We start from the raw sequence: 72089 nt of genomic DNA on the forward strand, positions 1-72089 counted from the left end.
AAATGTTTCTTGTGTGACACCTTGGTAATGAAAAACCTTTTTATAGCCCATCAATATGTAGGCTACTAACCAAGCTTATATTAATTTGCACAGATAGAAAGGATAACTACTCTCTATACAGCTTCCAGCTCGTTCCTTCCCTTTCCTTGCCTTAGTGCTTTTTCTTAGTGTGTTCAATACTTTTCCCCAGTGTTATTCCACTTCATTACATGACTCCTCTTATGGAGTTGTTTGGATTTTTTATGTGTGGATTACCTGAGTTATTACTAATGCCTGGTGAAAATGTTGTGCCCCCTGTATTCCACTTTTCACGGGCCCTCTCCTCCATTGGGGCCCTATACTTCCCACTTTCCCCCCCAGTACGACACCCTTTAATCTGCTGAACCTTCTGCTCATTTCCAAATATAAAAAAACTCTCTGCAACTCAATATTGGCCTGCCTGCCTCAGCTGCCTGTGAGGGGCTTTTCAGTTGTGCTGGATTACTGTTCACTGCAAAGCGACCCAAGGATGAGTGCAACTAACTTTGAAAATCAACTACTGCTCAAACTTAAAGGAGAACTCCGGTGATTTTTCACATAGATCTCCATTTCTCAACGTCCTTTTCAGGCAAGTACCTCCACTCGGCCGCCATATTGCAACACTTATCGTGCATCTATTGCAGCAGAAATGCATGTGCGTAAGGCTTCACGACAGCAATCTTGCTCCAGCAGCGAGATCACAACAGATGATTGGCACGATGTCTTCACAGCACACCACATGATTGGCTCAATGTATTTTACAACACACCACATGATTGGCTCAATGTATTCACATGTCAACGTTTTGCCGCGGAAGGGTTGTGATATGTGTAGACATATGATGTGTAGACAACTGCCATATTGGCGTTACAAACTAACCCCATGCATTACTATGGAGGATTTTTTGTGTGCTGTATCTCCTAATTAGAAAGTCTTTGGTAAAACTGGTTGTTCTCCCCCCCCAAAAAAAAGTAACTAAGTAACTTTTACTTAAAGTACATTTTAAATGAACTACTTTTTACTTGAGTACATTTTCAGATCGGTATTTTAACTTGTACTTGAGTAATATTTTATCAAGGTATTGGTACTTTTACTTGAGTACAATATTTTCATACTTTTTCCACCTCTGGTAAATAGTAAAATAAAGTAAGAATAGTTAAAAGTTATTGAAATTGGGAGAAATAGAGAGATGGATGGATAAAATGAGGGAAAGTGAAGAAAAGGAAGTCAAAGAAAGTTGGGATGAGAAGTGAGCTATTCAGTTGAATAGAGAGGAACACAAAGAAGATGTTCCATTCAAGTTGCTGCAGGCAGTCAGTGAGAGAGCACAGGTGCAGTTGATTGCATTCTATTTCCTTTATTAATATCCTATTATGATGTCATAAAGCCAATGTTAGGTCTATGGAGAATTTTAAGTTTAGTTTCTTTAATATGTCAAAAAGTAAAAGTCGTAGAAATATGAAAAGTCATAGAACTAGGGCTGGGCGATAAAACGATAGCGATATGTATCGCAATAGACATGTAATCGATATCAATAAAAAATACGTTCGATAGAACATTCGATAATTAAAAGCAGCACACACCTCGCCTTATGTTGTCCATAAATAGGCTAAAGATATCTTGCATTGTAGCTAGTATGTGCAACTCTACCAGAGTAAGCGATAGAAGTAGGCCTACCTCAACACAGACTCTCAATGAGTCCTTGCCCCGTGCACTCTCTCTCTCTTTCTCTCTCCCTCTCAACAGGCGCATTCCTCCTCAGCATGCACATGTAATCCAAACATTAACAATCGTTCAACGACTGGCTAAATTGCTATTAAATCCGGTTAGCATCATTAGCATGTTGCACGAATTTGTTCAAAACTGTTGCATTCAAATTGACTGCTAAGTTCTAATCATCAATCCCGACTAAAGTATTTTAGTTTGAGTAAAAGACTCAAACGGGCCTGTCCCAAGGAGAAAAAGTATTCATTTGAAACTTAAACATACGTGGGGAAACTGAACAGTCTAACCAGTGGACTATGATAAACTAGCAAATTAAGCTACTTTGTTTACAATATTTCCAGGCTTCAACCAGTGCTAGCCTAATTTTCATTCAGACTTATGTGCACATTTATTTATTTGAGTGTTTTTCATGATTGTGTTGGTATTTCTTTTCCCTGTTTGCTTTGATTGATAACTGAGGTGATTAAAATCAGAGGAAGGTTAAGTTTAAAATAAAAATGTTTAAATTTAACTTTTTTTCCTTATCTGAAAATATATTTTAAAAAAATTCAATAATTATCGATATCGACTGATATGAAATACTTATATCGTGATACAGTTTTCAGTCATATCGCCCAGCCCTACATAGAACGAAAATTTGGTTCAAGAGCTACGTGTCAAAGTTTGAACCAAGTTTGTACGATAAGCGGTTGAGTCAAATTAGGGCCTGGAAGAATAATAATAACTAGAAAAGCATTTCCTGAAGGAAATACAGAGCATGCAAAGTTGTTGCTGGGTTGGTTGCTAGGGTAATTATAGTGGTTGCTAAGCTATAAAGTGGTTACTAGGCTGTTGCTAGGGTAATTACAGTGGTTGCTATGCTATACAAGTGGTTGCTATGTGGTTGCTAGGTTGTTGCTAGGGTACTTAAGGTGGTTGCTAGGCTGCTGCTAAGGTAATTATAGTGGTTGTTATGCTATAAAAGTTGTTGCTAGGTTGTTGCTAGGGTACTTAAGTGGTTGCTACGCTATTGCTAGAGTAATTATAGTGGTTGCTATGCTACAAATGTGGTTGCTAGGTGGTTGCTAGGTTGTTGCTAGGGTACTTAAGGTCGTTGCTAGGCTGTTGCTAGGGTAATGATAGTGGTTGCTATGCTATAAAAGTGGTTGCTAGGTTGTTGCTAGGGTACTTAAGGTGGTTGCTAGGCTGTTGCTAGGGTAATTTTAGTGGTTGCTATGCTATAAAAGTGGTTGCTAGGTTGTTGCTAGGGTATTTAAGGTGGTTGCTAGGCTGTTGCTAGGGTCATTATTGTGGTTACCCATGCTATAAAATGTGTAAATAGTAAAAAAAGTAAGAATAGTTAAAAGTTATTGAAATTGGGAGAAATAGGGAGATAGAGAAAGTGAGAGAAAGTAAAGAAAAGGAAGTGAAAGGAAGTTGGGATGAGAAGTGAGCTATTCAGTTGAATGGAGAGGGACACAGAGAAGAGGTTCCATTGAAGTTGCTGCAGGCAGTCAGTGAGAGAGCACAGGTGCAGTTGATGGCATTCTATTTCCTTAATAGCCTATTATGATGTCATAAAGCCAATGTTAAGTCTATGGAGATTTTAAGTTTAGTTTTTATTTAATATCTCAAAAAGTAAAAGTCATAGAAATATGAAATGTCATAGAACAAAAATTTGGTTCAAGAGCTACGTGTCAAGTTTCTACGATAAGCGGTTCGAGTCAAATTAGGGCCTGGAAGAATAATAATAACTAGAGAATGCAATTCTGGGGAATTACAAGTGCATGAAAATGAAGCTAGGACAGACATAGCATAGCTTAATAAAAGTTGATAGTTTAGAAGTAGACAGTTTAAAAGTTGAATGTAGATAGTTTAAAAGTTGTTAATAGACAGATAGTTTAATGGAAGTTGATACACATAGGTTAATAAATGTTGAAAGTTTAAAAGTTATATGTAGATAGTTTAAAAGTTGTTGACAGACTGATAGTTTAATGCGTGTTGAATAGTTTAGGTATAAATATCTATATAGGTAGATAGTTGACAATAACTGACAGTTGGAATGGCTCTAATGTTTGCTAGTAGTTATGCTAACAAAGCTAGTTACTTTGTAAACTTAGCTCATGTTTTCTAGCAGTTTTGGAAAACATGTTAACATGCTAACTATGCTAACCATGTGACTTAGCTAACTTAGCTAATCATTTTTAGCAGTTATGCTAAAATGCTAACTATGCTAACATGTTAACTATGCTAACCATATTACTTAGCTAACTTAGCTAATAATTTGTAGCATTTTTACTAAAAATGCTAACAATGCTAACATGCTATGCTAACCATGTGACTCAGCTAACTTAGCTAATCATTTTTAGCAGTTATGCTAAAATGCTAATTATGTTAACCATGCTAACAATGCTAACTAGCTAACTAGCTAGTGAGGACTTTTATTTTGAAACAGTTGAAGGCAGAGGATACAGTTGTTGGGAGTCATAGTTGACTGACAGTTACAACAGTTACAACAGTTGAACATTTGACAGTAGTTGAACAGTTAAAAAGTTGGATAGTTTAAAGGGACTTTTATTTTGAAACAGTTGTGGGCACAGGAAGCAGTTGAACAGGATCTGTAGTCTTAATACAGCCATATTGTATGCTTAAAGACTGAGACACCCTGAGACAGTGGCTGCAGGTGGCCTGAACACCTGGCATAGGATTCTAATTGCTCTATTGTGATGTCATAATCTAATGTTAAGTCAATGGGAAAATGTTAGTAGTTTTTAATTAATAGTTTAGTATAAAAGTAACAAAGTTGAAAAATACATAGCTGAAGTCACATAAGTAAGACCTACGCAACGCAGTTTGAATGAAGTTTCTAAGTTAAACGTTGAAGCTGTATTAAACGCACAAAAAGCGTCAGCGGAATAATAATAATAAGAAAAAAACGGATAACAGTAGAGTGCATTTTCATGCCCTCTAATAATAAGTCGGAAGAAGTCTAAGGAATAACAATACAGTGCATTTGCATGCACTGTAATAAAAATAAGTCGGAAGAAGCCCATGGAATAACAATACAGTGCACTGTAATAAGAATAAATCGGATAACAGTAGAGTGCATTTCCATGCCCTCTAATAAATCGGATAACAGTAGAGTGCATTTTCATGCCCTCTAATGAAAGAAGATAAATGTATTTAATAATAATAATAATAATAATAAGATTTATTTATATAGCACTTTTCAAGCATTAAGCACAAAGTGCTTTTTAGACAAACATGAATAGCACTTTTTCAATGCACAACAAACGTGCAAAACAAGGCAAAACAAACAAATAAAACATATTTCTAAGATGCTGAAGGAGTGGCGTACCCTTGACACCAAGACAGACAACAGACAAATTAACAAATAATAATAAAGTCCAAAATAATAATAGGAAAGTCCATAGGCAATGACTGGTACAGACCAGCCCGTTGGATTTGCTGGCACTCTGGAGAGCAGTCTGGAGTCATGAACAGAGCCCACCCAGGCAACGTCATAGGGCAATGCTAGGCCGAACTTATTGAACTTCAATAATCCCTTTATCATGAGGTATTGAAACAATTAACTACAACACAAAAATGACGATGGCAGTGGAAAAACAGCCAAACTGAGCTGACCATGGCTGTAGATCGTCTGATTTATGATGATGAAAATATAAATGTGACAGCCTGTAAACTGCTGGGCCCACTGTCAACACTGTTTGTTGTGGGATGGAGAAAGCTCACCATTTGAAACAAGCCCTGTGTGAAATGAACCCACACTGCAGGAGACATAGGCCAGCTGCAAAAGTATAATAACAATGATCCAAAGAGCCAAAGAGCCCTGGCCTTTATGAAGATTCTCAGCCGTGGGAGATCAAACAGTCCCTATTTCATAACAGCAAAGCACTGCTTTGCAGAACTAAATCAGTATTTAGACTCAATAGAAAAGTGCTTCCATGTGATGGGAATTATTTTTATGACATTTTCTTGCCCCAGACTAGATGGAGGCTTAGCTCCATTTACATTGAGAGTGTATTCTGTCTTTCTTGCTTTGATCTATTCAATGCAGATGTAGGTGTGAAATGCTCCCCACTGGGCACCTTTTGCTTATACCATATGTTCCACAAGCTCCTTTGTTCTATCTTTGGGTAGATAAAGACCCTGGGTTAAAACTTTAGCTGAATTATATGTTTGTGTTATTAACTGTAAATGTATTCATGTTTGGTATTATTTTTATAGTCTCAGTACAAGGAGTACAATGATTTAAGTGTAAGAATGGTTAGAACATCCTGTATAACATTTCTACCTGAGGAGCCTGCCTAATATGTTAATGGCAAATAGGTGTGTGTAGGTGTGTCTGGGTGTGGCTGACTGAATGGCGGGAAGAGAGAGCCAATCACAGGACGTTGTACCTATGACATCCTCTTGAACCACACCCTTGCAAATTGAGCATAAAAGGCCAGTCTCCTCCGGTAGTGGTTAGAATGGTAGTCGATGCTCCTGAGCTGAAGACTGTATTCTCCCTTGATGCGCGTTATTGTAAAGTAAAGCCTGAATCTTGGATACCTGGAATTCTGCCGAAGTCTGCTGTGTTTTTGTCAAGTAATTATATCCACCCACAATTACTTTCACATGCCAATTAGATACAGCAGTCCGAGGTAACAGAATCTATACAGGTGGACACCTGAGCCATAACCTTGGGATAAGCTCATGATTAAGGACTGCTGAGTAACTACTGGACATTGCTGATTACTGGCACCAAATGATGGAGCATTAGGGGAACACGTCTGGATGTGAAGGACATATCAATCTTAAGCAATGACCCTTCCTGTGTAGGAGACAGATATACTTATGCTGATAAATGTAATATCAATATTAGCATTGCATTAGGCTCCTTAATCCTCAGCCCCAGTAGGGGACAGAGAGTGATGTAATCAGATCCGTCTGTCTGTCTATGTGTTGTCCACTTACATTACTTAAAAAGTACTGGTCTGATTTACACAAGGTAGAGGGTCATAATATCTTGGTCCGATCATCAGGTTCTGGATGCAGGATTTCTCTCTTTTTAATGACCAAATGCTTGTTTCAAATAAATATCTTTAAGTGTGTAGAATAACTGAGTAACCTCCTCCCCACTGTTTTGAATGGTCAACATGAAACACTTCCCTGAGCAACTGTTGAGGCCGAGGGTAGGTGAGGATTTCAGGTTTTATTTTGTACATTTTGGAAACCTAGCCCACAACACTAAAGACCAAAGCTTAAGGTCAACGGTTGACATCTAATGACTGGCAAAACTATGACTCATTTTTATTTATTGGAAGGTGCTCTGGTTCCTTCCAATAAAATAACGCTCTGCTTCCTGATGAGAAAATGGTCAGATATGTATTTGTTCCTTCTTAGTTCTCTTATCTCAAATCTCTCATTTTTAAATGAGATAAAATGATATCTCTTTTCAGTGGAAATGCTGATCAAACATTTTTTTTTCTTGCAGCCAAGTACCAATAAGCGTCAAGTGCTTTGTAGACTGAACCAAGCAGAAAGTTTTGCTTACTCTTGGACATCCTCGTAGAGGTCCAACAGTAAGCAAGAGAGGAGAGAGGGGGTGGAGCTTGTTTACTCTATCATTGCAGCTGATTTGATTCTTTAAGGGCCACTTACACCTAGAGGAGCACTTGTCTCATTCCCTCTTCACTTTTTCTTGGTTTCGTCTGGTCTCTCCTACTCTCACTGCTCTCCCTCTGTCTTATAGTTTCCAATGCATTCCAAACCAATTTCTCTGTTTGGTTCTTTAATACTTCTATGGCAGTGGGCCCTAAGTATTTTAAAAAACAACTAACTATTTTGCCACAAGTGGATTTGGACTTCAGGGGACAGCTTGAATAACTCACAGCTCCTTGCGGTACACGAGACTGGTGTGAGGAGCCAACATCTCCCTGACAAGGTAAATTCAGGCCTGTAGCCAGCTAGGATATATTTTTTTAAAGGTAAATATTCACCTGAATAACCAAAATCAGCAATTGAAAACATCTCCGTGGCAAGTGCACTTAATTCAGCTCAAATGTGTAACCGGTTAGTGTCGGTTGTGTGTGTGTGTGTGTGTGTGTGTGTGTGTGTTTGTCAGAGTGAGCAATAGCATCCTGTATAAAGACAGAAGGTCACTCGCAAGCGCACTTCACTGAAACCATTTCGAATTTACGCACGTTGTGCGCGTGTGATCATTCAGTATTGCAAGAGGGTGCATGATGCGGTCAGCAGCATCTCCATAAATTGAAGGCATCATTCGGCAGAGATTGGGAACTCGATTCATATGACTTCCAGTTTTTACAGATATTGATAAAAGACCTGACTTGACTTGGATGTTTAAATACTGAGACGTTATGTTTTGTTTTTGAAAAGTGACGGAGTGATTCATGCAATGTGCGCAAAAACCTGTATGCATTAAGACGCAGAGGGAAGCCAAGCAGTTTAAATGGGACTCATTCAAAGATAATCTACATTCATCATCTAATCCTGTTACCTATGATAGGCTACCTTAATAATGTGCGCTGTAGTAAAAAACAAAACTAAAAAACAGGACTGAGTAGGCCTACACAGTGTGAATTTTAGTGTCTTACAGAACCGTTTTCTCTGCTTCGTGTCGTGCCTAACACATACCTGTCAACACTCCCGTTTTTCCCGGGTTCTCCCGTATTTCAAGGTCATCTCCCGGCACCCTCCCGTTTTATTATTTCTCCCGCAAAACTCCCGTAATTTGCATGGCCATCAAACTTCATTTTAAAATCATTGATCCATTCATTTTTTTCTATTAGTCTGACATCTCACAGGTTGCCAGATTGTGTATGAAATACACCCTACACATACACGATCACTTAGTTTCAATTTCAACCGTTCTGTCATAGGCTAAAACCTGGCAACCCAAAACCAAAATAAGGAAGCGGAGTCTCGCCGTAAGCAAGCGGGCTAGTTGAATGGCCTACTCCAGAACTAGCTGTTGTGAAATTGTTGGGAATTTAATTGATTAACACATCACATAAACTTTTATTGAGTGTTGTTGATACACTGAACTTGTGCCCTCGGAACCAAATCTGACAGCAAGCAGCTTTGGAGTTTTGGAAGTAGGCTGCAGGCAGGCAGCTGGTGATAACTGGCATGCGTAAGGTAGCCTAATGGTAAGGCAAAAGCAACGACCGAAATGCAGTGTTGAAACACGTGTATGAAACGTATTAAGTATGCAAACACAGATCCGGTAGAAACACCCCCCCCCCCCCCCCCCCCGAAAATAAAAAATCTCCCGTTTTTGGAAAGCTAATTGTTGACAGGTAGGCTATGGCCTAACAAAGAACCTGTGCTTAAATCACTGGAACCTACAGCTTCTTGGGGCTTAGGCTATTGCTTAACAAAATAATGTATGCAAACGAAAAATACCAACCAGATTAAGTGTTCACAAACATTGCAAAACAAAATCTAGATAATTCAGGAAAAAAGACGAGTAGTGAAGAAAAACACTTGACGTCCATGAGTGACGTGCGTGAATCTTCGGTTTTAGGAACTGTAGTCTGTAGATCATCAATATTTTGCATGACTTGACTTGTGGCTTGCTTACCTTGAGCAATGACTTGACTTGACTTATTGATTTATATCAAGGACGCGACCTGATTGATTTTCACCACTTGAGACATGATGGTTAGAACTTGAGAGTTGTCTGTAGCCTAACTTGCACACAGCTGACATACTCCCACCTCTATCATTAGGTAAGACAGATGATCATTAGATTCTGTAAGACATGTTCCAATAGTGCAACCTGGTATAGCTAATGAATATAATAATGAATATAATAATGAAGATAATTGTATGAAACATATAAAATGCATTGACTCTGCCCATGTTAATATTGGGTTTAATTTACATTACACTTAATAGGCTAGCCTAGGCTAAATCAATGCAATTTCTAAAATAAATTAATTAATACATAAACAGCTTATTAAGGGGATGGTATCATTAACAGTGTCCATAGAATCATTTCAAGTCAAGTCAAACATGGATATTAATGGAGCACAGTCCCATTTTGAGTTTTTTGCCCGACATTGCACATCATCAGAGGCGGACAGAGTACACAGCTTCATTACTTGAGTAAAAGATACAGATACCCCTTGCTAAATTTTACTCAAGTACAAGTAAAAGTACAACAGTCAGATATCTACTTAAGTAAAAGTACTGAAGTACTTGTTTTTTTTTGAGTATCAAGAGTACAAGAGTACATTTTCTAAATATTGCATTACTACTGCCACAGTGCTTACATTTATGTAGGCCTACAGAAACGTCCTACATGGAGTTATGAAAAATGTTAATGTGGAGAATGTAAAAGGAATTGAAAGTAAAATCGAGTCATTTTCATCTTTTTACCATGTTGCCAGAGATGGACAGTATTTATAATACATGTAGCCTATTTAAAATACGTATTTCAAATACAAAATACGATAATAAGCTGAAGGTGATTGCTGATAGGCTGATAGGCTGTCCCAATCAGTGGTGCATGCACAATCCAATCACGTTTGAGAGGGAAACAACAAATTGAGGGTTTCCGAGATTCTTCTTTTTTCCTTTTTTTTTGTAGTAACGGGTACTCACGGTTATGGATAGAAATGTAGTGGAGTAAAGAGTACAATATTTGCCTCTCAAATATACTTGAGTAAAGTCATGAGTACTCCCCAAAAATGATACTCGAGTAAAGTACAGATCCCTCAAAATTGTACTCAAGTACTGTACTCAAGTAAATGTACTCTGTTACTGTCCGGCTCTGCACATCATCTAGGAGGGCACTGCTCCTCAAATCAAATCCCTGACCTCTTTGGAAAGCTGAGACATTGTAGTTTCTGAAAAGCAATCAGAAGAACTGTGTGATGTACTGACACAGAGTTACAGAGGTTAGAATATTGTTTTCTCTTTCTGTCGGATAACAAGCATCTCTGAACTGACCACATTTCAGCCCTCTAGGTCACTTGATATGACTTAGAAACACAACTGAGCCCTAGCACCAGGTCTTGTGAAGCTGTGTGCAAAAGTAGATCAATGTAGAATGAAAACATGAGTACTTTAGACCATTATTTGCTAAGGTATGCTCATGTGTTTTGTAAAATTTTGTTTTGTTTCCTTTGGAAATTCCCCATAGAATTTTTGGTTACCAAAAATGCATACTGATAATCAAATGATTACTGCATATTGTGTAGAAGCATGATCTTGGTCTCAAATGAAAGATAACACTCTGAAAGTTTCATGCTTGCATTTGAATTGTTCTTCAGGGGTTCTGATATGGAATGAGTACAGAACTCATTTCCGTGAGTGAAACACAGAACATAAGGTTTGCTCTGGGTCACCTTGACAGAGCAACAAGCATACTCCACTAAAAAGGTGTTTATTTTGTACTTGTACTCATATCAAACATGCAAACATCATTACCATGGTCACGGGGATGTGGGAATGTGAAAGGTGAAGAGTTATAACTTGATACTAACTCTAATATAACACTGCCCACAAAAAACAAGCTGCACAGAGCAAGGCAGACAAAACATTTAAAACAAAATATAGATGTATTTTACACACTCACGCACACACACACACACGCCCGCGCGCACACACACACACACACACACAATGTACTATATGGTTAGTGGAGTATGTTTCTGCTCTGGCAAGGTCATCCAGAGTAAACTTTAAGGTTTAACTACTTTTGGATTTTGTGTTTTTCAGATTTTCAGTTGAAACACTAATGAAGATATGTTTCTCGCAAATAGCAATAGGCCAAACATTGATTAATGGAATGTTGCAACTTGTTTATTTTGCATCAGGCATAAGCTGACTGAAGGGCTGATATATACAAAGGCTCTTTCAAAGAGGCTTATGATGGAAAGTTCAGTTGGCAGTGACACGAAGAGGCCTGGCTTCTCCATTGGCGATTATGCCGTTTTTACTGCCATGCTTGCAGTCTCAATGAGTGTTGGCCTCTACCAAGCCCTGAAGAAGGCCCCCCGTCAGACCAACATGGATGACTTCTTCACAGGTGGAAGGAGCATGAGCGCTGTGCCGGTTGGACTCTCACTGTGTGCTAGCTTCATGTCAGCTGTCCAAGTGTTAGGTGTACCATCTGAGGCCTACCGGTATGGACTGAAGTTCCTCTACATGTGTGTCGGGCAAACCATCAACTCCATCATCACAGCCCTCTTCTTTGTCCCTGTCCTCTACCGCCTCAAAATCACAAGCACCAATCAGGTTTGTTCCCATCTCGCCAGAAAAAAAACACCCTTCAAGCATTAAAAATAGCCACTGCAGAGAGACAGGTGCAGAGGCCAGGTGTGAGAAAATTCTTCACAAATGTTTGCAGAGGTCTTTTATATCAAACATGCTAGAGTTCGATTATCACCATGGCCACAGGCATAATGTGGAGGTGAAGAGTGACCGATAACAAAGAGGCTCTTTCATGTGATGAAAATGTGGAGAAGTCCTACACATTCCTTGTGTACTGACCATCTGTTCCTGTCACAGTATCTCCGAAAGAGATTTGGCAGGGGCATGCAGCTGCTGGGGTGTGTGCAGTTTCTTATTGCAACAGTAAGACCCGCATGCCAAACAGCACACGTCTTCACACATGCATTACACATTAACATGACCCTTTAGAAAACAGATTAATACACTTTATTGTATGTTTTAAGCTCCAAATGAATTAATGTAAACCCACAGAGCGAGTTTTATTTAGTGAGTAGTAGGCCTATAAAAGGATTACTTACAAGCAGAGGTGGGCACAAATACATCAAAAACTATTTTGTTACCAACTACAAATACTGGCTCATGAAATGTAACAAAATAAAATACAAAATCCTGATTGTATATAAAATACAATTAATTAATAATTTAAAAATAGAAAACTACCCACACAATAATCATGGTATTCCAACTTTTATAAGAAACTACAAGGCATATTATTGAAAACGTAAGAGAAAGACATACTATTTTCTGATTGGCTGGGAGGGGGCTATTAATTATGTACAATGGGGCTCCTATGAAGTAGATCTGGTAAAAAAAATGTAATCACGATCCCATATCAATGTAAATGATGATTGAACTGACAACAAGCAGGCTTAGCAACAGTGGAATCAACTGTAACTACCCACCATCATTTTCCGTAAACAATGAAAGTAGTACAACAAATTGAACAGGTCAGCCTCCTCAACTGAACTACATTTCCCATTTCAAGTGGGCTGCAAAAGTGGGCTTGATCAGGTGCAGTTCGCCAAAACAACGTTTGTAAGTTGTTGATAGGGTAATCAAGATGGTTGCTAGGGTGTTGCTAGGGTACATATGGTGGTTGCTATGCTAAATAATGTGGTTCCTATGGTGGTTGCTAGGGTAATCATGTTGGTTGCTATGGTGGTTGCTAGGTTGACATGATAGTGGTGTTGCTAGGTTGTTGCTAGGGTAATTAAGATGCTTGCTAGGGCGTTGCTAGGGTACATATGGTGGTTGCTATGGTTGCTATGCTGGTTTCTAGAGTTAAAGCCAAACCATGTGTATACAGGTTTGCACGGTCACATCTTTAAAGCCAATCCAAGCCAATCCATGTGTATACAGGTCATGTACAGTACATGGTCAACTGTGGATCTACAGATTTGTTTGACATGGATTGGCTTTTACATGACCTGTATAAACATAGATTGACATGGATGGGCTTAAAAAAAATCTGCGCTGTCCCATCTTATTTTAAATGATCTGTATACACATGGATTGGCTTTCCGCGCTGTCCAATCTTTTTTAAATGACCTTTACAACTGGTGCTGGCTAGATATTCAGTAAATCTTGATCAAGCCCACTAATAATATGTATAGTTAAGAAGAACAATAGTGGGCTTGCTTGATCAAGCCTACTAATAACATCCTGTAAGGCAGTGGTCCCCAAACTACGGCCTGCCACCTCATTTTAGGTGGCCCCCCAAAACATGTCCGTGGTATATAGGATCCGGCCCGCACGGGAGTACGACATCGTCAAACTATAACCTCCGTATTTTCTCCATTCATTCTCTATGGCGGGTCTTAACAGTACACATGTAATACTCTTTTTGTCCACTGGTGGTTGTTTTGGCGCTGTTTCGCGTTTGCCATCGAAAACGGAATGAAATGTAGGCCTATAGTAGGCCTACCTGCAAACAATGTAAGAGGCCTCTGCTGACTGCATCAGTGCTCAAAGTATTCTAAAAATGTATCAATTAATTGTTAATAACTAACTTCTATTCAAGTCATAATTCTGGAACTTTCTGGTATAATTATTTATATTTTTTATTCACTCGTTCAAATGTTCATTCAGAGTTCACAAAGTTTTCATCAGGTGAGTGAAAGTTAGAATGGTGGTCATTTCAGATGTTTCTGCCACCACTTCATAAAACTCATAGTTTGATAACTTTAAATTATTTGTAGGATATTGCTTGTTCACAACTTGAGCTGTGTATACAAAGTTCAGAGTTCAAAATATACTTTTGGGACTCCCTGCTTATAGTTTTGAGAATGCTATTATTAGTATTATTTCATTTGAGCTACATTTTACACTGATATGGCATAAACACAGATAACAATGGTATTAAATTGCAATAGCCTATAGATTAAATGTAATGGAATATTCAACTAAGGTAGACTGCCTTTGTTCACAGCGCTAAGCTATTTATGGTTACTGATATACTCCGAGTCTCTGGCCCTCTCTTAGAGCCAGGCATAGTGAGCTGGCCCTCGGAAGAAAAAGTTTGGGGACCACTGCTGTAAGGTGTCCCGATAATTAATTAACTTGATGGAGAAAACTCCACTGTTTTCCATCGGGGAGGACTTTGCCTCTGTCTCATCCATTATTGACGCATATCAGGACACATCGGTGGATGTTATCCCTAACATGAATCCTCATGTCAAATGGTTTTAATACTTTTGGCTCCCTCAGTTGACTTTTCTTGTAATTTTTTCCCCAACTTCAACATGTTTAGGATTGTAAAAGATTATCTAACACTTTTAAGTTGGTCACAATGTAGCATAACCCTACAGGAACAAGGAAAAATGGGTTTAGTATATAGTATAGCATTTCATGTTGTCCTTCCAAAAGGATAATGAAATTGGCATTTTTATGGACAACTTTAGGGCTGAAAATAGGGAATTGCCCAAGGAATATCACTGGGCACCCTCACTATTCTTATTGAGTAATACCCCTAGGCATCAAGAAACAGTAAAGAAAAAAACTTTAACTAACAAAACCAGGTTCAAGACCCTGGCCTTTGGCTCCCGGACTATGATAAGCATAACCTTGTCATGGTTATAGTTAGAATATTTAACTGAGCGATGACATTTTGGCTTATTTAGGGGTGAAAAAACAGATACTCTACTATACATCTATAATACTATAAATGCAATCCCTCAAAGAATTTTCTTACAAACTACATTTATTTTTTTCCAATCCTGCCAAAATAAAAATGACAAACTACGCTAAAGTAATTACATACATATTTCAAATTCATCTTATTGAAATACTGCCCATGTCTGCTTACAAGTACTTACACATGCACACTATTCAGAGGAGTACTAATGTCATCAATGCAGATAAAGTAAGTACTTCACAAAGAAGAGGTAACAGTAAATAGGAAACAAACTGTTTGCTTAGAAACTATCCCCATGAGTAAAATTGCCGTTAATGACATGAGTGAAAGTGTATTAATCATAGTCCACTTTTTTCTTTACAGCTGCTCTACACAGGAGTTGTTATCTACGCACCTGCCCTTATTTTGAATCAAGGTAATAGAAAGAGTCTGGTCATGCAACATTGTTCAAAATTATGTGGGGAAAGTCTATAGTGACTCTTTTTAAAAATAAAAGGATGTCCATTTCCTTTTCGAATGGTTAATAAATAACAAATCATTTGTATTGGTCAATGACAAACAGATAACTCTTTTTTATGTTTCAGCCACTGGGTTAAACATGTGGGCTTCCCTGTTTTCTACTGGACTCGTCTGCACTGTCTACACCACCATAGTAAATCCACTCACAAGAATCACACATACGAGTATCACTTAATAGGAAGTGATACGCTTCAGACTAATGTTTATTTTTCTACTGTAATTGAATCAAAAACTATTAACTGAGTCGTATGTCAGCAAAACACAGGATTCCAGGGTCAAACAAACATCACAAAACAAATCAATAACCTCAGCAAAACTTACTGGTTACCAGGCGCTAACAACAGACAGAAAAGACGACGATCCGGCAGAGAACAAAGGCAGGCACAAGACTTAAATACAAGACAAGTTACAGACAATGAGGATATAACAGGGCACAGGTGACAAACATCAAAACAGGAGGGCAGGAAGTCCAAATATGGCAAGGGGTGGGGACAGGCAGACAGGACAGGAAAATGGAAACACTAAGCACATGGCAAACCAACAAAGAACAGGAAGTGAATCTCATGACAAACATAGCACAGTACAAAATCTCCTAGCATTCATGGGCTTCGGAAAAACCTTTCTCCGAGTGAAAACATCATCATTCCGCGTCATTCACGTCACTTAATGTGTGAGTCCGAGGTCGGAAACTGGGGCTAGATTTTGCTCGTCATCACTTTTGTCGTCACATTGTAGTTCGTTTGTAGTCCATGTGGCCTTTCATGTCCAACAGTTTTAATGTGAACTTGGGAATTTGCCCTTTTTATCACTTGAAAGCTGCATATCTTTCTTTCACGAGCATCTTACAATATATTTTAAGCAAATACAGTTGTTTGTTTAGGATTAGTGAGTGTATGTTTTAACCTTTGTTGTGGCATCCGTGTTTGTCACACATTCCGATGGCAAAGCACATGAACACTTGCTGTCGGAAAAACAAAGTAGCCATGGGGGCGGTCCTTGTCATTCCGAGGTGCTCTGAATCATGGAGGTATTATATATAACTGGAGAGAGTGACTAAGTCCCGCCCTCCATACAAATGAATGGTGGAGGCTAGGCTAGTAAATCCGGCCAATTCACAGTCAACGCCATCTTGAACACTGGGGTTCGGATCCAGCGCCAGTCGACTCTGACCATGCGCCAGTTACAAAGCTGGAAATGACGCATGGACCAACGTCGATTTTTATTGGATATTCTGTAAAAAGAGTGTCATCCTCCAGTAAGAGGGTGGCGATAATGCACATAAAGTCCTTGCCTCATAACAAGAAGAAGAAAAAGTTGCTCGGGAACGCACATGAGTCCGAGTGGAGTCGCCCTGAAGCACAACTTAATTTCATTGGATAACACAGCGCCTCTAACTAGGAGCGGTCTGCTTGCTGTCCTGCTGCAAATATGCATTCGAACTTGACGTGAAATATCCGTAGTCGAACTATAAATAAACTATTCGGTTTTTAGTGCCAAGTGTAGCGCATTTTTACAGTCTATGATTAGTTTGTTTTTTATTTTATTGTTTGCCATCTCATAGCGGGTGCTCTAAACGTATTCTAGCGTTGGCCCATGACCAAATCAAGCCAATAATAGCCAGTAGCCACAATAATGACTGGAGCCAGAGCCCTCAATAGCCACCCTGTTTTGAAAATAATATTGAAGATATTCAATATTATTGAAGATAGTATTGAAGATAACGCACAGAACGGTCAGCTTGAGCGGACAATTACGCAACTCGTCCCCAACTCATCTAAAATGTGGTGTCTTTACTTTGAGTTGTACCCTGCAGATGGTAAAGTAACGGTTAAAGAGAATGTTGTCTGCGGACTCAGCAAAAAACAGTTTACTTACGCATCCACGACATCCAATCTTCGCGCTCACCTGTGGAGTTACCATCCAAATGAGGCAGCGGTGTCAGAGGCACAGTAGATGGCCAGAGCATCGCCAGGCGTCCAACATCGTATGATTGCATACTTTCCGTAAATCCTAAATTATGTCCAGGGTCTGGTTTTTTACTTATGCTGCAAAGCACAGGTATTTATTTGAGGTAGACTTGTTCGAGGCAGACCTTTATTTCTTACATTGTACGTTATTGTGAGACATGCGTTTTGTTTGGAGCGGCATACCAGGCTATCAAACGCAGACGATTTCGGTTTTGGTATGGGATTTAATTTACTTTTTGACTTTTATTATATAGTTAAATGTTGAGACTGATGGGCATTTAAATCTAGAGGGTATTTGATGATCACTGTAAAGTTTCGTGTAGTGGAAAAAGTGTTGGAATTTCCAGCTGTTTATTGCGAGACAAGGACTTTCCTTCATTCATTGAACGTGCGCTGTGATCTAATGGAAACCTTATTGCATAGCGAAGTAGCCTAAATTTAGCTTTTTTTTAAAATTATGCATGGTTTACTTTTTATTAAATTCGTAGGCTGGAATGCCTCGCGGCAATAATTGTGTTTAAATGTAGTAGCCTAGTGCTTCAGCCTGTGGCAATAGGTTGAGAGCAACGTGTTGGAGACCCATGGTGTAACGAGACAAGGTCTTTATGCCGCTGTTGTGTAATTTATTGTCTTTAATCATGTTTAGGCTATGTTTGTTCGGGACAAACAACAACGAAACAAGATCAATAACGTTACAATTTAATTTATTTGTTTATTTGTCATATGATGGATAAACAACCATAATATGCACGTCTTATAGGATCCTCAAGAAATACGCACTGAATAACGTTTGGCTGTAGCCGCCGGATAGGTACCCGCCCACCAACATGTACGCGCATGAGAGCTCGTGCCCAACACGGATTTTCGTGCATGGAGCTGGTTCCAAATGCTCCATGCAGCGCCATATTTGAAAATGGCGTATGCTAACATGCCGAAGCTAATCTGCACGCTCTTGACCCCCTGCTCTGAATGCACCATAAAGCCCCAGTTTCCGACCTCTGACTCACAATGACGCGGAATGATGATGTTTTCACTCGGAGAAAGGTTTTTCCGAAGCCCATGAACGCTAGACCAGCCAGGGGGTCAGGATTTGAAGGGTTAGCTTCAGCCAGTTAGCATGGCATTTGGCCGCCGACATTTTTGAAAACATGGCGTTACATGGTTGCAACTTCCGGCACCAGTTTTCACATGCTGATTGGTAGATGACAGCTCATGCACGAGTTTAGTCTTGGGCACGAGCGTCCTCGCGCGTCCATGTTGGTTTACATTTCTGGAAGACGACAAATAAAACAACTAACTACTTGGATTAAGCTACTGATATTTGACTTAATGCCTACATGGTTTAGTCTGTATTATACCGGACTTTGTCGTGAATAAAAGAAAAATTTAAATGTTGTCATATTAGGCTATTATTTGCCTTATGTGTGGGTTGACAAGGTAACTGACTATGACCATACATTTTAGCGGATGCAATGACCTATATCCAATTATTAGGCTACTCATGCCTATTTTAGCAAGGCACAGGCTGTAGTTCCTACCTGTAGTCCATGACAACGCAACGTCTGGATGTGACCTATGTCTCCCCAAGTGATTTAAAACGAAACAAATGTCAATGACTTATTTAGTTTGCTTTCTTGCAACATTGACATGATTAGGCTATGCATTTGATTTAAATGGCCAGGCTGCCAGTCGAGGCAAAAGCCAAATATCCAACAACAGTTGCAGACTCTTTGCCTGCTCGAACCACAATACCCGAGGGATGTGCGCTTCTATCGGTAAGTTTAACTTGCGTTGGCTTCATTTTGTCTGCCTGCAAATGTAGCCTAGGTTTAACCGGGTTTAACAAGCTGCAAATTCACGCTGGGTGCAGAAAATATTTCAGCTATCCACAAGTTTCATACATCATATGTCTACTTAATTTTAGTAATTTTCGTTGGATAGCCTATTGCGTAATACAACCTGTCCAAATATAGCATTTAGGGTTCATTATTTGTGTAGCCTAAAGTGACTCAATATTGATTTGCATTGTTTATTATCACATATGAACATCACATTAAATAACCTATACCAATAATAAAAAAATAAAAAAATACCACCATTCCCAAAATGTTATCCCAACCAATTAAATAAATTTGCGCTTATAACGAAGCGTGTCCCCGAACAACTTCTTTTCCTCTGAGGGAATGTCCAATCTTCATCAACGACATACCGTGGTACCTTATGTTGTCTCCGTCTGTAACGTGGAATCTAATAGGCTAATTCTAGCTGGTGCCGGAAACGAACACCCATGAAACGCCATTTTTGTAAAATGGCTGCGGTCAATTTCAAACTTTTATGGCTGAAGTAGCTAGCCTAGCATGGTCCATTGAAATGAATGGGGGCGGGACTTAGTCTCTGCAGTACTAGTATAGTATTATATATAACTCTCTCCAGTTATATATAATACCTCCATGAGACCAGCCTCAGACGAGTCCAGGAAGTGACGTTAATTCCGAAAATAAGTACATAATTTACTTTACTCTTTATGGAGGATACAGCTGAAAAAAATGTGTTTTCTTTTACAGTTCATGGAAAAAATAGTCACATTAGGTAGAAGCTTTGTATTATTATTCGTAATTCACATTTATTTATTAAATAATCGATCGCGATCTGACTGTCCACGAGATCTGCCAGAGTCAGCTGGAAGAAGCTTGTGACTCACGCATAGGGAATCACGGCAGATATTGCGCGAAATTTTGTTTTATGGCTATCATTTAGGTGTCCTTCCTATTCATTAGCATGAACATGATGACTGACTAAATAAATGACTATGATGTTTAATAAACCATTGTAGGCATACAAGTTATCATAATATCACATCACATCAATTAAGTGTTTTCTGTAAGCTAGGCTACTGTGTGACATGCTTTACACTAGGCTACAGCATATAAATCAACAATAGGCTATCAACACGTTTGCAGTATAACTGTTGCAGAAATCACATACAAGAAGGCATCCTCTTGATTGTTTGTACATTTTTGCACATTCCAACATAAGGAAGCAGCATGAGGAAACTTGTCGTTTTTCTGCCTTATTTTCTAACTACTTTTACGAGTCTGCAGTATCACAGCTGTTACAAGAGGGTCTGGTGTCCCATTGTTATGATGCACTTCCTGCGACGCGGTCATTCGTCTCTAAATGACTTAACTCCCTCTCTCATTTAGAGACGAATGACCGCGTCGCTGCATGGGCAAGTGTACCCCTCAGACTCGTAATGGCCGCCGGGTGAATAAGGCGAATGGGTCTGCGGTCTCTCAATGACTTAACCCCTACAACCCCCTCTCACATAGCACAGGCATCACATGACAAACCAGGAAATACACAAGGGGCAAGAGCAGAACACATGACCAGGTAAACATGAACACATGGCACAAGGGAATAAGACACAAACACAAGGTAATACACAGAATGACCACCAGGATGGCCAAAGTCCAGGCTCAGGAAACCGTTGGTGGTGTTCTGATTAAATTAGCTGACTAGAGCTCATATCAGGTCAACAGTTCTGTATAATACACGGTTAGACAAATGGTGATAGTTCAACACTGTGATCTCTGGTGAATAGCTTTGTATCAGCACAGGTGCAATAAACTAATGGCTGTTTTACACAATAACATGTTAATTAAAATATACTTCTATGAAACAGGGTGGGATGAAGGCAGTTATCTGGACAGATGTGTTCCAAATTGTGGTCATGTTGTCTGGTTTCATGGCCATCTTCATCCGGGGGACTATTCTTGTGGGAGGACCTGCTAAAGTGTTTGAGATTGCCAACAACGGCTCACGGTTCAACTTTAATGAGTAAGCTCTTTGGCCTAACTTCACTTAAAACATTTTTGAGTGTTTTCTCCATTTTAGAGAAACAAGTATACTGTAGGGTTTTCTTCATCCTTAGTCATAAGGTGATTGGATGACATGCATGTTCAGGGGCGTAGCACAAGATCCTGGGCCCCTGCATAGGCAGTTCCGACGGGCCCCCATGTTCCTCATGCCCCCCCCACCCCCCCCCCCCCATAAATAATAAATAATAACAGTGATTGGGCCTCTGTACACATGGATCTGTAGGCCTAGATGTTGTAGTCATTCAATCAACCAAGTTATTCAGCCAATACACTTGGCTTTACAAACTTTACATTTCATCTGGCATGCAATATGAAATTTAAGGACATGAGAGTGAGTGTATCAACAAAGTTAGGGAAGGACACAGGGATACACACAAACTGTACCATCTTACATTAAATTAGCTGCCAAGCTACCAGTAAAGACATGTTTACAGTCATTTGCAGGTACCCTAAAGAAAATTGCTGATAGTGTGTTCCTTTTAGTTTTGATGTAGACCCAAGGAAGCGCTATACCTTCTGGAGTTTCATAGTGGGGGGCACGCTGGTGTGGCTCTCCATGTATGCAGTGAACCAAGCACAAGTGCAGCGCTATATCTCATGCAAAAGTGAACGGGAAGCACAATGGTAAGTCTTACGCACTTTGAGGTCATATCACTGACCTGTTAAATGATTGAAATGGCCAATTGTCAATGAACACTGGCTTCAACACTTACGTCGTTAAAAGGACTTTTCTATAATGGCTGCCTTCACCTACATCTCGCATAGTGTTTCTTCATCTGTGTCTGCAGGGCCTTGTTAGTCAACCAGCTGGGCCTGTGGTTGGTGGTGGGTAGTGCTGCCCTTTGTGGAATTGCCATGTTTGCTCTCTATTCAACCTGTGACCCTCTGGAAGCTGGTCACATATCTACACCTGATCAGGTAATCAATCTACGAATGATGGTTATTCTAATGAATAAAAACATTATAGCGACATAGTGCAATCAAATTGCATGATTATTTGCATAATATCATCTATTATTATTGATTTATAAACAATTATTTAATTAAGTTTGTCTGCATGCAAACCAGTTAGTTTGGAGATTCTGCATGTGTATTATCCCTATCATAATCAGTCATGGATACTCTTCTGTTTTGGAACAGTATGTGCCTTATTTAGTCCTGGATATTTTTAGAGACCATCCTGGCTTTCCTGGCCTCTTCTTAGCATGTGCATACAGTGGGACACTCAGGTATTTACCCAGTCCATGTCATGCATCACAGACATGTCCATCACACGGTTTTGGCAGTACATTGTAAGGACGCTGTCTGCTTTCATTTCCCTTAGTACTGTCTCAACCAGCATCAATGCCATGGCTGCCGTGACTATGGAGGACTTGCTGAAGACACATTTGACCAACACATCAGAGAGAGGACTTGTTTTGATCTCCAAGGCATTGTGTGGGTTTGCTTTGAGCTTCTGTCATCAAAACAAACATGTTGTATACTTTTCTAAGTTTGTAAGACAATATTTGTGTCACACTGGCCACCCCATCTTATTGTTGTTTGTTTTCAGTTAAATAGACTTTCATCATTGTGTGTTCCAGCTCTATTCTATGGCCTTGCCTGCATCACTGTTGCTGCACTCTCTTCCCTATTTGAATGGGGAGTTCTTCAGGTATGTTAATGAGTCCTTATGAAGATTAATATTTGCTTACAAGCTTTGTATATTTGCCTACAAGCTTGCCTGCAGCTTTGTCTATTGAGAGCATTTGTAAATAATGTCTTCGTCTTCCTTGACATTTGAACTAATATGTCTTTATTTTTTATTTTATTTTGCTGTAGGGGTCTTTTACCGTTATGGGGGTGGTCAGTGGTCCCCTACTGGGTACATTTATACTGGGAATATTTGTACCAGCAACAAATAAGACAGTGAGTATTTGCTGCCCAAAACCCATTGACACCACAATGTTGTCTGCTGAATAACTGTGTCTGGTACACCGTTTAAAACTGATTTGATATGTTTGTTAACACATGCAAAGTTGGACCTCCTCTGTTTTTTGATGTATCATATTGTCTCCAAATACATTCTACATAACTAAGCATCTTGTAGGGTGATAGTTTTGGACACATTAAATGCTGCTTCCTACTTTTACTTAATGCCCCTGTGATATTTTACACAGGGAGTATTTGCTGGTGTAGCGGTGGGATTCTGCATTTCTGTGTGGCTTGCAATTGGATCTACTCTTTATCCCCCTACGCCACAAATGATGGGAGTTCTGCCTGCCTCCGCAGAACACTGTTTGTCCATTAATACAACAACGGACAATAACAGGACAGGAGGCATTCACTACACCAGGCCACCCCTCTACTCTGAACCTTATGGGTAAGGCACCAGAGCAGGTAACGGCACAGTCGAGGTACCAACGAGAAGTGCACAAAATTCAAAAAAGTAAACAGAAAATAAGCCTCTGGTGATATCTGAGAAGTATATTAAGCAGCCCAAAATTGACAAAAAAGGGTCCATGTGTCTTCCAAGTTGGCTTTTTGTTCCTTCAAGAAAGATTAAACAAGGGCAGTGGGGTCTCTGTTAATTTTCATTTTTATCAAAATAACATCAGTTATAAGAACCTCAAAAAAGGTTGTAAGTATAAGGATATAAGGTAATATGTATTGTTTATGTGTGCAAATTCACTCTTTTTGTTTACAGTTCTGGAGGTGTGCACGACTTCTATTCAATGTCCTACCTATATTTTGGGGCCTTAGCAACAACTATTGTTGTATCGGTTGGAGTTGCGGTTAGCTACGCAACAGGTGAGATCACGCTCCCATAAGGGAGGGTATAAACTATAAGCGCTATGAGAAATGAGAACTTTCCACCTTGCACCAATGGACACTTTGGTGTTAGACATAGCATTGATCATAAATCCAACATAACATTTCCCTACAGGTTTATTGTGAAGAATTCTAATCTTGGTCATTTGTTCATGATGCACTGCATTTCGTAGGGCCAACCAAAAGAAGTACCATCAGTCCAGGGTTACTCTTTTGGGATCTAGAGAATAAGACCATTGAGGTAAGTATCATATAATAACCCAGGAACTATCTCCTCTATATGCACGGATATGATATAAACAACGATAATATAGTCACTTATATTTCATTGGTAACACTTGCCTTTAATTTAAATGCATGAATTGAAAAAGAAAAAAAGTATAGTGCATAGCAGGCCAAAGGTTGTCAGTTTCACATCACAGACTATACAGTTCTCAATACTACATAATTCCCCTACTGTAATGAACTGAAAAACTATCCTTTTCTTTTCACCACAGGCCAAACTGATGGTTCAGACTCCTCAGAGTACAAACCTCAGACCTGTTGATGGCCTGAAGGTTGATGAAGAGGCGTTCCTTTGAAGGCGTTTCCTTTTTTTAAGTGTGGCAACGAGCTTTCATAAACATTTCATGCAGCAAGAGGACATACTTTTATTGAACAGTCCCAATAATCTTGACTAGATTTTGTGGGTTAAATTACTAGAAAGCTCCCGCACACTGCAATTGTAACTTTTCATCAACGTTTCGGTCAGATGACCATCATCTGACCGAAATGTTCTTTTCTGCTTATTTTGATACTGGTGACCCTGTGGTCCTCCTTGTCCTACGCACCCGTCCCAAGGAGGTGTGCAAAAGTACTCAACGTTTTCAGTGGGTTAAATTACTAAATGTTGTTACTTTTGTATGTAGGCTGCATTTCATGCAGTCATTGTGCATACTTTATTTGTGACATGAATGTCTATTTTTGTGAGAACAAAAAATATACTATCTTTCACTGCAGATGGCTGTATTACTGCCTGATGTGCTCATGTGTTCACTACTAAACACAGTACTACTACAAGCCAACAAATGCCTCCCAGTATTTCATGTCTCAAATTCGCCTCTGTTGAGTGACCTGTCATGTTTTAAAAACTGAAAGCCACACCCAGGGGCGTAGCCAGGATTATTTTATAGGGGGGGCCAGCTGGGTCCAGACTTTTTATTGGGGTGGCACTTGGGAATCAAAACTACTATTTGAAAACTACTCAAAAAGTTTTCAAGATTAGGATAGCCTATTTTAATAATGGTAATAAATTGTGCAAAGCCAACACTGATACACAGGTCAGTTTGTTGGCCACTCCAACATATTTTCCATAAATAGGTCAATGCCAATAAAAAAATATTATGATAATGCACCTTACTTAATCAGTTTTATTCAAATGATGTTAACTCAAAGAACAATAATAAATACTACAAATATTGTATGTATATATTTGATCTCATACTGATGGCCAAACTATATTTCTTTCTGATATCCACTCCAAGTACTTGGCTGTAAGTAACATGGCTCTGAATTAAGAAATTAACCCTTAGAACCCTAGACTGTTTTAAGGGCTTTTTCACTACCTTAGAAACATTTATCCTGGTCAATGTAAGTGCCATACACACATGCTATATATTGTTTTTAACAGAGTCTAGGCTACCCAGATCTGCCACTATTTCATGTATTAATACTTGCATTGATTTCATTTAGATCTTTAAATAATAAAAATACAAAAAGTGTATTATAAAAATTCTTATATTTTGACATGTATCTCACCACTGCAAGCTGGCACATGTGTGCATAGGGCAAACTGTTCTGAATCTGGCAATATCATTGCCATGGTGGAGGGATTCTCTGGGGCTGAGCAAATGTGAAAAATGTGTGGTGTGACCTGACTGAACCCGATTTTGCATGTTCTGTGTGTACACTTGATTTGACATGATGATTGTAAAACAACTTTTTACTGCATTGCCATGAACAAAGTGAAGGCAAAAAGGTGTTTCTTTGTCGAATAAATTGGGATGCAATGTGAGTCTCGAATTGGATGCCATGCAGGAATTTGCTAGGATCTCAAAACCGGATTATGAACATGCTTTGCCATAGAAACACATGATAGCGTTGGATTATGAACATGCTTTGCCACCACAACACACAAAAACACGGGGTAAGTCGAGCTATATGAAGTTATTATTTTGATGTCATTTCGTCTGTTTTATAACCCAGACGGATGCACTTGGTATCAAATGATCAAGTGAGTAGGGCCTAATTCAAACGAGAGTAGGCTAATGGGTGTGCAGCGTTGGTTTTTGTACATGATTTTATTTTGCAGTCACGTTGTCTGTTTTTATAGCCCAGCAGGAACGATATACTTGGTACCAATAGATAGCCCTGTGTCTCCTCTTTCTTCTGATATGCTTGCCATATCTATGCGATCACGGGTTCGCGAGTAATTCAAACTAGAGTAATGGGTGCGCAGGTGAACTGTAAATATGAATCAAATTTATTTAATTACATTATATTTATTTTTATTTTCATACTTGATCGCACAGACAAGTGTTTAGTCTCGTTGGAAAGCCCCACTTCTGCTCTGTCACGCAATTAAGGTTTCATCTCGCTGCAATGTACAGTTCTGGCGCAATGTAACAAAGAATTCAGGCAAAGCAGCCTGCCTCTGCCTGCTATGGCAAGAACCACACACAGTCAGCAAATTATGTATTTATAAAGTAGCCTAGGCTAGGCCATATTAGCCTACCTGGAATCATCTGGAGATATGTGCCTAATATGCTTGCATTTCACCCGAATTTTATCGAAATATTCTTGTAACAGCGTTCCCGCGGGCATCCGATTATTTTTGATCAGCCCCACACATCAATGTCAGAGCCAAGGCTACCTAACAAGGACAGCCCAACGCAGCTCACTTGGCTATGATTCGTGACACATTCTAACATCTTATTAGAATTAATGTTCCAACTCATCAACTCACCTGTTACTGAGGTTAAGTAGTAGGCTAGCCTAGTGTACTGTCAAGTGTTTTTAATAGATGACTTGAATTGTCCCGCTGCTGCTGCTGCACTAGGCCTACTCACGATGTGATCAGGCTACACTTCCTGACTGGGCCAATGGTCGTAGATAGAGTGCAGTAATTGGTTCAGTCCCTGCTTTGCAAAGTGTTGTCGAAAACGGCAGCAATTTTTTTTTTTTTACTTTTCACTGAATGGAGCTGGGGGGGCCAGCAGGGTGGCCAAGCTTTGACCAGTGGTGGCCGTGGCCCCCCCTGGCCACCATGTAGCTCCGCCCCTGGCCACACCATCTACAATCTCAAGGGCGTTCTGCATTTTTTTCCGAATTTTGTTGAAAAAGTATGAGTATACTCTGCCAAACTTTCAACAACTGATATTTTAAATTACTACAAACGGTCATGATTGAGATGAGTTCACTTGTCAGCTTGTAAATGTAGAATGAATTGCAGTCTGTACGACACTGACAAAAAAGGTGAATGCCTGGGTATCTTTTTTCATTACATCTTAGACTGATCCCATTAGTTTAGTAAACAAAAAGGCCTTCACAGTTGAATAAAATCACAAAACACTTTATTCAGAGATGATATTTACAGATCAATATATCTTTTAGAAACCAATTGAACCAATGACACCATATTTATATTAAATGAGAACCTTCTTTGGACAGTTACATAGTGTACTAGTGGGGCAGCTGTGGCCTACTGGTTAGCGCTTTGGACTTGCAACCGGAGGGAGCGGCCAGTAGGAAGCGGCTGAAGTGCCCTTGAGAAAGGCACCTAGTCCCTCACTGCTCCCCAAGCGCCGCTGTTGTAGCAGGCAGCTCACTGCGTCAGGATTAGTGTGTGCTTCACCTCACTGTGTGCTGAGTGTGTTTCACTAATTCACGGATTCGGATAAATGCAGAGACCAAATTTCCCTCACTCTTCTCAGAAGAGTATATATACTTATACATTTGGTTCTTGTTTTTTGTCTTTGATTAACCAGATGTGATCTGGTGGAACACGTTTGCCTCTAGAGCCGTACGGATACACTGTGTGAATCAACTCAGCGCTTCGGTTTCTTTTCTTTTATCTTCTTGTGCTGTAAAGTAAAATGGGCCTATTAGTGCCATTATGTGAACTGTTCCCCTAGAGGTTTGCCTGAGAAAAGAATCCAAAGTATCAGGATTAATGGCATTCTTTTGCCAATTTCATTATGAAATTATATGAATTGATGATGAAATTAATTGTATTTTAATTGTAATTAATTGAATGATTCTTTCTCTTTCTCTCTGCCCCTGTGTGTGTGTGTGTGTGCTCATCCTTAATATCCAACTGCTTTCCGTAAGGGATTCTCACCATTCACAATTAAATGTGTTTGTGCAGTTACATCAGGTTTCCTCCATCTATATCTCAGAGCCTTCAAATTATTTTGTCTATGGTTGTACACTTCTTCCGACTCTAAGCCGATTCACTTCATTTCTCCTCAGGTTCAGGACTGGCTTTGGTGCAACCTGCCTCATTTGACCTGGCTTCTTTTAGATAGGGGGAAGAGGTACACCAAAGGTCTGACAGGTTTCTTCTTCTCAGATGCCTGGCTGAAGAGCTTGATGTCTGCGTCAGGGCAGGTCTTGCTAGACTTGATTGATGCCTTTACTTTTGTCCCAGCATGGCCAGTGTTTCGTGGTCCAAGTTCAGTGGTAACAGGAATGTTAATAACTTCATCTGGATTTAATTGGTGGAAGTGGTTCGTAAAATACTGGTTCCTGTCTTTCCCTGTCAGATCTGAGGAACACACTAGATGTTATTTATTACTTCTGTGACAATAAAAACATTGATGAGCTCTCCGGAATAAATCCATTTTTCAAACGGATCTGATAACTAACTATAGGCTGTTAACCATCACAGCTGTTTTCCACAGCAAAAAAAAAGCGTGTGCAGCATCAGGATTTGCTTTTTGCTTGAAGTGACAGTAGTGAGGGTCATTCAAATAATTTCAATTTAAATGTAGGCTATTATTTAATTTACTCCATTTTGGCGAGGCGAGTGGGTGCCTATTTTAAACCCTGTAGCAAGTGATGACGCTATAAACACTGTCTACGTGCTTAAGTTACTTACGCCCTCCTACTAGATCCTATATATGGCCACTTGGCCAGTGGGAATGCAAATGAAAAATCGGTTTGGGGGGGGTAGTTAGTAGAACTGATTTAGAAGTGGACTGTTCCTATAGTAACTACTTGGTCAGAAACAGCCTACTAATGTCTATGGGTGAGTTGCCCCAGTCTGGAAGCATCCTGATTTTACCCAACCCTACTTAGGCACTGGGTGGTGAATGGGAAATGCCTGCTCTGCCAGCAGATGTTGCTCACTGTGGGTCTTTTTGGCCTTCCTGTTTCTTGTGGACAGTGGAAGGATTCTTTGGAACAGCAGAGGCAGTTGGCGAGGCAACCTGAGATTGTCCATCTGACGGTGAGCGAGGTGCATAAGTGTTCTGGGGGGTGTGGCGCAAAGCTCTGTGGAGTGGCCTGTGATTGGATGAAAATATTGTATTTTTTTACTACACTTCTTAATGCTACACTACTTCTAAAGTTTTGATTCCATTAAATATCAACTTCTGACATTAGAAAGATTACAAAATGGCAATAGGCCTACCCTTCTGTTGCCCTGTACATGTTTCATTTAAATGTTTTACATGTTTTCATGTCCCTTGAAGTCCATTTTAACATTTACCCTCAGTTTTTAGATCTTAGTCTAATACTACTATATTTAAATTCACAAGTGTGATGTCTTCTCAAATTGTTGAATATAATTGTGTGTTCATGTAGCCTAGAAATCTAGACGCACCCTAGCGGCGGCAAATTAACTTGCTCAGCCTGTACGTCTAGTACCAAACATAGGGATTTCTGACGCCGTGGACGTCATCCAATCACAGCGCTCTATTTTGTTAGAGAGTCTTAAGGCGGGCTTAACAGGATAACGACAGTCCTGCGACAGTGAACAACAAGGAAGGTGGCTATGGCGAACGAAGAGCGGTTATTTGAATCAGCGTTGGCGTCAACTTTTGAGGAGTTGGACTTGAGCTTTTCTTTGAAAGTTGAGCAACACAATGCACTTAAGCAAAGTCCTTTTTAGGCAAGTCCCTCCACTCGGCGGCCATATACCAACGTTTTATGGGCACTCATCGGGCACAGTCTTTGGATCAAACTGCGCGTGCGCAAGGCTTCACGACACCAATTGACCTCTCCAGAATAAGTCCCGCCTCCGTAACTTCCGTATCCATCCAACTTCCGGGCGTGGATTGTCTATGGGGAATAACATGGCGTTTCGAAATATCATACCGGTAAAACATCTGTAGGTAGCGAAGTTGAAAAAGCTGGTGGGCAGATTGGCCTACACACTTCTGCCATATAGTTTCCACTGGATTTTTTGATTGTCGGTGCCGTTTAAGTAGTATACTATAGACTATACTACTCAAACGGCACCGAAAATCAAAAAATCCAGTGGAAACTAGATGGCAGAAGTGTGTAGGCCAATCTGCCCAGCAGCTTTTTCTACTTTGTCACCTACAGAGTTTGACAGGTACGATCTTTCAAAATGCCATGTTATTTCCCATAGACAATCCACGCCCGGAAGTTGGATGGATACGGAAGTTAGGAGGCGGGATATATTCTGGAGAGGTCTATCTTGCTCCAGCGGCGAGATCACAACACATGATTGGCACAATGTCTTCACAACACACCATATGATTGGCTCAATGTATTCACATCACACCACATGATTGGCTCAATGTATTCACATGTCGACGTTTTGCCGAGGAAAGGGTGGGATATGTGTAGACAACGGCCATATTGGCGTGACAAATTAGCCCCATGCATTTCTATGGAGTATTTTTTGAGTGCTGTGTCTCCACATTAGAAAGTCTCTGACTTAAGTCATTCCTTTCGAAGAAGGATGTATTTGCCGTTTTGCCGATATGGATATGGTCGTAGCGCTGGCCTATTGCATGCAGTTTGAAAGACAATTCTCTGCCCGCCCCTTGGATTAAGCGAGGTGAATGGTTCGATTCCAGACTATACATTTCAATGATATATATGGATTTCTATGGAACGTCACGAAAACATGCGTGCGCAACCAAGAGGCAGAAAGCACCACAGAACAGCATAGAGCAATGCAAAAGAGCAAAAGAATAAAATTAGTTTTTGTGCTGAAAACTGCACCAATTCGAAATCACGATGGCTAGAGAATGTTAAATATGTTCAATATCCCTAATGGAATGCATGTCTTCGCCAAAAATGACAAAATACTTAATACTTAACATACTTAAAATGTTATATTAATAATCCAAATGAACGTCAAACTTTGAAATATAGTCTGAAATGAGATGTTATTATCATTGAGACAACAGGGGTATACAAAAAAATCCGATTGTAGCTTACAGCAGCCGACTATTTAGGTTAAGTTTATAAGAGAACATCTCCTCTCATAGCAACACTACAACAAGTCTTGCTGATCCTAGCACACCAGCCGTCTTAAACGGACACGTAACTGTTAAAAACAGCACTCACTGATGCACTTATTCTTACTGTACTTATTCTTATGTTTTTCTTAAATTGTCCTAATATTGTTGAGAATCGCTCTAAAACTTAAACTGTTTACCATGTTGTTAGTCGCTTTGGTTAAAAATGCGTCAGCCAAATGTAATGTAATGTAATGTAATGTAATAACGTTGTGGACGGCCACCAAGCGTCTTCTGCCTCGCGGCTGCGCGCGCATCTAGTTTTGTTGGTAAACGGGAAACCCGTGTATAGGATGGCCCGCCAGGCTAGTGTTCATGTGGCTGGGAAGTGGGAAGGTTCCCATTTTGGAACTCCCTACTTGACAACAAATGGGCAACGTTATAATGTTCTTATCACCTTGAGTGTGTACTTGTACAGGCCTCTTAACATGTAAAATGTCCCAGCCAACAAAAACTTCACTTGACAACAAATGGGCAACGTTATAATGTTCTTATCACCTTAAGTGTGTACAAGCCTCTTAAGATGTTATCCCCTTGAGGTTATCTCCAATTTGATCAGACCGTTAAATGAATCTTTTTGTTATGCCAGAACATGGCCATAATTAAAGATGACACAAAGATGCCTGGATTACGTTCGAAGTTTAATGAATACACAGCGGTAGAAGTGTTGCTCAGATAGGCTACACCTCATCATGGATAGCCTCAGTGGGTAGTCCGATAATGGTGGGAAACTTTACCCGAACAAAACCTAAGCAGGCTAAACGACATGTTCAGACACTGTAGATCATTTAACGGGTAAAGTGAGACAGAACTGAGAATAAATTCACAAACTATTGTAAATTGTAGCCCTCGGCGTGGCATGTTTTGCAACTTCGGGCCTGTTAGCCTAAGGTTGGACAAATTGTTGCCATGGCACGACATAGGCTAGCTTACACGCCAAAGACCCCTTACAAAGGAGGACATTAAGAGTGAATGATGTAGATACGATTTGTCTTATGCTCTTGGGTGTATCATCATTGATTATATTTATGGACTATATTGGACCCAGGCCTTGTGAGTAGCCTAAATGGCGTGTCACCATTCATCCGCGGCCCGGTTTGAATCATCCTCCCCTGCGACTGCACAGTCCAACCGTTGGATTCCCGGAAGACCGACGGCAGTTTGGTTCAGCTTATCCAGAAAGGACAACAAAAGACGCTTGTTAAGGTGATCCGTAAGGGTCCTTTCTTCCTCTTTCATCTTGCTCTCGGCCAGGTCACACTGCAGTGCTGGCTCGTCGGGGGTCTCTGTTGACGAAACACCTGAAGCAACATGAGGCAAACCGTTCAAACATTCGCTGCCGTGGCAGTCTTGGTCATCGACTCCGTCCAGCGTCGATACTTCTTCCGGCTCCATTTGTATGTTATTTAAACTAGTTTGTAAAACAACGTTTTCTAGTTCTTTCAGTCTTTTGCTATGACCATTACATGCACTGGACCCTGACTGACTGCTAGCATTGTTCATCTGGAAGTCCTCACGGGAAGACTCCATATCGTTGCGGTATTTTCCTAGTTAGTGACGTCACGAAGTAAATAACTGGACGTAAAGTCACAAGTCCCTCTGTCTGTTTCTTTTACTGTCTGTACACATGAACATTGTATGGGCGGAACCTAACGTGATTTAGGTCATGTTATAACAATCAGCAAGAAATGCAGTATTTGAATCACTATTCTGACGTTAAGGCCTGCAAGGGCATTATTTTTGGGCTCAACCACTGATCGGCAATTCTCTTAAATACTACTACTACTACTACTACTACTACTAATAATAATAATAAACACTTTAGAGGATAGATAGACAGACAGACAGATGTATAACTTTAGATAGATAGTGAAATGTCAACAATGAATGTGAGTGGCTCTCTGTTATGGTGTTGCGTCATTAAAAATGGTCATTTGGCAAGAAAGGACCCAAACAAACTGCTGTCTGTTGCTGAACGGCTAACATTACATGCTATGCTACAACAGAGCCCAGGCTGGTAACGTTACCTTGGAGGAGGCTCATACCGGAGCGAAAACAGCTGAGGTAAGTGCATACAAAATATCTCTCTTTATGTCACTCTCGTGTAAGTGTATCCAGTATTTTCCTCACAGACAGACAACTCGTAAACCCACTAATCAGCATTTGTCAGAGTGAAATACGACGAGCTAACTAGCCAGTGGTGAGGCTAACGTTACATCTAGCTTCTATTCCATTGAGCATTTTCAAAGGCTAATGCATTGCTAGTTGGCCTGCGCCAAATAAGACTGGATATCATATACGTTCTGTACATTGTCTCTGAAGTTATCTGGGCTTAATAATAGATAGCTGGTTGATGTTCAGTCAATGATCAATAAACCTCTAGATACAGAATATCATACGCCTTTCAAGTAAAACAAGTATAAGTTATATTTTGATAACGCTATCAAAATGAAATCACATGTTTGCACTTGATAGCTAGCTAGCTAGTGCTACGATCACCAATGTCAGCAATGCATCTAGCCATTTGAAACTGTTCATGATTTTCAAAGCTAACGTTAGCTTGAGGATTGACATGCCACTGTGGTTTGTGTCGTATAGACTGCGTATGTCTCATTTGTTTCCTAACTAAAAGTAACGACTTGGTTCATGCCCATAAATGACCTAGCAAGAGAGACGGCGAACAGTTTTTAACATGAATTAACGATATCGGTGTTATGCTGACTCAGTCGTGGAACCGGTTGCATTGTAACCCCAAAGCAAAGGCGTGTGTTTGCGCTGAACACTTTTAAACGATTTATCTAACTCGTGTCGTCATGTCTACATAGAATTTACAGTGACTAAACGTTTGGAAACAAGCTAGCAGTCTGGTTTCAGAAATGCTGTGCCAGCGTCATTTTTTATCTGATGCCTTGCTTGCCTATATGCCACTGAAGAAACAATTGGCCTGTGACACGCCGTTAATGTTTTTGCATTCCAACTGTCAAACCAAATTTTAGGTATATGGTCAAAAGCGTCACATGCAGACGCAGTATACAGTAAGTCACAGACTGAGCTGGAATAACTTCAATTTAAAGGCTGGTTATGCCATTTACGTTTTCCTATACAGATAGCCCTAAATATAACATTTTTGAAGCAAACCCTGATGTAATGTAACACCAGGGAATAATATATTTTATTTTGTCCCTGCTCTGTCAGTCTGGAGTCATGGAGATAGCAAAAACGATATGTTTCACCTTTAACACCTTATTTGGGACATTTTTTTGTGTTAAACTACTCTATGTGTGATTGTGTCAGTGGATAGGAGTGATAGAATGCCTTTAAGTATAATTGAGAGTAAGTCCCTTAACATAAGAGAACTGATTAGAGTTGGTGTGTGTAGATGCTCATTTAATAGAGAAACCGATGGATCATGTATGTTGTGTTTCAGTCTTTTCCAGCACTGGAGTATTCTCGGGGATGCCGAAGAAGTTCCAGGGTGAGAACTCCAAGTCGGCCACTGCGCGGGCCCGAAAAGCAGAGGCCAAGGCCGTTGCAGATGCGCGCAAGCAGAAGGAGCTTGAGGATGCACTATGGGAAGATAATGACAAACATGTGATGAGGAAAGAACAGCGTAAGGTAAAGCCAGTGCCCTCACAGTGATTGCACACAGCATCACATCCAGGGTTTCCGTTGTCCGGTAATTACCGGACATTGGCCGGAAAAAAAATGAAATGTCCGACAATTAAATCTCTCCGGTCAAATTGTCCGATTGAAATTGGCTAATAATCCCGTCCCCTAACGCAATCTGAATTTGAGAATAAGCCTTAATATGTAAGCCTATATTATACGTCCTCTGGCTATGTTTTTAAATGAACAGGCTCGTTTGAAAAGTAAGCTATTAAACAACACGCAACAAGCCTATGCTGCATTTCAAATAGGAAGTGCACGCTTAAAACGTCCATGTTAAACAACGAACAAATGAGTGAGGCGGTTCAAACATGGCCAGGCCCAGGCAGACTAGCCTTAAAAGTTTTTTCAGAGGCCAGACGCGATGGATGATGATAAATTGGTAACGTCTAAAGCCTCAGATGTCCGGTCAACTCCACCACCACCAGATAAAAAGCAGAAGTGTCTGGCGTATCTGTCGGAATCAGTGACATTGGAAGTGGAGTTGCGGGGGGTGCAGCCGCTCCAAGACACTGTCATTTTCCGTGTACACTGGACATGCAAAGTGTTCTTTACCCAAAGCATACAGTAGGCCTATGCGTTCTCTGTCTATGACCCGCAGGGTTAGGGCCTCCTCGACGAGGCGATTACTGGTCCGCGGATAATTTCTGGCACAATTAAACGGTATCATTGAACCGTGGCCGAAAGAAAAAGAAACTAAACATTTCCCAGAATAGGAAACATGTCTTAATTTATTGTTATCAAATAAAGAGGCATAACATTAGGGGGTGTGAGCGCTCATTCTTGTGTGTGCGCATCTGTGTAAGTTAAACAGTCACCACTGGAGACAACGTGGGCAGCAGCAACAAACAACGTAGCCTTTTTAAAACAACGAACGAAGCGGACTCATAGATAGATAGATAGATAGATAGATAGATACTTTATTGATCCCAGGGGAAATTCAAGGTCTCAGCAGCATACAGACAACACAAACACATTCTTTAACAGCAGAAAGAGTAATTAAAGTATATAATATAAAAACACAACTAAGCAATAAGGACAGTAGAAGATAAAGAATATGCTAAATATACTAAAATACAAATTATACTAACTAACACTTAATCTAAATCAATTCTAAAAACAGTATCCACATAGTTGTGATTAATCAATCAGAGGCGCTTGCAATTCTTACTATTCTCTGTGCATAGTAAGGTAAGGTAAGGTGCTCTGTGTGAATGAGTGTCATGGTGATAGTGCAATGGTGATAGTGGTCATGGTGATAGTGCAAATGAGTAAGTCTAACAGTGCAACAATGCAGAAATAAAGTAAAGTAAAGTCTATATATCTATATATTTAACTATTTTAAGAAAAGGTATAAGTGTGGCCACAGTTCGGCTGTGGCATGGAGGGAGGGGTTATGCATATAACCCCTAATGTGCTAATATAGCACGCAAACAGTGAGGCAGAAAGACAGTGGTAAAAGTGTCTAGTGGACAGACAGTATCCAAACATGGAGGGGGTGAAGAGGCAGACAGACTATGCAGAGAAGTCTATCTCTCCTCTTCCCTTAAAGGAGAATTCCGGTGTGATATTGACCTCAAGTGTGTTGTGCGTTTGCAGCCATCTTGAATTTAGTCACGATAAGTCGAGCGACGAGTAAGAATGAACAGGTATGATAAGGGATCAGATTCCAAAAAGAATTCAGTGGAAATGCATGGATTCTAGTTGCTGCTACTGGAAGAAACTGGAATCCATGCATTTCCACTGAATTCTTTTTGGAATCTGATCCCTTATCATACCTGTTCATTCTTACTCGTCGCTCGACTTATCGTGACTAAATTCAAGATGGCTGCAAACGCTAAACTTCGTGAAGATACTGTCTGTATAAATCGTCTTGTAAGTAAACTACCAGTGCTTTTTCAAAGTTCTCAATGTCTCGTTTTAAATGTCAGGGCCTTCGGTAGTATACCAATGAAGTGTGGAGATACATTGAGCCTCGTAAATGGTGTAAAACAGTGATTTATTTGCACGGCTAGCCCGATGCCGAAGCACCACCATTGAACAAGCTGTTGGTAGCATCGGCTAACTAGCACCAGATTTTGGAGTGCAGGGGACAAGCCGAGATGGGCTATGAGACATACGTTCACACTCGGTATCATGTTTCAACACACTTTAGGTCAATATCACACCGGAATTCTCCTTTAAGTGAAGCATTGAACAGTTCAATGGCCCTGGGGACAAATGACTTTCTCAGTCTGTCTGTTGTGCAAGGCAGTGAGCGAAGTCTCCAGCTGATCAGGCTCTTCTGCTTAACAATAGTGCTGTGGAGTGGGTGACACTCATTGTCCAAGATGTTGATCAGTTTGTTCAGGGTCCTTTTGTCAGATAGTGAAGAGATGCACTCTAGTTCAGCTCCCACTACAGAGCCCGCTTTCCTTACCAGCCTGTCAATTGGCCCTGCATCCTTCTTCCTTGTGCTTCCTCCCCAACATACTACTGCATAGAAGAGGACGCTGGCAACAACAGACTGGTAGAACATCCTGAGGAGCTTGCTGCACACATTGAAGGACCACAGCCTCCTCAGGAAGTACAGCCTGCTCTGCCCTTTCTTGTAGAGTGCATCAGTGTTGGCTGACCAGTCCAGTTTATTGTCCAGGTGGAGACCCAGATACTTGTAGGTGCTAACCACCTCCACATTGACCCCATCAATGTTGACTGGTAGCAGAGTGGGCTTAGACCTGCGGAAATCCACCACAATCTCCTTGGTCTTTGAAGTGTTGAGTTGAAAATGGTTGAGTTTGCACCATTGCACAAAGTCCTCCACCAGGCTCCTGTACTCCTCCTCCTGCCCGTTCCTGATACACCCAACAATTGCAGTATCATCAGAAAACTTCTGCATGTGGTATGACTCAGTGTTGTAGCAGAAGTCAGATGTGTACAGGGTGAACAGGACTGGAGAGAGCACAGTTCCCTGTGGCGCTCCGGTGCTGCTGATCACAGTGTTAGAGAGACAGTTCTTCAGTCTTGCTGTCCATGAAAAGATACTGGCTAGATCTTGTTAGGCATGTTTAAGTTAGGCTAATGAACATGTTGCATTCTATACAGCCTGATTATGTCATTCTTTAAGCTACATGGCTTGTATCCAGTTTTCCTCAATTTGACTAATTAAGAAGGGATAATAGGATATTTGACCAGCATATCATCAAAATGTCCGGAAAACGAAACCATTTTTTTCTAGCGGAAACTCTAATCACATCATTCAAAATGTTTGTCCCTTCCACAGGGCCAGTACTGTGTACGAACACAGGAGTTTCTGACTGCACACACTGAACTTACAGCTAGAGAACAATTAGGTGCAATTTGATGAATTCAACAAGAATGTATTGTATTAGAATCAAAGGTTGCACCTTTAAAGGGAGTGGTTGGGCCATTTTTAACAGTGAAAAGTGCAGCTCCTTTACTGACTTATATTATAAATGCTGTAGATTGTTATAGAGCCTTTATGATAAATTTGCTCTGCCACACCAACTAGTGAAGAAAATGGGCCTGTATCCAAATGAAGGTAAAGCAAATCCAAGAAACACTTGCAATGACCAAAGGCAAGACTATTTCATGACCATCTAACTAGCCCATACCTCTCATTCAGTCACCCCTCCCTCTCCACTTTGAGCAAGTTCAGAGGGCTTCTGTTGTGTATCGTAGGTAAGCATTATCATAACATTATATCCAGTCCAATGATGCTCACCTTTTCAGACTCACAGGCAAATGAGTAGTTTTGTTTCCACTCTCCTAAATGAACAACAAAAAAACTAAGTAAACAAACAAATAAAATAGTGTCGGCATCAGTTAACGGCTAAATTATTATTTTGTACATCTTATCTGTATCGGCCGAGAATTTCGCAGTGTATCCCTAAAAATGAATAATGCACATTTATTTTGAAGGGAGACTTTTGGCTGTTTGCTCATTACAAAAGCCAAGTTAGCTTCTAGGCCTTTTGTCAGTGTTGCTATATGAACAGATAAAGGAAGTAAGAGATTTGTATAAAATTATGTTGGAGCCCCTGAAGAAAATGGTCCAACAAATACACCTCAGAATATCATTTTGAAAAAAAAAGAAGTAATTTCTAAATCTCAAATAAACGCAACAATTTGACACTTGGATTGTTTTTATTTATATAAATCACCCACAGTTGGCACAATATAACACTGGCTGGCAAACCTGATGTAAGGCAATTCATGTGAAAGCATCTTAGATGAAATATCCTGTGAGCTGATGTGATGTGAAGTGAAAATTTCCTATCCACACAAGGCGTGATGATACTTTTCCTTCAATGAACAATAGGAAAGCAACAGCAGTACAAAACACTCTTATGGTTCACACTATTATGATCGCTGCGCAGCGAAGGTATCTTTGGCTGACATGAGTGAAGAGTCATGAAGAGTAGGATCATTATGACACCTTCTGAATGCATGCCGAGTTTCGTGGAATTCCGTTCATGGTGGGCCATACAATAAATTAATATACTCTTTTTTACAAAAAGTCAGGGATATTCGACTTTCGGGGGAAACTTCAGGATGAACCTAAAATCCACTATATTAGTGATTGTACACCAAGTGGCCTGTAGATAGCCGGACACAGTTTTCTGTGAATATCTCTATAAGCGCAGGATTTATTTTTTTAGTGCTCTGCGCTACATCTAGTTAAACTTGGCCATTGATCCACAGTTCACATGCATGCTGACCTGTAGGTGATGGTCCATGTGTTACACCACTAGTTCTGGCCACATGATGGCAGCATAGTTCAGTGTTGGGGACCAGCAGATGCTGATAGTAGTCACTCCAGAGCCAAAGAGGCAGATGATCAACAGCAGATCTTGAAACATCAGAACAGGCAGATCTGTGGATCCTTGTTTTTTCCCTTGTGGATTTTTGTTTGTTTGGATGGTCTTTTCAGGATTTGTTTCAAAAGTATGTGATGCTGTAACTCTATGGTTATTTATAAACGCTGTAGAGCATCCATATCGTTAAAAGTACACTGAATATTTGGAATTACTAGAGTACTAGAGGCAAAACGTAACAAAATCCTATATTAAACTAAAGGGGCAAATGATTTGGGGTATTTGTGTAACTAACTGTAGGAATTTAGATATTTGAGGAACTTTAATATTACTATCACAGTATTGTGGGATGATTAGTGGTCACAGAGTAGGTAACATTTTGTGGGCCTGTGCTATCGGGCCATGGTTATGTTGATCTCTGAATATTGGGAGTTATTACTGAGGCAAAGCCAACATACAGCTTACGGTAGTAGAAAAACAGTGTGGTTCACTGGCCTCTCCTTTGAAGTTCTAGATGTTCCTGTCACCCAAGGGCTATTCTATATTGCATCACTGGCAGTTACCTCTTGTAGGGGTGTGAATCTCTCATGTAAAAGACGATACGATTCACATCTAGATACATGGGCACGATTCGATACAAGAAAAGATACATGTTCATAAAAAACGATTCAGTACGATTCGATGCAATGCGATTCGATGCAGTTCGATGCAGTTGAAGAATGGAAAGCATTCTGAAAGATTTTTTATAATTTGCTTAAGTGTTTAATTTCGCGCTAGATTTTGACAAACAAAAGTGTCAAAACTGTCAAACACCGACAGAGTGCGAGTTGTCACGTGCTTAAGTTGCAGTAGATGTATGGGTAATGAAGTCCTTTGACTACTTTGGGCAATGAGTGTAGCTCAAAACGAACTTCATTACCCACAAATCCGTGCCACGTGTAGTTTCAAAACAGGAAGTGAGATGAACACGCTGCTTGCAACGTAAATCAGAGTCTGAGCGAGCAGATAAGGATATGAACCGATTTGTAACAAGTAAATCGATATAACGACCGGTTCATTTCAGTTTTATTCCGATACGGGGCTTCACATATCGATGTAGCCGTATCTTACACGTTAAAAACGGATACCGATATGTATCGGTTAATCTTTACACCCCTAACCTCTTGTGTTTGTCCCTGTTTGCGACACGGTACCCTTCTCTATTCTCAACCCATGCTCTTTGACACTGATCAAAGTGGGCATGCCACGTCTGCCAACTCTTTCCTCGAGAGCAGGCCTGGGACTGTGCCAAGGTGAGCCGCTCTGAACTTTTTGTCCGACTGGTACTACGGATCACAGGACACTTTGACTTCTGCGCTGGGGGTGGGGTGGGGGGGGAATTGCACAGCTGTCGCACCCCAGTGGCCAATCCCAACCCTCCCACCGGCTCCTGCACGGTCATCACAACTGCCATCCAAGTCATTTTTCCCCCATTTTCCTCTAGTGTCTCAGGAGGCTCCTCTTATATTCTAATCAACTCGGGATCCCAGGGAGGACCATTCATCTAGAACTTAATGGGTCGATGGTAGGAGGGTGTGAGGTTACACAGGAAATTAAGCTCCATCAAGGCTAAAAAGGGAATAAGGAGAAGGAAGGAAATAAAGGAAATAAAGAAAGAATGGAGGAATCAGGAGAAGCCGAAAGAGAAGGAGAAGAAGCCTCTCTGTCATAATGAGAACGGGAAGGTGATCTGAACCTGACAGTCACACGTTGTGATTGATGACCCCTGGAGACTGGCCTGCTAGCTGATCCTGCCACCGCGATGTGCAGAGTGGACTCTCATGAGAGGTCGAGCAGTGGGCTGTTGGCACTTTTTATCTTGGAGGTGCGCATCTTCCCTTCTCCCGCTCAAGTCTCCCCTCACCCTTCTCTCCTTCACCTGCACATTTCTCATCCCTACCTCTCTGTCCTCCTTTATGCATCTCTCTCTACTCTCACACTCTTATTTACATTCCATTTCTTTCCGTTGATCCGTCTGATCTCCCTCCTAAATGCTACTGATGTACTACTACTATATACTACTCTGTTGGTCTTGTTCCTCCCTCTATCCGTTCTACCCTCCTCTTTCACCCACAACCACAGTGGCCCTCTCACCCACTCCTTTCTCTCTCCTTGCCCTCCTTGCCCCCGGTGTCCCAATTGCCTTTGCTCCTCACCCCCATCGCACTCGCTTTCCCTATCCGCTTTCCTGCCGTCCCTCCCCTCTCTGGGCTCCCATGCTCTCCTCCGCATGCATAATTCAGTCGGTGCGGTCCTCGCGCGGGCACCCGGGGTGAAACGGCAGCACCGCAGGCCGGCAGGTCCTCGGGCCTGGCCACTTCCCTAAGTGGCTGTGGTTAAAATGCTAAATCACACCCTGTTCCCGGGCCTCTTGTTACAGCGCCGCCGACACTTGACACCAGGCCGGCTTATCGGAGCCACGGCTCGCTTGAGCGAGTGAAGGACGAGGAGGAGGGTGCATTGTGGCTTTTGCGTGCGCTACTACTCTTTTAATTACATTGCCATATATCATTGGCCCACATGTGAGCCTGGTAACCTGAACCTCTCTCACACTCTCGAGTTAGTACAGACATCTCTCTCTGACCTGATTCTTTTCTCCCTCCCACCCCATCCTGGTCCTTCTTTTATTTTGCTGCTGTCTGTTGCAGTGATTCTCCTGGATGCCTGTGCTCACCGCCTGCCATGTAAAAATATCATTCTGTCTGGAGGGACAAGCACGAGCAGACTGATTGTCTGTCTAGACCTGCACCCATCAGGTGGGGACTAGAAGGTTTAGAAGTGGGGATGGGGTGTGTGTGTGCGGAGAGTCGTCTAAAGTGTCTCCTCGATTCTGTTGACCTGGATTTCAATTCTCAGTGCAGGCACTCTGGTGTAATCCCCTTGCTTGCTTGGCTCTGCAGGTGATATTGACCATGATGTCTTTAAAAACAGGACCAGATTTCTATTCTAACTGGTCAATCTGTCGTCCCTAATATACAGTATAGCCAATGGACCAAATGTGTCAGTCTTGATGTACACCGTGCCAGTGCTAGTTCCATGCATAGACCTATGTGACAGTCTCACACATTTTGTGTATGTAGGGTTTTCGTCAGAAATATGAAACACATTGTGTGCACAAGGTACTGCCATTCTCCTCACAAATCAGGAACATGAGTCAAAACATACTTAATGTCCACTCATATTATTCTTGGATGATATGAATTGCACACCTTAAATTAAATCTTCCAAGTAGACCTCTGCATGTATGGCACACCTATGGAGGAACTTGAAATTAATTTGCCGCGCATCCTACAGGTTTATTAGGGGAGCCATCTGCCATGTGGGTCAAATCTGTCATGAACTAATATGCTAAATCAATCAAATGATAAGTGAAAATATTGATTATGTATTCGTTTTGAGGTTGTGCACCTTTCCGTTTCACCATTTGTGGCATACCATCTTTTTTCTGTTTTCTCTAAGAATTTGGGTATTGATTAAACTTATCCTCCTCAATTGGGGCCTTGGTGGATGCACTATATTCAGTGGAAAGGCAAGAAGGGCAATGTTGTGGAGACGTAGTTATAAGAATGAAGTATATTCTCGCTGTCTCCTTGTCCTCTTAGACACAGTCTAAATGTCTGCCCCTCATGCGTGCAGCCATTTGCTGAGTAAGTTCTCATGCACTCCTGTGATTGTGGTTTGCTTGCAGGAGGACAAGGAGAAGAAACGCCTGGAGGCCCTGGAGAGGAAGAAGGAGAACCAGAGGCTTCTGGACGAGGAGGATGCCAGGGTGAAGGGCAAGGCCAGGGAGGCGGCTGCAGCGGCCGCAGCCGCAGCAGCGACCAAGGTGACCCGAGCTCAGATCGAGGAGACGCTGCGCAAGGAGCAAGAGCCGAAGCCAGCAGAGGTCAAGGAGAAAGGTGAGGGGATTTTACTCTCTCTTGCACACCTATGTCGTTATTTAGAATCTACTACTTTGCTTGTTAACCTTATCTTTTTACTGGATTTCTTTACTTGCTCTATTTCTTTCTCTTTGTTCTTTTCTGACATTTCTTTTCTGACATTCCTTTTCTGACATTCCTCTGTTACATTTTGTAATTCCTGCTGAAAAAAAAACAGCTAGAAACCAGATTATGCTGGTAGCTGGTTTTAGCTGGTCTCTGCTGGTTTTCCTCCAGCTCTTGCTGGTGTAGCTGGTTGAGCCACCAGGTGGACATGCTGGTGTGACCATATGAGGAAGCTGGTCATGCTGGTGTGACCAGCTTGTCATGTGGGATACAGCTGGTGTAAGATGGTCATGCTGGTGACCAACCTACCAAGCTTGACATTGTTGCCATGTAACACATGCTGGTTTGCTAGAATGAACAACATAAGCTGGCATGACCAGTTAAACCAGCAACACAAGCTAAAATGACCAGCTTGAGTTGTAACGACAAGCAAAACCAACTGAATTACCATCATAAGCTGGGTAAACCAGCTGAAGGTATGTTTTTGCATGAGTTTTGCTGGTCAACCATCAGGATGGTCAAACAAGCTGGTCAGCTGTTTTTTTCAGCAGTGATGTCTCTTTCTGTGTCTTGTGAAATTTACAGTTTTTTTCACGTAACTGTTGAATTTGCTGTCCTTAAATTTGCTAAATATTTGCTTTTAGTGATTGTAAGTTGATTGATAATGATTTGAAGACCTTTGTAAGTAAACATTCATCTAATGATTGGATCTTGTTTTATCGAAGTGTATCCGGTAGGAAAATGACTTCTGAATGTTGCTGAATCAAGCAATTTTATTCAAGGACCTCCCTCAAGCCATTCATCCATCAGGCACCTTTTAATCCAACCTCTTTCCTCCTCCCCACAGAGAAGAGTCACCTTGAGACGCCCTTGGAGGAGAATATAAACCGGATCATCCCGGAAGAGGGGTCCGTTGAGGCCAGAACCATCGAGGATGCTATCGCAGTGCTCAGGTATGTGGCTTGGACCTTGTGGAGTTGTTTGTGTATGATGACTAGTCAGGGTAATTTTGCCCACAAAAGGAGAGGGTTTTGATGAGACTCTCCCATTTTAAAAGTATGCAGCATGGCGAGCTTAGTAGACATATGCAGAGTATGATGTTTTATGTTTTATTTTATTAATATTTTTAGTTAGTGACCATGAAGCCCATGACCCTGTGATGTAAATGCACTTCAATTTCATAAACTTTTCCTTCAAAGATGGAAGGTGAGCAGGTGAGGTCAGTAGAAACATTTTGAAAACGTAACCATTTATATTCTATTTCTGTAGCACGAAGGAAGAGTCAGACAGGCACCCTGAGCGGAGGATGAAGGCTGCTTTCGCTGCCTATGAAGAGGTGAACATGCCACGCTTGAAGAAAGAGAATCCCAACATGCGTCTGTCGCAGCTCAAACAGCTGCTCAAGAAAGAGTGGACCAAGTCCCCCGAGAACCCTCTAAACCAGCGCTTCACTTCTTACAACACCAAGTGAACAGGCAACCGATCGGCCAACCAATCAGGAAACAGTGGCAACAATGATGACTTAACAAGAACTGTTTAACAACTATGCACACAACACCCCAAAATGAAATCATCCCAATTGACTGTATTATTAAATTCCCATAGATTTCTAAAACAGGTTGCATGTTCACTGACGGTTCATCTCAATATAAGTAAACTGATCACACACATCTCTGCCGCATCTACCCAATAATAATTCGGTTAGCAAGTGCCATTTAAACGCATACTCTCTCTCTCTCTCTCTCTCTCTATCCCTCTCTCTCTTTCTCTCCCAGCATTGGCATATATTCTGTATAATTATATATAATAGATGCCAAAATTACATTTGACTTATTAAGGTCCTATTGCAGTCCAATGGCGCTACAGAGAAACATGACTGAGAGAGAAAGGGAGTAAAGTATAGTTGAAGAAGTGCATACATTCTTACATAACACGGAGTATATTCTGTATATCTTGGATCTCTTCACCAAACCCTCCATTTGGCCTATTGAGAAAACACTGACTGTGGATCATCACTTATCTCCATATCACTTGTTCTACTTCACACAAGGCTACGGATGTGCTGCTGCCTAACAACCACGATCCTGGAAGAAGCCCATCATGGTTATGAAACCCCCCCAACACACACACACACACGCCGCAAGCGATAGTAGGTCTTTTCTCCGCAGGTCCTTTTGCACATGATGTGGGACTCCCCATTTTGCCCATAACATCCACCCTGCAGTATTTGTCAGTCATGGGGGACTCGTCAATATTGCAGAGGTTTGTGTAACACTTGCGTTGCATTTGTCCACTTGGGACACACGAAAAAGAAAGGAAGGGGGAAAAGACATGAAAGGAAATTGATGACCTTTTTCCATCTCGTTGGGTTGATATGGGGGAGAGTTTCCATTCAGCGAGCTTTACAAGCCTGTGGTCGGCAGGTCTGCCATATGCTGGCGTTAGTCGTGCGCACCACCTGGCGAGATCCATTTGTCGGGGCATCTGGAGAGCGGCGCTGCTGCCAACACTGCACAAGCTCCCCCTCATCCGCCATGTGCATCACTCGCTTTAGGTGCTCCTTTCTCGCCTCAGCCAATCCGCAAATAGAAATAATAAAAAGCAGCAACTGTACTAAGAAGATGGTGAAATTAGTGATAAAGGTAAAACCCAAGCGCTTATTATGTACAGGATTTTTATTATTATTATTATTATTATTATTATTATTATTATTATATTATTTTAAATGGTAAATTTTATTTGGGAATTGATTTGATTTTGCTCTTAAAAAATGGTGTGAGGTCAATAGCTAACTGGCCTCAACATGGCACTTGTATTAGATGAGTTCTTAGGACGCCGAGATGGGTGGAAAGGAGTAGAGCAGGAGGCGGTGAGTAAAACACATCCCACCTTGTCACGCCACCCCCCCCCCCACCCCCCACCAACCCCCACACACACACACTACTCTACCACCACTCACGGTCATCTTTTTTTAATTAAGCGGCCAAATCAATAATGTCCTTCAGTTGGTGCTCAAATGGATGGCGTCCCCTTTGAGGAATGGATAGCCCGTGGATAGAGATCAATGCTATCGTGACGGGACACCTCCTCCCTCCCCACCTGTTCACCCTTGCTGTGGGACCGTACCACTACTTCTCCAGCTCCAAACATCATCCGCAAAACAGGAAAACAAGGGCATTTTCATCTCACCCCCCCCAAATCCACGAAGAAAAAACAACATTTTTCTTTCTGTCTTCCTTGCTGGAACGTGTGTTGATGGTGCAAGTCATTTTTTTTTCTTTTCTTTCTCTTCTTTTTAATGGAAGGAGCTTGGAGGATTTGCATGAGGTCCTGGCATGTAAATGCTTCATTCTTACCCCCTGATCACTGTCAGTGTCTATTAGTTGGAGATGCCTTCACACTGGCTGAAGCACATCCATAAAACAGGAATAAGGAATATTCAATGTGATGTTTTAAGTTCAGGAAATGCCTTAATTTATTTACTATACATGGATTTAATCCATGGACTCACACAAAACATGTTGGTGGAGTACAACACTCATTGAGTTTGGTGATTTCTAGTTAACAAATTCTGCATCCGTAATGAAGCTGACTCGGACGCTTTAAATGACAAGTGTGGAGAGTGGACTACTACCTGCTCCTTTATATTGACTGCATCTCATGGAAGCACCAATAAAGTTGATAAAGGTATCTCATCTCATTCAGCACAGTTCTGTCTCTATTGTATTAGTTGAGTGTGTTGTATTGGTTGATTGTGTTATGTATGCACTGCAGTGAGTTTCTCACCTCACACACTACATGCCGTAAAAATATCACGTGTCGTGTTCACACAGAACAAATAGTTGATCAGGTTGACCTGGCTCATGGGGTAGGCATGACTCAAACATCTTTAATGTGATGGATCAGGTATCACTTGGATGATTGGTTAAAGGTTATTTGTGTGTCATTTGGAAACCTTTATTAAAAGTGTTTACCTTGATTTAACTAGGTTTGTTCACTAATATTTTTTTTAAGGTTAGATTCAACTTTATTGTCATTGTGCAGAGTAAAAGTACAAAGACAACAAAATGCAAAGTGCAAAAAAGCAGAAAAGTGCAATGTGATATACAAAGTATAGACAGGTGGCGCAAAGACAGGACGCTAAATATAGTGCAATGTAGAGAGTAGTATACAGTTGGTTTACAGAAGGTGGTTTAGAGGAATATAAATGAAATATAAATATGTGCAGTGTATTAGCAGTTATTATTAGCAGTTATTTGTATGAACTGAACGGACTTCCTCAATATAAGGATTTAAACTGGTGTATCATGACTTCCATGGATTTAACTGTGCTATCTATATCTCATTGTCACATGAGAAAGGAGAGGATTGAAAATATTGCTAAAAATAGCTTTTTTGAAAGATAGACTGTTCAGCTTGCCTGACTCAACAAGGAGGTGCATACAAAGAGACATGTAAGTGAATTGCTGTGATGTGTGTAGGCCCACCTAATGACATGCTTGAAGTTATTCCGGTGAGGGTGTGCTTTGATAAATGATAAGCTTATGTAGCAATTGACAGGCTATTGTAGATCTGCATGGCTTGGTAACAATGTGTACAGGTTTGAAAGGGATGGCCCCAACTGATAGCTGTTATGAGCATTTCAGTTCTCTGAGGAATATGTGTTGATTTCCCCCCAAATTCTTTTGCCCCCAGCAAAGAGGCAAAAAATATCACACTTTGTGTCAGCCATGCAAGAGTGTGAAATGCAGAAATCTGGTTGTATTTGACAAATATATATATATAATGTCTGTCAAAGTAGTCAGATTTTCAGTTTGCATTCAAGAAACTCTCTGTTGATGACCTTGTTAGGACCCTGTCAGAGGGCAAGTCTGGGAGTGTCCATAAGGCTGTTCTGGGCTCTTCCCAGTGCTACACATGGGATGCTCGGTACAACAGCAGTGCCAAATGTTCCCACACTCCGATGACGCAGTAAAGATGCTACCTTGGCAGGGGCTGCGAACCTCCCGCAATTTCCGCGGGCCGTTAGCGGGCGTGCAGCTGAGAGCGCTGAGCTGTGCCGAGGATGAGTGGAGAGGAGGGGGGACACATCGGCGTCCGGTGGAAGAACACATGCTTTGATTAAACGCCTGAGCTGACAGGAGAGGCATGGGGAAGTGCCTGTTCTGACATTTTTGTTTGCTTCATTTTTTTCTGGATCTACAGACCTGATTCTTTAAATAGTCTCATTGCCCCCCCCCCCCCCCATCCCCCCAGAAACACACACACACACTTTTATATAACCTAACTACAGACTGGGTGAAGTACTAATCATGAGCAGTAAACCTTTAAAAAGCAGGGATGGTGTCTGTGTATGGGGGGGGGGGGGACCTCCCATTTAGAATATAATGATCAATATTATCATTGATGTGTGGGGTGGGGGGGCAATGGTTTATTCTTTCATAGGGCCTGCAGTGGTCCTGTGTTAAAGCACAAAGATGTAAAATAACACAACTTTGTACCATCAATAGAAATTAAAATAATACATTTTAATAAAATTAAATAAATAAATAAAATAAGAGGCTTGAAAATGGAGAGTGAGTGAGGTCATCAGTGGTGCTGACCAGGGCATGAGGCGGCTGGAACCATATAGACAGGGTGCAGTGGTAAGAGTTCAGCTGGAGTTTATTGATGGACAGGAGGTGCCCAGAGATCATGGACAGACTTCAAAACCACATGGAACAGTCTACTTTATACTGATTACAAAAGTGCACAAAAAGACTGAAGATGGGAGATATGGTTTTGGCTGAGTCTAGTTTGGACAAGAGCCAGTTGATTTTTGCCTATACTGCAGCCTGCAGAGTACTTCTCTTTCTGAAACTCAGCGCAAGATGTAATAAAAGCATCAAGGAGGCCTGAAGCATGGAATGAGGCCCCCTCTAAACTATTTTCTTCCTGGTTCCCCACAGGGCTGTGTCCTTTCATCACTGCTTTTTATCTTATACACCAATGACTGTGGGAGTACTTATAACAGGCACCTTGTTAAATGTGCTGATGGTACAGTCATTGTATGCAGTTGATGACTGATTGCCTGGTGCAAAGATTTTTGGCTATCGATAAATATGTCCATGACTATAGACATTATTATCGACTTCCGTAGGTCACAGCCTAATGTTACATATACTCATTCAGGAGAAGGATGTTGAGATTGTTTCTCATTATAAATATTTGGGAACCATTATTGATAATACGTTATTCTTTGAACCCAACACTGACGCTATTTGTGTAAAAGACCCAGCAGTGGCTTTATTTAGTTAATGTGTTGTCTCTAATGTTTCAGTCTCTGGCTCAGTGTGGTAGGAGTATTTTTTGTTTGTGTTGTGGAATACGTATTTGTTGTTGTTGTTGTTATTGTTACTTCCTTTCTTATGTCTTGATGCCTGCTGCAGACCAAATTTCCTTAGGGATAATAATACATTTGAAGTTGAAGTTGGTCTGGCTGTGTTAGACTGCTCATGTTTTTGTTTTTATCAAATGCAGGCCAGTTCAACAGCTTCTTAAACACTGTTTAAAGTAGAGAGCGATGGGGTATAAGAGTGAACAACTGTCTGAACAGTGTGAAGAGTGAACGACAAAGTAAAAAGAACTTTAAAACTCTAAAAAGAATCTTATCTTGGCATATGGGACACTGCAGTGGAGTGTTAAAGAGGGATTCATAAAAACAGACTCTTTTGTGACCGCAGTCTTTGCCATCAAATTAAAATTAACAGGGAGGAGCTCAATTAGCTCTAATAGCCCTCCATCACCAGTGTCCTTCCTTGTTTTGTCTTCCATGAAATGACCATGTAGTGACAGGATGAAGTGAAGGTAGTTCTGCCATGGTGGAGCAAGCCAGTGAATTTGACCACACATTGGTGGCCTGGTTGGAAATCAGAAGTGCCGTCTCCTGTGGGACTCTCAACGCCTAGACACGAAATTGCCTCAGCACCTGCCGAGAGACCGGGAACAGCTCTCGGCCTCCTGCCACTCGGCCCATCTGAGCTGCCCCACTGATAGAATCCATGGCAGTGAATGCCCTCTCAAACCTGATGGGTATTAAAGCAATTAAGGACTGTTTCCCTGTCCCCAGACCCTCAGCTGGTGATTTTGCTATTGGCTGGACTGCCGCAAGGGTATGTTAAAATAGCCTATATCATCTTTGACCATGTGACAAAGTTTATTGCCTATATCTATTACATGTAAGTTGACATTTAACATGACAGAGAAAGTGGCTAGGATACAAGGATACAAGGAAGTTTATTGTCACATGCATATAGTTACTGGAAGTAAGAAATGCAGTGAAATTATGTCTGGTGTCAGCCTATTTGTGCATTTATGGGGGGGGGGGGTGTGCAGTAGAAGAGGGGTTTAGTAGATTAAGTGGCAAGGGCTGCATAAAAAAGGTGGGGGAGGATTGGGATTGGGGGGGGGGGGACCAACAAGGAGCACCCAAGAGCAACAGGGGCAAGGAAAAACTCCCTTACCAAGGAAGAAACCTTGGGCAGATCCACGGCTCAAGGGTCTAACCCAACTGCCAGGGGTCTTGGTGTGTGTGGAGATGACAAGGGAGATGGGATAGTGTGCTGTGTATGTGGGGAGAGGGCAGTGTGCAATATGTGTGTTGGAGAAGCTTCCTCATGAGACAATGTGCTGTGTATTGGGGGGGGGGGGGGGAGAAGTTGTTGGGGATGTGTGTAGGAGAAGCTTCCTGATGAAATAATTTGCTGTGTATGTAGGGGAGATGGGGGGGGGGGGCAGTGTACTGCAAGTATGGTGAAGGGACTTACTATTGCATACTTGCTAGCTAAGCTGTTTCATTTTTTAAAGTCTTAGATAATGTGTCTCTCATGCCATATGTTCCCAAAAGTGCCTAACTTGTCTGTATTTTATGCTCTACTTTATCAATTCACCCATGACAGAAATGACAAATTCCACAAAGTATTGCTGGAGGTATACCAGTCAGAAAGGATTTACTGTAAGTTTGCATGTGACCCATTCCAGTAGTGTACTTCATGTTGGTCAGCAATGTTGATGAGAAACAGATCGCATTACAAACTACTAGCACAGTTTCGGCTTCTTTCATACATCATGGCACAGACATATCACTGCCAGTGGCATACAAGGTACCTCGATATTGGCAATTACATGGATGTAATTCAGATGTGTATGGTCCACATTATCAGACAGCTGAAACCTTCAGGCCTTGTGATATTGGCACTGGTGAACCCGACATTTATTCTGTCCACCTGTGCTGCGTCTTTAAGCATGAGGCCTCAGTTAGCGCTTACACTGTGACTGATCTTGATCCACTTCTGCCATTTGTCTCTTGCAAGGCCTTGAGTTTGGATAATTTACTATCATGACAACAGAAAGGCTCTGTGAGCCCCTCACAGGTTATAGATGTGACTTCAGCCCATTAATGTCTCATTGTTCACAAGCTTGAGAGCTGAGTTCATGTACATTAAAGCTATAAGTTAACAGGCTTGTTTTGCTTTGAAGGTTATAATGCAATCATGTAGAATAGTTCCCCTCAGAATTCTGACAGATACAGATAAATCAGGACTCTTTTTTAGCATGGAGAAGAATTATTGGCATAATTTAGGCTGGCAAAGGTTATCACCCAGACATTTTTCACTCTAGTGGTTCCCATATGAGCAGACTATTTTAAAAACCCGAGAGTAACACCTTTGTATGGGGTTATATAATGTTCCCCCACTAATTTATTGCTAAACCAAAAATAATTAACATTAGCTCCAGATTGTGCATTTCCCATCCGCCTTGTGAGGTTTTTCATAGCTTCCTGCTGTGTCTGTTAATTAAAATACACACCCTTCCTGTACACGAAGATAAAAAACAACATTTGGCTCTCTTTTGCGACAGTTTCAGAGTCACTGCCAAATTGTGTAGCCCTCAAGGACAGGGTGCACGGCTGAATGAGATGGTTAATCACTGGGAGAGCAATCTCATAACATGCTTAAGGGAGGGGATTTAAGACCAGTGAAGAGTACTCTCACTGCCATTTTATTAATGCTTTAAAGGCACCGTTAAGAGTTGTTTTACCTTAACATAACACTTCCAAAATAATTTAGATGGCACATAACCTCATAACTTAACGAACAGCACTTCTGCCATTGTCTGAGCGGCCCTCTATAGGCGATTACCGACCTATACCAACTTTCTGTGTTCGGGTAGGAACACTGCCGTAGGTGCCGTACAGACTGCTGTTGGTGCATTCCCTCTATATTGTATTGGAGTTACATATGTTCATACTTTGTAGCAAAAGACACATATTTAGTTGGTTTATTATTGCGGTTCTCAACTGTAGGGGGGCAAATCTTAGGGGGGCAAAGCCCCTCTATGCAGTTTTGCCAATTTCTTTGCTGTTTTTTCACTTTTTGCTCGTAGGTTTCTCTGCAGAGCTCCCCCTAAAGCTTCAGAGTATATATTTTATAACACTCCTCAATCAGTCAGTTTGCAGTTTCCTCTTTCCCTGTTCCTCCGACAACGGTTTACCCACTTTTTGCTTCTTTTCTTAGTGCAGTAAAGCAATTTGTTACATTGCGAGACCCCGAGACTTTTCGGTCTCTGAGGCGGCTCGCCGGCCTAAAGTTGCAAGGCAGGTCTTTCAGCTCACAGATGCTAGGGGGAAGCGAGACGGCCACTATTCACCCCAGAAAAAGTCATATAACCATTCCAATGACTCCGAAACTGTTAAGGTAAATTAAGCTAAAAAACGTGCATGTTCCCCTTTAAAACATGGGTAATGTTTCAAAAAGAAATTGTATCAGATTTGGTGTGTCAATCTTCCCTCTGATTCAAACCAAATAGTGTCTATGAATGCATAATTTAAGGTCAAGACATTTAAATGGTTTTGCTTCTTACAGCTCCGATCCATCTGGGTAGAATATTTCCTCATAGATCTGGTTTTTATTCTCAGTGACCATTTCAACATCTTTAGATTGGTTTCTGCAGCAGCTGGAAGACTTTCACCGGGAAAAGCCCCTGCTGCTCAGAGCGAGAACACGCTTCTAAAAATAGAACGGAATTCCCTCAACAACAGAGCCTTGGTACATGACAAGGTCACGTTGCTCGGTATTCGATCACCCCTTTACACACACATGGACCCACACAACAATCACACAGCAACCACATACTCTCTCCCTATCGCCCGCATTCCCACCAAAGCCATGATTTGAACATGTGGCATGTGTAGGTGTCTGGTAACTATGCAGACATGCTAAGCACCATGGGGTATCAGTGGTTTGGGGTCATTATCTCCCAGCTGAGTCTTCTGCACTGCATTCATATTTTAGAGGCAGGGACAGGGTGAATTTCCCTGTTTGTGATCATCTAAGAGTATTAAAGCAACACCAAAGAGTTTTTTATAACTTAAAATAATGTTTCCAAAATCGTTTCAGTGGTTCATCAACTTGTAACAGGGTGAACGGCAATTCTGCATTCGCTTCGCGGCCCTCTATCGGCTATAACCGCACTATGTAAGTTTGGCAGATCGGGTAGCGGATCTGTAGTTCGATGGAATGAGACATAAGAAAATACAAATTTCACTTGCATCTGATGTCGCAATACATCATACTTCGTAAGTCATGCAAAATATTCTACCTTGTCTGTGGATATCGTTATTTGCAAAGCCGGTGCTGGATAAACAAATAGCGTGTGTGCGACAGCGGGAAAATTCTTTGGTGTTGCTTTAACTTTTATTGCCAAATGTCTATTTTATGAGCATTTGTGGAATTTTAAGTTAAACTGAATTATTGGAGGACAAATTAGGCTATCTTACTGATATTATGCAAATTCCTACTTAGTACATTTATGTAGATAACAGTTACTTGTGTTTTTGTTGTGTTACTTTGACATTGCATCTTTTATATTTTCATTCATTTTTGGCAGATTTCACTTTTTCGATTGTTATGCTTACAATCCAAACACATCAATACTTATCTTAAATTGCTTATTACTATTACTATTGTTTCCCCATCACTAAAAATTACTAAACTCTAGGCCTGTAATTGTAATAAATATGAAATATCTCTTGTTTACATGATGCAGATATGTTTTTTTTTTAATTGTTGTCAAGTGCGTAGTTTCTGATGTGAGTTGCTGCTTTGTGCATGTTCTCCTTGTGGCGGGGGAGATAAGAGGCTTTGTTTGGGCCTTTGAACTGCTGAGCATCAATGGCTTCTCTTCCTGACCCACCCCTCCCCTCCCTCCACCCACCTCCAGCACCATCACCAGCCCCTGCCTTCATTTACACATTCCCCATTCAGACTGACCAGCATCACTCCCCCTCACCTCAACTCTGGTCAACAATACCACCAGCAAGGCAATACTGTGTGGATGACCGGTAGTCTATATTTTATTTTTATAATCACTGACAACAAAAAAAGAACAGTTTTCCCTCCGAAGATTCAATGTCAGCTGCCTTTTAGGATTCTGCTGGGTGCCTGTTGCTTTGTGGTCTCTACCCGCCCCCCCCCCCCCCAAAGGACCGTCCACAGTCCACACACCTCCACCCACATCACCACCCGACGCCCAACATCACCGCCCCCCATTTGCATGGCAGCTCTTAACAAGCTCGACTGCCCTTTCTTCAGCATGAATCCTCATTATCACTCTCAAAGGGAGGACCAGTCCTATGTCTAACGAGAGCCGGCGGAGGGGGGAAAGGACCACCATTTGCTGTCTCCAACCAGTCTCCTCAAGCTTATTCATTTTTATTTATCACCCATTTACTAAAGAGAACCATTCCTCCAACCTTTGCCAATATTGCTATTAAGTTTATTTTCGGCTTCTAAGACAATGGAGTGAAGCTGACAAGTGGCATAAATAAGGTAAGAACATCCTGTTGTCCTATGGTCTGTGTACAGGAAGTGACTGGAGTAATGTTTTGTAAAAGTGTGACAGATTGGATGTTTGGGGAAAAAGTTGGAAATCTGGTGCCACATTTCACTATGTTGTTTACATTTATTACATAATGTAGGTACTTTGACACAGCTGATTAAGGGCTGAATACTCTTGTGTGAGAACAGTTTAGAATGCTTCCAAAACATTATGAGACACCATAAGGCAGTTGAAATTCTAAATATACTGTAAGGGTTATATGTTTAGCAAAAAAAAATGATAATACGCATGCATCTGTGTGTTTGTGTGTGGTATCAGCATTTTGAAATGATTGACTGCACATACAAGCAAAGATTCCATGCATGCCTTTGTGTTTGGGCAACCTTGTGCAAGCAGGAGATACCATGCCAGAGTAGAAATAGTATCCTAGAAACGGCAGTGCTCTTTGTGCAACCATTTCAAAATCAGGGTTCTCTCACCAGCTTCAAAGTTATCAGCATGGCCGCCATGTTCTGACAGCCTCCTGCCATCACAGTGCCCTTGTCACTCGTGCTCTCATTTCTGTCGACACCTTCTGTTGTGTGTATGATTTTGGTTCCTATTTCACCATAGACTTCCTATTGGATTTATCTTTTACCACCTGGTCCTCCTAATGACCGCTGTTATTCACCAATGTTGTTGTTTTCATTTTTCATTTGCTGCTTATTTAAGCCATTTATCATATTCACACTTTTAGCAAATCACACTGAGTGATGTCCATAGCATCATATATCAACAAACACATTGGTGTCACAGGATAATGACCCCATTATGGCTAGCTATGCTTACCTGTTCCAGTGCACATGTTATCTTATTGTTGCTCAAACTCATATCAGACAGTGTAAGCAATGCACAGCAGTAATCTATAGGGTTGATGCTGATTAAGGTCACGCTTGTTTGTTTGTTTATTTGTTTTTTGGCACTGCTTTCTGATAAACATGGCAGGACTCCCATACTCCCTCCCTGCGAGTACACACTCACTTGCCTCTTCCTTCCCTCCTTCTTTCCTTTCCTCTCTCTCTCTCTCATCCTCCACTTTTTTTTTCTTGGCACTTCTCTTTTTTTCCTGGGAGGCACCAAATGAAAGTAGATCAGAGGAGCTCATCTGCTCCTGACAGGGCCCCTCCATCTCCCTAACTGCTGCGTGTCACGCCGTGCCGCCTCACAGTCCAGAACATGACCACAGATGTCCCTTTACACTAGCAACAACACAACAGTAGCCCTCCCTGCATCAGAGATGCTCACACAGGCACGACTATACAACCTCGCCTGAAATATGCAACACAAAAATGCTGTAACAAGTACCAAAATCTCTGAGTGAGGAGAGTGACTGTCATATAAGTAAGTTAATTACTGGGTTAGGTTTAATTTTGAGGAGGAAGGAGGTGGTTGCTTTTGAGAAGACCATCACTTTACTCTTCTCCCTCTCTCTTCTCCCTCTCTCTCTCTCTCTCCCTCTTGTGTTCTCTCTCCTGTGCATATAATATTGTATTTGCAAATGAAAGTTTTTTGAAAAATCTCATTCTTACCATCACATCCATACTCCTCATTGCATTGTGTACTAGCTTCATACCTCAGATTTCTCCAGTGATTTTCATCTTCTCTTTGAACAGCCACGACAAGACTTCACAAGAAATGGCTGTTTTCCAGTCATGCTAACATATCTATGCGACAGCGACAAGGTTGTCTGTGCTCCTGTCACATCTGATCCTCTTCTCCTGCTGACAGTGTTGCTCCTCAGTGTGGCCACCCAGTGGTGGTAGGCCTTCCATGCAAACAATGACTGAGGAACAGGTGTGTGTGTGTGTGTGTGTGTGTGTGTGTGTGTGTGTGTGTGTGTGTGTGTGTGTGTGTGTGTGAGAGAGAGAGATAGAGAGATAGAGAGGGAGAGAGAGAGATGGGGGTATGTCCTGTCTGCATCAATAATGCAGAGGGAGAGTGCGTTACATAAGACCTCCAGGCTTGATTACCTGCAGGATTTCTGAAAATGCCAAACCCTCTTCTGTCTGAGGGCAAAAAAATCACAGACGTGTGTAATTCAAAGGTCCAGAAGAAAAGTTATGCTTTCAGGTGTTATTCCTTCAGTGCCCAAATGCTCTCCAAAAGAAACTGAAAGCAAAAGGTTGCATCATGAATTCCTAATCATCTTAATGAAAACTGTGGTTCTCAGAACTCCCAGATTCCTTCTTGTTAATGTTAATTATTTGATGTTGGCACTAAATGCAGTGTTAAACCATGTGTCCACTGCAGTCACCTGACTTTTGCATGTAGCTGCTCCAGATGAGATCCTTTGGGCCCCAGTCTTTCCTCTTAGTCTCTCCTCCCTTTCTCTCTCTCCCTCTCTCTGTCTCTCATTCTTTTCCTCTATGTCTGTTGGATCAGGAAATTAACAATTTATATAGTTGTAAGCAACGTTGCCTCCCAAACCACGAGCAAATGATACTTCATACTGTCCAGGTGCCTGTCCACAGCAGAGCCTAATTACTTAATGAAAATGATCAAGTTTCCCCCGCGGCCGTGTCCCAGATCTGACACAAAAAACATCCCTTGACCTATTATGACACTGACCACTGGCTTTAATGACAGAGATCTGCCACATCCAAATATAGCGCTGCATTCTACTTGCCCACTACCCTGAAGCTATCATCTCTTTGTCCTCGCCCAGAAAGATGTTGATAGTTGTTTTTCTCCCTGCTCTATTCAAGCAGGGTGCCTAGTGCGTCTGCAGCTTTTGCCAGGCTCTCATTTTGTGAAATACGGGCAGAGACATTCACTGATATTGACTGGATGGTACATGGTCAAAAGATGGTAATATAAGCCGCAAACAACAAAATCTATATGTTGTCTTTAACTTTTTTTAAGTGTATTTACTGTGTATTCTGCGTCTCTTCTTTTACAGGCTTACGATGGTGGGGACAAATCATGGCGTTTGTGGATGTTGCCTATGACACTGAGGATGAGACTTGCATAAATGAAGAGCAACTTGTCGATGAAGAGATCCTTGACAGGCCTTTACTAACCAATAGGAAGGATACCATTATTTAACAGACCACCTCTTCCTCATTTTTTTCTATTCTACAACAGCTTTTCATCTGCCAGGTGATTGCCATATGTGCCCATCTGAACTGGTAACTATTAACTATTAACTTATTGACTTGTGACTAACTACTCATATGGGAAAAGGCTGAAATGATTTCGGTTGTAGAAGTTCATAAACTTTACATCCCCTTACTCACTCAGCCACTGCCACCAGGCTGTTCGCTGCTATTTGGGGGTTCATTCACGAAAGTCGTGGGGGTTTATTTTCTGATGAAGGCGGTGTTCCCTGTAACTACTCTGTGACGTGATGAGGTTGGTCCTGGTCAAACCTACCAATGAAACGCGCCGCCTCGACTCAACTGGGGCTGCACGCAGCGAAGGGGTGTCGGATCAGTGCAACACGGAGCCGCAGTCAGAGACCGTCGCAGGTGTTGAGGGGATGCAGCATCACTGCTCGGGAGTTGGGAACCAGGCACCCACTCAGCAGCTGACGGGCGCGCAGAGCAGTGCAACTCCACCTCCTCAGGCAGGGCTGAGTCAAGTCGCCCCGGCGTGCAGTTTGCCGCCACCACCTCCAACGCACAAGCCGCGGGTCTCCACATTATCAAGACACAGTCAACAGGAACTGCCCAGCCCTCTAACCCAGGAAACCTGTCACGCCACTGAACTGCAGCGGGGCGGTTCGCCAGCGGCTAAAAGTCCCGGAGATCACCATAGGCACTCAGAGCAGGGCGGCAAGTTGCACCATCACCACCACCAGTCTTGGGGTCGTCAACAAGGTCTGGGCACCACTGGAGAGCCGCAGGCGGAGCTACCCGTGTACCAGGACACGTATGGAAGATTGCCCGAAGAGGGAAACTCCAGCTGCCAACGCCATCCACTGCGGTGCGCCCACAATTCTCCTGAGCTGTACTCTCGAAGTCAGGCTAGAGGAGATCAGTGGCATAAAGCTGCGAATTGCCAACAGGAGCACCACGCGTGCCACTGCAGAAGGGAGCATCACCAGCTGTTGCAGCAACAGCAGCACCACCACCACAACCATTACAAGCTACATCAGCAGAGCGCTCCCTGTTCCTCGGTGGCAACAAACTCTCCGAGATCACCGAGCCTTGGTAAATGTCGGGTGAGTGACGGGAGCCAGCAAGTAGTTTTATTTCAGCCGGGAGACGCGCAACCGGCTCCGCTGCAGGTTCAACAGCAACGGCTGGTTGGAAGCAGTCATCCAAACTGCTGCGCCAATGGATCGCGGGAGCTGAGCAGACACCAGCACTTCTCTCTGCCGCAGCAACAGCAGTATCAACAGCCAGACTCTCATGCACACTGGCATCACCCCTGTAACAGTGACGGCCGGAGAACTGGTGAACATTATCCGTCTTGTCCGCGACATTGCCACCAGTCCGCCAACTGTCCTCACAGCAGATGCCAGGGAGTGAGGAGCCCATCTGCGGAAAGTAGCAGCAGAAGCGGCCGGCCTCACTCTACCGACAGTCGGTTGTGGTTGGAAAACCACCTGCAAGAGGGGACGCAGAGTAGCAGAGGACAGAAGGTAAATTAAAATTTCATACACAGCCCTGTCAGCTCTTATCTAAACCAAACCTAATAATTTATTTTGGATTGCACATGTCACCTGGTTAAATACGTGACCTTTGTAAACGCACTGAAAGCTGCGTGTTAGTTGCTTTAAAGTTTGCGATTAACAGGTAGCTAATGGAAGGATTGCGGAGCCTGACGCGTGTAGGCTTTTCAGTGAGCATCGTCTGTTCACACGTAATAGGATATCATAAATGTATAAATGTTTTGGCTATGTAATGTGTATTAATTGAAGCAATATGTTTCGCCACAAGAATCATCGTGCGACATCACTGCATATAGCCTATCAAGTGAACGGAAAGCTCATATCGTCTGGAAATTTCAACAGGCTGCGTTGTATAGCCTACTGTATAATGGCGCTTGTCTCTACTAAGATGCATCGCGTCTCTACTCCTGTTTACTTATGTTTCACCCTTCGTTTATTGGCTCTTTTTTCATTTCCGTCGTTTAAGATGATAATTCTAGCGTCAAGTAGGCTATAGCCTATATGCGAGCACAGGGGAGATGAGCTGTTCCATATCAAGCATTCTTTTAATTACCCAGTTGTGCTTCCAGAACGAGGACCTGAATGGACGCAGATTGTCTTTGGCACTTTGGTTGATTTCGTACTGTTAAAACATAGGACACTCTAGCCCACTGGATGTTAGCTATATTTATCCTCTATTTAAATTAATTAAGTGATCAGATGAGAACTGAATAGCCAGAAAGGCAGTTTAAAGAAAAAAGTATAGGCTAAGTATGCGAATCAGATGGTGGCTAGGGCACGTGTTTAACTTCTATAAAAAATAGCCTGATATTTCTACTGGGTTTGTGTAGGTGACACCGCCATGTCAGCGTCTGAGTAATGTTTTAATGTAACACGACTCTGATGAGCTATCCCGAGTTTCACACACCTGTCTTGACTCTTGAGAAAAAATGATATTTATGAGCAGATATTTGTTGTTTTGAAACCCATATTTATTCATTCTTGTGTGAATGATTCACTGTAAAGCAACTGTTTCAGTACCGGTTACCCTGTTAACAAGTGTATCCCTTCTTTTATGCAGTTGGTCATATTTGTCTCTTCCGCCCTACCTTTTCTTCTGATATTTCCACATTACTTTGCAATAGCCATGCAATGGGTAGGCCTAAGTCAAACATTTAGGTGAGAGGGTTTGTTCTGTTCTTACAGTAAACAAAAAGTGATTATACTAGCTAATTTAATGAGGCCTGTGTCAGTATCATGATGGTGAGAGAGGTGTTTTCTGGAGAATATGATGTGATTTACCTCATCACAGATATTCACTGATAAACAGAGACGTGCATTGTACAGGTACTGTACATTAAACATTTTAGTTTAAACATGTAGTCCTATAAACCATTGTCATCAAATTTGTTGTTTTTATCACAATGGCTCTGTCCATTACAGACACATAAAGAGTAGCCCAGTCTTTTGAATCATTAGGAACATAATAAAGGTGTTGTGGAGAGTAGGGATCAACTGTCCAAAACACACAGGTTTTTTGTGAGGATGCTTTGGTTTCATGAATATTGAAAAGGATAAGAAAGGGTCCATCATATGAACAAATTTAGAGTGATATCTACTGTGTGAGTGATCCTGTGTGTGTGTCTTTGTGTTTGTGAGTGTGTGTGTGTGTGTGTGTGTGTGTGTGTGTGTATGCATGAATGCATGCATGCAGAGTTTGTCACTTTAAGTTGAATGACAACTATAATTTGCAGTGAAATTTACATCATCTGCCCAGCTTAGTCATAGTCAGCTACAATGTTACAAGATAAATGTGGTTTTCACAATCTTACTCTGGCCGAACATTACCAGGATGGTATTTTAGAGATTTTGAATAATTTATAGCTGAATATGTAATTGGTAACCACAATTAGATCTACACATTTCTCAGGGTATTTCATTTATTCCTCAATAATCTTCCAGAATAGAGCCCTGGGCCTCTTGATTTTAGATGGTTGCTGGTCATTACCATTTCGATCATGAGGGGGAAACACTGACAAAACAATAGATTTTTCCGAACTGTTATTTTTTTCCGTGGTAGACAAGTCTTTAAAGTCTCTCGGTTACAAAAGGAGGCCATGTTTACCCAGACTTGAACAGTGCGAGGGTAAACAGAGCCGACACCTCGAAGGTAAACATGGAGAGAGGAAGTGCGTGTCAGCCATACTGTAGGCTGCCAGGGAAAATCCTTCCTGCTCGTCTGACTCCGAACACGTCCACCTGTCTGTCTCTGGAGGGCATGACACGACAGCGCAACACATAAGCTATGCTATCAGTATGGAGGGTTAAAAGTCTGCTCATGCACAGACCCACTAGTGCGTTAGCATTTTTGTGTCCTTGGGTGATCGTATCCAAAACAAAGTAAATTAAAGGACAATGGACAATTTTGACAGTGACTGTTTTTGCTAGTGTAGAAAAAAGCTCTTCCTGATACAGTCTATGGCCAATTGTCAAACTGTAATAGATGTGAAAACAGTATGGGGTTTGGTTGAGCTAGGTGTTTTAGGGGTCCTTTATGGCACAGTGTTGCAAATGAGGGACATGAGATAGCATTACATGGCTTTTTACATGTATGCAAAATAACATTCGTTTGAGGGGATTTCATCACACATCCACACACACAGCCGTGGCCTCAGCCATTGGTATTTTGCCACTGCAGCTGTTCTCGTACTGGTTAATCAAGTGTAATTTGTGGAAAGTGTAATTGGCTCCCCCCACTCTTCACCCCCCCCCCATTTCCCTGTCCTCTCCAGCATTTATTAGTATTGAAAGAGCTCCAGTGATTCTCGTCCAATATAATCATTGTGTATGGGAGACTCCTGGAAGCAGTTCAGTCTGAAGTTAGGACACTGTGAATGATGTGATGCATGATGCATTTGGGTCGGGGATGGTTTTATTATTTTAAAAAAATATATTCTCTTGTTCCCTCCACGGCCACTGCAGTAAATGGCTGAGGGTGAGCTAATTCTCTAATGGCACCATACGTATTCACCAAACACCAACCCACAGTTCTCAACTCGCTCCTTTCATCGAACACACTCAGTCGCTGGATTTTGTGTTAATATTACAGTGCATAAGCAGATGCACTACTAGAAGCTGGAGAGCTACAAATCGTGTGATATATCATTTGTTTTGTCATCACAACATTTTTGCTTCATTAAACAGTTGTTAGTCAACTCAATTGTCTCTTGTTCCACTCCATAATTTTTAAGACAAGAGAGATACATTGGGTAATGTAGCCGAGGGTAAAGCAAGGCAGCTGGACTTGTTTAGAGTTGAGCGCACTAGCTTCACTTAATAATCCCTCTGCAGCCCCATGTTGGCTGAGGGTAGTAGATATTGCATGTGCAGTTAGGTGATGGTCATTTTATCATGTCCCTCAGTAACCGCATGTCATCATTTGTATTGCACATGAACGTGTCAATGCTGGACATTGAGAAGGTGCAGCACAGCTTCGTGACCATACACAGGGTTTCAAATGGGTCTTTTTCATCATCATGCTGACCAGACGAATCATTAATTATGAAGTTAAAATGTATAATGTCATAACTTCTAAGCTGTGTCTGTCAAGGTTAAGTCTAAACACTTTTCTTTGAGAAGAGAAATATTTGGTTGGAGTATAATCGAAGAGAGATTGCTCTCAAAAAACTGTCTGATACAGTTTACTTTGATGTCTTCTTTGCCATTTCTTTTACAACACACCAAGTAATGCCTTGGTGTCTTGATGAAGACATGGTATGGACGTCATAGACTGCCACATCCATAAGTTCATGAATTCAAACAGATATGGTTTACATAAGAGTAATGTATTCCGATCACTGTCTGTAAACACAAACAATGGTGACCGGAATGTGATGTGCCATTGCCATTCCTCAGGGGCACTGTTATGGAATGTATAGTGCATACAAGCCCGAAATCTGTTAAGTCCAACAGCCAACATGCACTCTCAAGTCGCTTATGCCAGGAGTTATTAGGTGCAAAGGCAGTGATTTTACTGCTCGGAGCTGCTGCAGTGCCATGCTGGAGTGCTGTTGAAGTCAACCGATAAGCTGTGTGAGGTGCCACTTTTTGATTGTTTTGTGACTGCCGTGTTTTTGTGTGTGCGTGTGTGTGTGTGTTTTTTATTTGGCTTCTTATTTTTCCACTTGAAGGGTGTCTCTCCCGATGTATTTATTTGCTCTCACAAGCCATTTCCTTTCAAGGCAAAAATCCATTTAAATGGAGGCAATTTTTAGTGTTGCTCCACAGGGAAATTGAGGCACTGCGCTTAATTTCATTAAAAATATTGCAGGGGAAAAAGTGTTGCCTGAGTCTGCCATAGCAGTTCCTTAGACCTGTTTTCTCAAAGGCCATAATCTGGGTAGACTATAAATGTCCTACAATTGATTGACCATCTACTGCTGGTGATGTCCTAAGCAGTTTTGTCTCATTTCATTGTATGCATATTCTGTGGCCATGTAGTCTTTTGTCAGTCATACGGTTAGATAAGTGTGTTTTGAAAGTGTAGCCCTGTAATAGTGAGTTGTTGTTTTTAGGGCTTTTGTCTTTTCAATGTGCTTAGGATATGAACCTTGACTTGGGTTTTTTACATTATTGACTTTAAGTCCTAGTGGACCCAGTAACAATGGAAATAGAGTTTGTTGGAGAGTGATGGATGACAGTGTGCAAAGAACAATTCCCCATTACCTTCCAGGATTTCCTTTCAACCGTCTTTCTGTTGCTGCACCAATTTGAGACATGCCAGGAATTCTTTATCATAGTAACTCTTGCTCTGGTGATGTTTGGTATGCACAGAAATATAAGTTCATTAGTGGACCGAAGTCTGTAAACTGTAACATTTCTCTGATATGTTGTTGAAGATTCACTCAAACTCATTTTCTATGATTGATTGTTTATTCCTTATAAAACTCATTAGATGTTCATCTTTAAAATACTTACTTGTCATTGATTTATCAAAAGATCCATTTTTATCGTTCTGGTTTTCCATTGCTATTGGCAACAATTTTTATGCAACATTCTGTACCAAGAATTAAATAATGAAGAAATGAAAATTATACATTGGCCAACTGACAATGATGATGTACCCAAAGCAATGCTTCAGATTCAGATTGAGGCAGAGATTGTGAGCATGCAAATGTATAAGTTTTTAGGTCAGTAGACAGACAATCCATTTTCACTGTACACTGACTTCTCAGGGCGTGCGAATGCCATAGTGCTCCCAAACACAAAACTCATCAGTACTACCCAAACATACACACACACACACACACACACACACACACATACTCTCTCTCTCTCACACACACACACACACACACACACACACACAAACACACACACACACACACACACACACACACACACACACACACACACACTGCATGCTGGATCGGCCTCACACGCTCTCTGATGCCAGTGCTAATATCATTCTGTTGCAAAAACATACCCAGAAGTCACTACCTTGCTGCTTATTTCCCAGGCCTATCATTAGAACTTTACTTGGACTATTAGGACTATACTTGTATAATTCTTGTATTGTTAAGGAGATCACCTGGAGGTACGACTCTTAGGTTATTCACTCGGTTGGTTCTTGCTGTTATCCTATCAATGTCTGTTGTCTGTGGGGCAGTAGAATGGTGATAACCTCCACTGCCAAACTCTCCCAAAACTCACACCAGTGTGGAGCAACATGATTCCCTGATTCAGTTACGTGACGCCTGTATAATTATGCCCGTGAAGAGCAACAACAACCTTGCAGTTTGCATCCTAAGCATGCAGTGGTATTGACACCTTGTCGATTGTGTTTATGTCGCCGGGCGAACAACACTGACAATTATCACAAAACTGACTGAGGGCTGCTTGGCACTGAGGCTACGCAGCACCCGCGGCAGTAGCTTAATGGCGATACAGATGGGGCAGAATATGGCTCAGTAGAAGAATGAGATTTTGATGTGAAGAGAACGAGGATGAGGTGTGTGTGTGTGTGTGTGTGTGTGTGTGTGTGTGTGTGTGTGTGTGTGTGTGTGTGTGTGTGTGTGTGTGTGTGTGTGTGTGTGGAGGGGTAGTGTTAAAAAGGAAGCTATGAGTCACAGATTCAATCATAACCTCTCAGGTTTGTTGTGGACATTTCATTACGGGCGAGAGGGCCTGGTGAGGAATAGAGAGAGCTTGATGGGAGATCTGAGCGAGTGCAAATTCAATGTCAAAATAGATTTTTTAAATTGGATTGCTATGGACTGCGGAGCGGACAAGTAGGAGGAGGCCTGCGAGGAGAGAGAGGGGCCACACATGTGCCGGAGGTGCCCACTGGCGGAGGGGGCACGGGACACAGAGAGACAGACAGACAGACAGACAGACAGACAGACAGACAGGGCAGAATGATCGCTCAGAAGGATCCTCCTGGCAGAGTGACGTTGCCGTTCGTCACTGATGTGCACACTCACACGCTGTGAATCATGAGAGTGTTGTCAGGAGTGAGAACTCCTGAAAAATGGGTGTGAAGTGTAGTGAGTGACTCGTTCAAATGATTAGGTTCTGTGGAGGTGTGACTATCTGCTTCCTGTTGGAGTTGAGAAGTGAGTGTATTCACAACTTGGCTGTGCTATGTAGATGTTTGTAATGAACAGGGTAATGAACTCTAGTATTGAATGTCCGTGAAAGAAAGAATGTTTGCTAATCCAATCCACTTTAAATGCTGTGGAAACAGATGTATTAATTGTGTCTTACTCAGCTCTTAAGACAGATGACAGTGAAGTGGACCCTATTGCATATTCTTGTAGTAGTGTGCTATTTGATTCATTTGACTGATGCCATTTCACCAATACTAATTTACATCAGTGGGATCTGAGAAACCTGTTGTAATTACCACTAATAGAGAAACCTGTTGTAATTACCACTAATACCCCTGATATTAGACCCCCTCATCTGTAGCTCATCTGTCTGTTCTGAGACACTATAAGCCTTTAATCTGATGTATCTTGTATCTGATAGATGAGGGGAGGGTTAATGTTAGTGTTGTTAGTGTGAAAAACATGTTAGTGTTTGCCCCTTGTTGTGGGTATGAAAACCTTGTCTGATACAGATTAGTCTCTGTGCATTTGATTTCCATTTACACAGAAAATAGCCAGTTAACATGGCGAACCAGTCTGGTAGTAAAAGGTTTCTGTTCTTCGCTGTCATCAATGAACTAGAGGCCCATCATCAAAGTGCTTTAACTGGGAAAATAATATGGGCATCCATGATTTCCCTATTCTGCTGATTGTGCAGTTTTGGACATCTAAGAGCATCAGAGAGATAGTTGAGTGTCAGAGGGCTCTCTCACAGGGAACGGTGTTTGTAACATGTGAGAGAATACAGAATGGGGTAAAAGTCTTCCACTCTCTGGAGTGAGGTGAGGTCTAGGGATTGGTGACGTGACAGCATTTAGGGTTACCTTGACCTGCATTGTTGATACAGCATTTTTGAGAAAAAATAAGAAAATAAGACAAAGCACCTCTTTTGGGGGCAGCCGCCCCCGGGAGGGAAATTGGCGTCCTTGTTCATTCGGCTGTCAGGAAATGAGGGAATAAAAATGAGCGCTTTTGTTGCGATATCAAAACAATAGATGTCTTTCGCACTACACTCAGACAAGAGTGGTGAATGTTGAGTTTTTTTTCCATCTCCCCCTCTTCCAATCGTGGTAATTAAACGTTCAGCATTCTTCGAGAAGAGGTGAAGAATTATTTTCGTCCTGTCTTTGTCTCTGTCTGCACTTCTGTTTTTTTCCCTCGTCTCTGTGGTGGCGAGTGAAAAGAAATCAGATTGCATTGTGACAAAAATAGTGTGTTGCTGGGTGATTGTCATGTTAGCCTTCTGTTTTGCATCAGGACATATTGATTTAAGACAGAGGAAGTTAGACTGTCAACGTAATTCAAATATTTTACAACTATGGCTGCTTTTAGATGATGAAAAGTCTGCTGAATGCAAGTGCTTCATATTCATAAGATATACACATGTGAAATGTTTAAAGAGCTCTAAATTGGCCATTTTAATCTGCCTTTTGGTTAAATAATATACGTGATGCCATGCGAGTTGCTGTGGAGGTGTTTTATGTAACCAGTGTGAGGCCTTTATGTCTCTGTAGCACACTTTCTGCTACAACAGTCCGATTTCTGCTGTTGGGGGTACTGCTCTCGGTTTCCTCTCCCATCCGTCTTTCTTTCTTTCTTTCTTTCTTTCTTTCTTTCTTTCTTTCTTTCTTTCTGTCTCCTTCTGCTTCTCTTATTTCCCCTTTTCCTCCTTACATTTCTCTCTGTCCCTTTCTTCCTCTGTGACACAGAGGCCCTGTTCCTGTTCTCTTTCTCCTCTTTTCCTCACTCCTCCTTTCTCTTTCACAATATTCAGACCACCCTGTACTTGATTTAATCTTTAGCCATTATTATGACCTTGGTGGGCATGTAACCCCACATGGATAGCATGGAACCTCCTGTTTTCGTTTTGATCTGTAGCCCCCCCGCTGGACTGGACCTCCCGAAAGGAGGGTAGGGCAGACACAGTTTTCTGTGAATATCTCGAACCGTAGGGTTTAGGAGGACCATTTTTTTTTGTATGTTGATCTCAAAGGGCCATGTCAACCCATTCCATAACCACTCATATCATGTATAGCGCCACCTAGTTAAACACAAAAAAGTAAAAATGAGGTGTTGTAATCGCAGGTATCTGTGACCTAACATAGTCAAAACTTCACAAAATTGGAAGTGTAGGATCATTATGACACCCTCTGAATGCACGCCAAGTTTCGTGGAATTCCGTTCATGGGGGGCCACACAATAAATTAATTTATGTTACTATACACCAACTGGCCTGTAGGTGGCCGGAGACAGTTCTCTGTGAATATCTCGAGAACCGTAGGGCCTAGGAGGTCCACCTTTTTTTTGTATGTTGGTCTTAAGGGGGCATGTCAACCTATCCCATTACCACTTATTTCATGTATAGCGCCACCTAGTTAAAAATTAAAAAGCAAAACATTATTCAATTCAATTCAATTCAATTCAATTCAATTCAAAAAACGTTATTTATCCCCGAGGGGCAATTTTCTCTATGCAGGCATAGTGACATATAAGACATAACACAACATATAAGACATAACACAAAATATGAGATAGGACAGACAAAGAAAGAATAGGACAGACAGGAGTGTAAGGGGGGGGGTGATTTTAGAACATGTGTTCACAATGCTCTGGAGGTGTTTCTTATTTTTGACTGAGAGGGAGTGAAACCAGCACATGGATGAAAAGGTCAGTATACTTTCAATAAAGGAAGTGTAAAAAATGCTAAGAATCTTCCTGTTCACTCCAAAGGAGTAAAGCTTCCTCAAGAAATACTGCCTCTGTTGACATTTTTTCATAATCACCTCTGTGTTAGAGTCAAAACGCAGTTTGTCATCAATGATAGTGCCCAGATATTTGTATTCATGTACAACTTCCACTGGTTCCCCATGGATTGTAGTTGCAGTCCTGCTTCCTCCACGCTTAGTGAAGTCAATGAACATCTCCTTGGTCTTTGTAACATTTAGCTCCAAAAATGACCTATCACACCATTCCACAAACTCACTGAGGACAGGCCCGTGATCTTGGACAGAACCATGTAGCAGGGAAAGTAGAACAGTATCGTCAGCAAACTTCAAAAACTTCAAACTTCAAACATTAGGTGTTTTCATCACAATATCTCTGGCTGACATGGTCAAAACTGCACGAAATTGAAAGTGTAGGATCATTATGACACCCTCCGAATGCATGCCAAGTTTCATGGACTTTTATTCATGGGGGGCCTTACAATAAAATAATATATGTGTACATTTAGTGACCGTACACCAACAAGGATTCCCGGGACACTGAAAGACCGGGGTACACGAAACTTGGTGGGCATGTAACCCCACATGGATAGCATGGAACCATCGCTTTTCGTTTTGATCTGTAGCCCCCCCTGCTGGACTGGACCCCCCGAAAGGAGGGTAGGGCAGACACAGTTTTCTATGAATATCTTGAGAACCGTACGGCCTAGGATGACCAATTTTTTGCGTATGTTTGCCTCCAGGGGTCATGTAAACCCATTCCATATGCACACATGTGCATAAACAAATACACACGCACACACATACATTCACAGTAATCCTACGTATGACACATACTCACACAGTAGACATATATACACATGCATGCACATGCACACACAGGCACATAAACAGGCAAACACACACATGCACGCACACACACCCACCCACACACCCACACACACATAAACATAAACATGTACACGCACACATGCACACAATTCAAGAATTTCTCAGAATTATGAACAGGCAAGATGGGGGTGGGGTTGTATAAAATGTATATTACATGTGAAATCTATGAACTAATCATGTTTTGGTACTTGTTGTCTAGCAGATACCAGTGAGAATTGAGTGTGCATAATGCAATTCAGTGAGACAGTTAGAATCATATATGCCTTTCAGCGTGACTTATTTTTGTGGAAAACATGTGCTGGACTGGGCGGCGGTCATATTTTGTACCGCTCTGCGGTACATCTAGTTTACCAAAACACTAATCAGATCATACTGTATGTCAGCACTTCATCTCTTCTGAACTTTGTGAATGAAAGTCTCTGTCACTAAGTTTCCCACCTTCGGGGAAAGTATCATGTACTATATCATATCATGTATTGTTTATGCTCATAATATTCCGTTTATTTGTTCAGTTTGTTGAACTACATGTTTAACTTATCATTTTGTAGAAGCAGCTGAAATGTTAAATTCAGGCCCAGGGCAGTAAAGGCCATGGAACCATCCTACTGAAGAGGAAATAAATAATGCTGAGGAAGTGTTGTATCCTTTGCCTCAGTCTGGCTTAACACATATTTGTCACTCGCTTTAATAAACAGATCTGAAGAACAAATTGGGTTTCTGAAGGAGGGTACGCTTTCTATTTTCTGACCAAACAAGCATGTTAATTTATTTGGTGAAGCACATGTACGGTATGGGATGAAGTAGTGTTTGTTTCTGTGGCAGTTGTTTTTTTCAGAAGTGACGAATGAAACAGTAAAATATATATTCTATCAGTATGGACAGGGGCCTCCCAAGGGGCCATCATGAACTTGTCATTGCGGACTCTTCAGCTGTCAGAGTTGAGCTCCAGGAGCCAGTTGGTTTGTCCTGAGAT

At 41.5% G+C, this 72089-nt stretch overlaps 3 protein-coding genes across 3 annotated transcripts in view; all 3 read left to right on the plus strand.

The window, feature by feature from the left end:
- The first annotated feature begins 11629 nt into the window (after positions 1-11629).
- Positions 11630-25005, plus strand: slc5a5 (solute carrier family 5 member 5). Its single transcript, XM_076277276.1, has 15 exons — positions 11630-11997; positions 12271-12336; positions 15491-15542; positions 15712-15779; positions 21296-21450; positions 21975-22115; positions 22280-22409; positions 22632-22720; positions 22816-22928; positions 23075-23145; positions 23313-23399; positions 23651-23853; positions 24178-24281; positions 24476-24543; positions 24800-25005. Exons 1-15 carry the CDS (start codon positions 11632-11634, stop codon positions 24881-24883), a joined length of 1797 nt encoding a protein of 598 aa, XP_076133391.1. The 5' UTR covers positions 11630-11631; the 3' UTR covers positions 24884-25005.
- Positions 25006-33657: 8652 nt separating this feature from the next.
- ccdc124 (coiled-coil domain containing 124) lies at positions 33658-48329 on the plus strand. The gene is made up of 5 exons (XM_076278395.1): positions 33658-33901; positions 35265-35452; positions 44048-44258; positions 45193-45298; positions 45615-48329. Exons 2-5 carry the CDS (start codon positions 35294-35296, stop codon positions 45814-45816), a joined length of 678 nt encoding a protein of 225 aa, XP_076134510.1. The 5' UTR covers positions 33658-33901; positions 35265-35293; the 3' UTR covers positions 45817-48329.
- An 11407-nt stretch (positions 48330-59736) lies between these two features.
- Positions 59737-72089, plus strand: part of kcnn1b (potassium intermediate/small conductance calcium-activated channel, subfamily N, member 1b) — a 45161-nt gene continuing 32808 nt past the window's right edge. Inside the window, exon 1 of the mRNA XM_076278396.1 lies at positions 59737-60846. Within this exon, the coding sequence (XP_076134511.1) occupies positions 59740-60846 (1107 nt within the window). The 5' untranslated portion in view covers positions 59737-59739. The remainder of the gene's footprint in view (positions 60847-72089) is intronic.

This window comes from Alosa pseudoharengus, unplaced genomic scaffold (assembly GCF_046254945.1).
Source record: "Alosa pseudoharengus isolate Yale_2024_CS ecotype anadromous, Long Island Sound unplaced genomic scaffold, YU_APseudo_1.1 YU_APseudo_1.1_scf_11, whole genome shotgun sequence".
Taxonomy (NCBI): domain Eukaryota; kingdom Metazoa; phylum Chordata; class Actinopteri; order Clupeiformes; family Clupeidae; genus Alosa; species Alosa pseudoharengus.

Excerpts from the sequence above, each read along its gene's own strand:
- slc5a5 (XM_076277276.1), top strand. The coding sequence starts at position 11,632 with ATGGAAAGTTCAGTTGGCAGTGACACGAAGAGGCCTGGCTTCTCCATT. Across the intron at positions 12,337-15,490 it reads TGCAGTTTCTTATTGCAACA|CTGCTCTACACAGGAGTTGT; the intron begins GTAAGACCCGCA and ends TTTTCTTTACAG. Across the intron at positions 22,929-23,074 it reads TTTGATCTCCAAGGCATTGT|CTCTATTCTATGGCCTTGCC; the intron begins GTGGGTTTGCTT and ends TGTGTGTTCCAG.
- ccdc124 (XM_076278395.1), top strand. The coding sequence starts at position 35,294 with ATGCCGAAGAAGTTCCAGGGTGAGAACTCCAAGTCGGCCACTGCGCGG. Across the intron at positions 44,259-45,192 it reads AGCAGAGGTCAAGGAGAAAG|AGAAGAGTCACCTTGAGACG; the intron begins GTGAGGGGATTT and ends TCCTCCCCACAG. Across the intron at positions 45,299-45,614 it reads GATGCTATCGCAGTGCTCAG|CACGAAGGAAGAGTCAGACA; the intron begins GTATGTGGCTTG and ends CTATTTCTGTAG.